The sequence below is a fragment of the Anser brachyrhynchus genome (genome assembly GCF_964034855.1).
Source record: "Anser brachyrhynchus genome assembly, chromosome: 2".
Classification (NCBI taxonomy): domain Eukaryota; kingdom Metazoa; phylum Chordata; class Aves; order Anseriformes; family Anatidae; genus Anser; species Anser brachyrhynchus.
Genome location: NC_137695.1, coordinates 19,459,907 through 19,531,995, shown reverse-complemented (window position 1 = coordinate 19,531,995; position 72,089 = coordinate 19,459,907). Strand labels below are relative to the sequence as shown.

The following is a 72,089-nucleotide window of genomic DNA, read 5'->3' as shown; positions in this document are numbered from 1 at the left end:
CGGCCGCCGCCGCCTTCCCCCCGTCGCCCGCCTCGCCCGGCTTCGCCTACGAGTGCTGCGGGGCGGCGGGCGCGGCGCTGCTGTCGCCGGGGGGGCGGCTGCAGGCGCTGGGCTCGGCCAAGCGGCGGCGGCGGGTGCGCTCCGAGGCGGAGCTGCAGCAGCTCCGGCAGGCCGCCAACGTGCGGGAGCGGCGGCGGATGCAGTCCATCAACGACGCCTTCGAGGGGCTGCGCTCGCACATCCCCACGCTGCCCTACGAGAAGCGGCTCTCCAAGGTGGACACGCTGCGCCTCGCCATCGGCTACATCAACTTCCTCAGCGAGCTGGTGCAGTCCGACCTGCCGCTGCGCAGCGCCGGCAGCGAGAGCCCCAGCCAGCCCAAGAAAATCATCATCTGCCACCGCGGCACAAGTAAGTGAGCGGCCCCCGGCCCGGCCCGCCCCGTCGCGGCTCCGCAGGAATGCGGCGCTCACCTGCGCGGCCGCGCAGCGGGGCGGCCCCGGCAATAACCCTCTGTCTCTCTCCTCTCCCCCCCCCCCCCCCAAAATAAAACCCCAACCCACTACCCACCAGGATCCCCCTCCCCGAGCGACCCCGACTACGGCCTCCCCCCTCTGGCCGGCCACTCGCTGTCGTGGACTGACGAAAAGCAGCTCAAGGAACAAAACATCATCCGGACAGCCAAAGTGTGGACCCCCGAGGACCCGCGGAAGGTGCCCAACAAAGCCTCCCTCAACGACATCGAGAACGAGCCCCCCTTCGACTTCGTGGCGTGAGGGTGGGCTGCGCGCCGCCCCCGCCCTGTACATGCTGTACGTGAAGACCTCTGCTGTAAATTAAGATTCAGACTCTTAAGGGCAATCAACTTTATTTATCTATTTATTACGGAGTAGACACAATGAGGTAGAATCGTCTGTTCTGAATGTATAATTTATATAATTTATCCTGATTTTTTTTTTTTTTAAGATATGCAATAGTTTTATTCCACCAGCACCTTTTCGGAAAGGAAAAAAAAAAATAATAATAATAACGCCGGAACCTGTGAAAATAATTTATTGCCGCACGTGGACTCTTCCTGTGTTTGTTAATAATAAACCCGGAGCACACCTTTCGGAGCCCTGTGTTTGGGGGAAGAGGCTGCGGGGAGGGAGGGAGCCCCGGCGCAGCCCGGCCCCGGTCCCAGCCCCTGCCCCACCGGGGGCGGCCGCTCTTATAGGGCCGGGGGGCTGGGGCGGGCGGGGGGACACTTTCCCCTTTCTCTCCACCCCTTTTGCCGTCCCCTGCCCAAGTGTTTCCAAGTGATGTCTTTGTCTAACTTCAGGACGTCCCCTCCTTTCAGCGCCTTCGCTCCGCTTGGGGTTTCCAAGCAGAAAGAGCCCCCCCGGTCCCCGCGAGCCCCCCCCTCCCGCCGCCCCGTACCCCATCTCCACGGTCACGGGGATGGGCTCCTCGCCCCCAGCAAGACAAAGCTGTCCCCAGAAATCCCGGGGAGGGGAGACGGGGCTGCCCCCACCTGCGGAGCATCCCCCGCTGTCACCCTGGGAACGCCGCAGTGTCGGGGGGGGGCCACACACACACACACACACACACGCACAAGCCGTCGTGCAACTGGTGGCAGAGGGGCTCTGCTGGGGGGGGCTGCACCGCTGCACGGGGCCGGGGGGGCCGGCCCTGCACCTGCCCGGGGGCTGGGGAAGGGGAGGGGGCTGCAAATGCCACTAGCGAGGGCCAGGGGGGGCGGAGGGGGGGCCCGGTGCTGGGGCGGGGGGCTCGGCCCGGCGCCGCAGGTGCTGATTTTCCCGTGGCACCCGCGGCTCGGCCCCGACGGCTCGGCACAGCCCCAGATGCCCGGGCCGGGCAGGCAGCGCTGGGCTGTCCCGGCGGCTGGGAACGGCCCTGGTGAGCCAAGGTATAATTACTGCTCATCACACACCGTGCATCATCTCTCGCTGTCGTCTTCCTCCCCCCCCCCCCCCCCCTTTTTTCTCTCTCTTTTTTTTTTTCAAAGCTGCCGCAAAGTGGGAGCAATATGTTGCGTGCATGCTAATTGCATTAACCTAGATAGACACAGTTAGTTCCCTAGCGCGGATGGCATGGATCTATTCCAATAGCAATTAGAGGAGCTACTTACCCACACAAACACGCCGAAGCCGGGCCGGGAGGGTGGCTCGGGGGGGGCTTCGCTTATTTCTTTGCTGGTTTGCACCGCGAGCTGAGGCTGCCCCGGCCGCGAGCCTCGCCCCGTCCTGCGGCGGGAGGGAGGCGGTGGGCACCGGTGTCGTTGAACTTAAACGGGGCTCTTTGAGGGAGAAAAAGAGCCGACCTATAATTCGATCTTGTCCTGTATTAGGACCTCATTAAACACAGAAAGTCGCTTTGGCACAAATGCTTCCATCAGGCATGTAATCTCATTACACTCATTAGAAAGTCAAATGTTAGTCGGACTTCAGCTTAATTATAAGTTATGGAAGTGTTGTACCGCTTCCTTCTGTCTGTAGCCCCGTCCGTCTCAATTGGCTTTGGTGAGGCGGTACCCCACAATTAAAACACTACAATCATTGTTATGTGGCACCTTTTCTTTGGCGTGCCACTTTTTTTTTTTTTTTTTTTTTTTTGTGATTCAATGCTTCAACACATCCTTTAGTATGGTGCAGATGAAGCGGAAGAGCCGGCCTTCGCATGTAAAACACCAGGGTCTCTATCTTGTCACTCTCCCGTCTTGACTTGGCAAGTCCCTTTAAACGCAACCTTCAAAGAGACTGACAGCCCCTTTTGACTTACTCCCGAGCCATTCACCCCACAAAATCCCGCAGCACAAGGCTCCGCGGAGGCGCCTCTCCGGGTCCCCTGCCCGGAGGGAGCCGCCGGCACCCGCACGCCCGGCTCGCAGCGTTTTGCGGCAGCCCCGGGGGGGCTTTTGCGGGCCGGCAGCACGGCTCGGCACGGCGCGGGGCAGCGCGGGGCAGGAGTGACTGACGGCCATTCACCCCCCCTGCCCCCCCGCCTGTCCCCTTTTCTTCCAGCAGCCGCGACCAGGGGCGGCGCGGCGACCACCGCCTCTCCAGCGCTGCCCCCTCCCCGGCCGAGTATCGCCCTTTGCGCCCCGGCAGGGGCTCCCCCCGGCCCCGCTGCCCCGCACCGGGACGCCCCGGTCCCCGTCGCCCCCCCCAGACCCCGCACCGAGCCCTCCGGGGACCGCCCGCCCCGCAGCCGCCGTGCCCCGACGGCGCCCCGGGGGGACGGGGGCGGCCCTCCCGGGCCCGGGGAGCGGCCCGAGCCCCCCTTTCTTTGGGAGAGGGGGCACCCCCGGGGGCCGGGCTGTACGTCGGGGCGGGGGGGCACTCACGGGAGGGGAAACGCTTGGACGGGCTGGGGACGGGGCCACGGGGGGGTGAAGGCACTTAGCAGCGCCTCGCTTCCCGCAGGCTCCCGGCGTGCGGGTGGTGCTGTCCTCCGGGGCCCAGCGCCGCCCGCGGTGCTCCTTAAAGACACCTTAATCCCCCCAGGGGGGCCGTCTAAAACCCACATGAGTAACAAAACCGAAGAGGAGAGCGGCGGGGCGGGCGAGGCGGAGCGGCGGAGGCAGCGCCGTGCCCGCCCCAGCACCCGGGAGAGCGGTGGGAACGGGTGCGGGCTCCTCCGGCGGGGCTGCGCGCACGGAGGGGCTCCCCGGGGCGCTGTGAACCCGGCCGGGCGCCGTTCCCATGGCCTCCGGGGGGCCGAGGCGGGCGAGGAGCCTCGCAGCCCGGCGAGCCCGGCCCGAGGCGTCCCTGGCTGGCACCGAGGAGCAGCTGCGAGGTCGGGCCAGCCACCGGTTGAGTGCGTGTCCCCCCGGTAAATCTCCCTCTTTCCCCAAGCGGGCTGCAGCCGGCCGGTGGGAACGGTCCTAAATAACCGGAGGACAAGCCGCGCCGCCGGGACCTGGAAGCTCGGGCAGGGGGCGATTCCCACGACGGGGCCGGGGGCTGCCAACAGGTGCTCGGCTCCGGCGGAGGGCGCCGGGGGAAGCCGGGGAGGCTGAGCCTCGCTGCCAGCAAGCAGCCTGCTCCGGCGCCTCCGGCTTTACATGGCGTGGAAGCCGCAAACAATCGCAATGATATCTTTATTGCTAGGTTCATGTCCTGGGCTATAACATATCAATCCCTGTCGTGGTTCTCTAGGATGCACCTGGTATTTCAAACTTGTTCTTTTTGTGCTTCTGGGTCCTGGACTGCAGCTGCCTAAAGCAAGCAAAGAGAGAGGCCCTTACAATGTGTCCAAGACGTGTTGGCATGGTTTGCTTGTCTTTAATGTACCATTAACCATTGTCTTTACACAATATGGGAACTGTAAAGCATGACATGTGTTATAATAAAACACATTTTCAATGATACACTTGGACTCGGAGCTGGGATGCAAGCAAACAAACAGGCCCAAATCTTGTTTTGTCTCCCTTGCTAAGCCTACTGGCAATTAAACTTAAGACCACTGCTTTCCCCTGATCAGCCAATTAAATTTTATGTCTCCTAATTTTTCACATAGAAAAAAAGTCTCGGGGCTGGCCCCTAAAGACATTGATTTTCTTGCTATCACCTGGCGCTCAGACCTTAGTTCCATTTATCAAGAAGGGAAACGTCAGGCGTTACATAAAGTGACTCTGTTACCATAAGGCTCTCACCATCCTGCCCTATTGTTTTCCCTTGTTAATAACTCATTACCAGGATTTAACAAATCAACCATTACATATGTTTTGTGTCTCCATATTTTGATCCGTACGATTAAGCAGATGTTACGATTGAAAATTGAAAAGTCCAAGGCTACTCTAGTCTGAAAGAAAGAGGGCAGCCTCAAACAACGAGCTAACAATGAGATTCAGAAGATCTTCAGAAAAACATTTACGACCAATAAACAGACTCCAACCTGCTCCATTTCAACCATTGTGCGCCTTTGGGGAATAATTAAGTTTAATAGGAATAGGTCCGCGGGGTTTTCAATGCCAAGCCCACAGGTGCGGGGTGGCACGATGAATGATTCGCCTGATTTTTGCCAAGCTCAAGGGCCCTTCTCGTGGACTTGCGAGCAGATACAAAATATTGTCATTTCTTTTAATTCACGGCATTACTTTCAGGCCGAACAAAGGGGCGGGGGGGATGAATGGCTCCGGCTGTAAATGAAGCGCGCCCGGGCGGGCGGCGCCGGCCTCGCCGGAGACCTCCCGGCGGGGCCGAGCGCGCCGCGGCCGCCGCAGCGCAGGGGCCGCCCCGCCGGGCACGGCGCCGCCCGCGCCGCCCCCGCGCCCGCCCCGCGCCCGCGCCCGCGCGCGCCGCCCCGCGCCCGCGCGCGCCCCCGCGCCCGCCCGCCGCCGCGCGCCCCGCCGCGGGACCGGAGGAGCCCGCGAGGGCGCGCGTGCGCCCCGCCGCTCTCCCGCCGCCCCCGCGCCGCCCCCGCGCCCGCCGCCGCCCCGACGGGGCGGCCCCGCGCCGGGGGAGGCTCCCGGCCGCCGCCCCCGCCGCCGCCCCGCCGCCGTCGGGGCCCCCGCGGGCGGCGGCGGGCGGCGGCGGAGGGGCTCTCCCGCCCCGCCGGGCCGCGTTGCGCATGGAGGTCTCCAAGAGGGGGCCCCGCTGCCGGCCGCCCCCGGCCGCCGCGGCGCCGCCGCTCCGGAGCGCCGCCGGCGCCGCGGGGGAGCCCCGGGGGCCGCCTCGCCCCGGGCCGCCGCGCCGCGCCGCAGGGCCCCGCGGGGAGGCCGCCCCGACGGCCGGAGCGGGGCTCCCCCCCGGGCGGCCCCTGGGGCGGCGGCGCCGGCTCCGGAGGCAGCGCTCGGCTCGCCGCCCGCGGGCGCGGCGCCGCTCGGGGCCGAGAGGAGCCCGGCGCCGGGGGGCCCCGCGGAGGCCGCCGCCCCCCCCGAGCCGCCCGCCGCCCCCCGCCGCCTCCGCCCGCCGCCCCGGCCGGGCTCAGCCCCGGGCATCCTCCCCGTGCACCCGCTCCGCGCAAGGCGTGCCGCCGAGCGGCTTGGAGAGCCCGGGGGAGGCCCGGCCTCGCCGCGCACGCCGCGGACCGGGCGCCCCCCGGGGCGGGGCAGCACCTTAGAGGCCACGCGGGTGGGCGCTCGCCGCCGGCCCCCTGCCCCCCGACGGGGGCCCCCGCCCCTGTTGCCGCCGCGGGGCGCGGGGAGAGGGCCGGCCGGAGCGGAGCCCTCGGCGGCGGGGCTGCGCGGCCGGGGGCGGGCGGAGGAGGGCTGCCGCGCTGCGAGGTGGCCGCGCCGGGCGCCCCGTCGGTTGCCAGCCCCACGGAGCACCCCGGGGACGGGGCCGAGTGGGGGCGGCCGGTCTGAGCTGCTGCCACCCGCGCTCCGGCCCCGGTTAAAGCAGGGACCCGGCCGACATCCTCCGCCCGGCCCCGGATATTCCCCTCTGGACGGCGGGCGGGGCCCCCCCCACGGCTCTACGGGTCCCCCCCGACGGCGCCGGCCGCGGCCCCATCCCGGGCGAGGCACCTCGGTGCGGCCGTCGATGAGAGGCCCGGGGAGAGCGGGGCCGGCCGGGGAGCGCCCCCGCGGGTACCGGTGCAGCTCGGACAGCCCGGCTGGTGCCTGCCCGCCGCCGGTGGCCCGGGGCCGACGGATTTTGGGAAGAGAAGGAAAGGGAGAAGCGGGGGAGGGGTTGGGGGGGACTGAGGGCTGTGTCGGAGCGGGGGTGGCGGCGGGCAGGCGACGTCCGTGCCGAGCGGCGGCGGGCGCGCCCCGACGGGGCGGGCGGCTCCTCGGCGCCCCGCAGCCCCCTCAGCGACCTGTCCGCCACGGAATTAGCCCCAAAGTCGCCTCCTAGGGCTTTTGTTCCCCGCCACCAGCCCGGAGACGGGCGCTGCGGGACGGGCTCTCGGCGGCCGCAGCTCCGCGCCCCGTCCCCGCCGGGCCCCGACGGCTCTGCCCGTGCCCCGCTCCAGCAGCGCTGCGCCATGCATCACTGTCACCGCGCCGGGTGACGGATGGGACGAAGGCGCGGAGCCCTCTCCAAGGTCAAGTTGAAGATCCTGGTGGCGGTGGCGCTGCCGCCGGTTGAAGCCGAACAATGCCCGTCGGGGGGACGGGGGGGGGCTCCCCGCCGCTACGTTTTACGCCCCCCCAAACCCTTTGCCGGTCCATGCCAGGCGTTTCTGCGAGGGGAGCTGGGGCACGGCCCGACGGGACGGGACGGGACGGGTCGGGGCGCGGAGCCGCAGCGCTCCGGGCGCTCCGGGCCGGGCCAAGACGGACCGAGCCGGGCCGAGCCGTGCCGGGCCGGGCCGCGGAGCTCCGGGCTCGGGCACACGCGTGGCCGCCGCCTCGGAAATCCTCCTCGGCCCGTTTTAGTCCGCGGTCAGCACGAGTTTTGCAAGCGGAGCCCGGCTGAATAAACACTTCGCCCTCGTCTCCCGCTCGCTCGCTCTCGCTCCGTGATGATTGATATTTTTTATTCAGCCAACTTTTATTTACCTTGCAAAAATGTTCGGGACAAATGTGATAAATTACAGATATGCAAATTTCTTTGAATGGTGTTGTAAGTGTGTCTCGCTGGAGCTGAATAAGTCCTTGCAAGTCGGTCTGCGCGCACTCAGGACCCCAGGGAGCTGATCAAAGCACCCTTTCTCTTTCATCCCCAGTATTCTCCTCCAAACTATTTCGATACAATATGTTTCCATGATGCACTTAATGTGCTAGGGACACAGAACTCATTACAACCTAGCTAGTTCTGCCGACCCCTTTGTTCAGAGGCATAAAGTTAAAAAAAAAGGAGGGGTTGAGGGGGGAGCTCTGCTAGTTGCCAGCTTTCTGAAATGTTAAAGCATGCGTCATTTTTCACCAGGTCTCGTCTTGATATCCTCAAAAGACAAACTATGAAACCGGCCTCAGCCCTTTCTGGCATTAATTACACTGCTGTCCAGCCGATCTGTTTTTCCTATTATATGCATTTCTCAGCAGGGATTTTTTTTTTTTTTTTGCAAGACTAATGCAGCTGCGAGTCGATGTATGAATGCATTTTATCAGTATAGAAAAAAAAATCAGTGGAAAGGCTGAAAAAGATGTCAAAGTGTCCGACGACGTTTTTCTTGCCTGCCCTGTGTTTGTGGCAGTGGCTTTGGGAAAGCGTTTCGGACTGCCCTGTTACGGTAATTGTGTTTGCCTCGATTTTTTCCTGTCTACTCGGAAGGGAAAAATCTCAGCCGGAGGCTGCTGAAAGCAGGTTGCGTGTTTATGGGATGCCGATGCTCCCAACCAAATCTTTTCTTGCCGGGGAGACACTTGCAAGTTTTGGGGGGGGGAAATAGGTGGAAATGAGCAGCCCCGGGTTCGGGGCGAGCCATTTCAAGCCCACGGCGAGGTGGCGGCTGTTCGGGGCAGTGAGTGCAGCGGGGTGACAGTAAGAAATCAACTCTATTTCAGCGGATGGCGCGTTTGTTTATGGGGTGATTGGTTGACGGAAATGGCTGGCAGCCAGTTCTGGGAAAGATTCCAGACCTGACTCCGATTAACCCTCTCTGGTGAAACTCTGCTGGAAACCAACTCACCAGCAATTGCCATTAATCTACTTACTAATTAAGCCAATTCATTTCTAAAGGAGAAAAATTCCTTTCTTTGGCCAAACTGATGGGAGGAAATTTGAAAGAAGCGCCAAACTGTGTAACTGTAATTCAGCCAAGGACTGCTAAAACAAGGTGTTGATATATAGCTGGAGATTTAAAACAAGTTTCTAGGGCAACAATCCTTTGGAGACGGTGGTACATAGTGCATAGTAGATGAAGCTCGAATAATGGTGGACTGCAGTGTGCAATTGTACGGACATTGGTTGGAACCAGGACTGCTTTTCCCAATTAAGCCGTTCAGGTCTTTTACTCCTCTAATAATTTATCCGCCCCGTTTGAACGCTTCAGCCGTGGGCGACAGCTACAAAGGGCGTCTCAGCCGGGCCCCCCAAAACACGGCCGCGGAAATAGGGTCGGGATTTTGCCCGCCACCATCTCCGTCACCTCCCCGCTCCCCTCGCCCGCAGGGTCCGGAGCGGCCCGAGGGCGGGCGGACGGACGGGCGGACGGACGGACACACGCCGCCCCCGCAGCCGGCGCTGCTCGGGAGGCTCCCAGCGAGGCGGGGGCAGCTTTTATCGAGGTCTCGTCTTCGGGCGAGCGACGTTTTGCTCCTGGAGAGAGCAAAGGCCGGGGAGGCGACCTCCAGGGAGAGCCAGGCGAGGCCCGAGGCCGCGACGCGGCGGCCCCGAGGGCAGGGCGGGGGGGGGGCCCGCAGCCACCTCTTGCCCCGCTGGGTGCGGGGGGAGGTGGCGAGGGGGGAGGCGACCCGAAAGCACCCAAAGGGGCCGGGGCAGACCCGGGGGACCTTCCCCCGCCGTTTGGGGACCCCGCGTGGGGTCCTGCCCCACTGGTGACCCCCCCTCGCTCCGGGCCCTTTCCCCTTTCTGCCGACCCCCCCGGGTCCTGCCGGGGGTGCGGGGCCGATCGAGGCTCAGAGTGGGGGGAACGGGCCCGGCGGGGACCCCCCGACGGCCGCCTCGGCACCGCCGTGCCCGCCCCTCGGCCACCGGGCTCGCCGGCGGGCGCACAAAGGGCGCAGCCCCTCGGGGTAAATGGCGTGCGAGCGGTGACAAATTCAAGGGCGGATAGCTTAAACTAAGTGTAACCGTTCCCCCCCTGCTTCGTTTTTCAAGGTGCGGGGCGGCGGAGGCAGTTGCAAGAGCAACAAATTAAAGCGTTCACTGCAGCCGTCTGCGGACAAGGAGGCGGCGGTCAAAGCGCTCAACGGGAGGCAGGAGGATGCTGAGCCCGGCACGGACCGGCCGCCCTCCTGCAAAGCAGCGGGGCTGTGCTGAGACCAGGAGCCCTCGGGGACCGCCGCACCGCCAGGGAGAAGGTCCTGGAGAAGGGGAAGGTCCTGGAGGAGGAGCAGGAGCTGGAGAAGGAGCAGGTCCTCCTCCAGCAGCCGCTCAGGAAAGGAAGGTGCCCGGCCATGGGCAGCACAGTGTGCGCTCTTATCTCCTGCAAACACCGAACTTCGGGCATTTAAGTCTCTCTCCGAGATCATAAAAAATAGGACGCGATATCCTAAAAAGACTAATGACATTTCACAGGTAATGCAATTTAGAACGAAACACTTCCATGTTTTCTTTTCCAACAATGTGCATTTTTGTAAACTGCTATAAATTGCAATTCAAAAGCCCTGATCTCGCCATCCCCAATCATTTTTTATACTGATCAAATGAATGCAGATACTCCCATTTGGGAGGGGCGACATGACATTTCACTTGGCAGTTCTAAACAGGTCACAGACCTTTCACAGACCCTAAGGCAGTGGGAGGGAGCTCTTTACGAAACCGTGTAACCAAATCAAACCAATGGTTACCCCTTTTCAATACCATTGGAATGGTTTGCACAATGCTATTCACATAGCAGCAGAGAAACTGAAAGGATGGTCATCCAATGGAAATTTCTTTTCTTTTGTTTAAACTCGCAGAGCTCAAAAAATACTAGAAAACAATTACTTTTTTTTTTTTTTTTGGTAGGACAAAAAGATAAACCCTCTACATAGGGCCCGTACGGGAACGCGGCAACCCTCGGCGTGCCGAGATGTTTGTACACATCTAGGCACACATATGTGCGAGGGGATGTACATTTCTCGGGGATGGGGCTTTGTTTGAAGCCATAGGCACAAAGACACAACATGGCTGCCCTGGAGATGACCTATTGCTTTCAAGTTGCTTGAACACATCAGAATTTCTATTGTCGAGGTTGATTAATTGAAACTGATAAGTTACCATGAATAAAGATTGTTTTTCTGTTTAATGTGGTGGGCCTGATTTGGTAAATGCTTCATTCATGTAGCCTTGCAGCGCAGCATATGGGCAAGATTCATTCAGTATCGCAAACATATACAATTTACTATGCTTGTATGGTCACAGCCAAAAGGCCTTTCTATTTTAATGACGAACTTTGAATGAAAAATTCCATTTAAAGAGTCACTAACGTTAAACGCGGGCTTGTAATTTATTCTAGCTGCCGGCTGCCCGGGGACGGAGCAGCCCCGACGGGACGGGCAGCGCCGCGCTCCGGCCGCTCCGAAGCCTCTCGGGGCCGGGTCCTGGCTCCCACAGGCGGCCACGGCCCCACTCGCGGCTCTGTCCCGCGTGGGACCGCCGCTGGCCGCCGGGGGACCCCGCACCCCCTCCGGATTAGGGAGAAGCAGCAGGGTTCGCCCCCGGCGTGGAGCTCCCGCGAGGGTGCTGGTGATGCTTGAGCAGGGAGGGAAGCCCCACTACGGCCAAAAGGATAACAATAATAATAATAATAATTAATAATAATAATAATAATAATAATATTTTTGCCACGTTTTAAACTTCTTGAGTAGGATCCCCGCGTTTTCCCCCGCTCACGATGGATAATTTAAAATGGTCTCAAAAAAAAACCAAAAAAAACCGCAGTGCTCGAACTTGACCTCGCTTCTGCTGGCAAGCCGGTGCCGTTTTCCCCGTCCCCTGCTCCCAGAGCACCGGCAAACAAAGCCTCGGCCACGGGGGAACCGGGCGGAGGGGGAGGCGATGGTGGCGAGGTCCCCCTGCCAGGAGGGGACCTTCGCCGCCGTCCTGCCCATTCGCCCCGGTCCTGCCCATTTCAGGCGCTTCGCAAACTGAATTTAACAAAATCAGCATCTTTGCCGGGCAAAGTAGAGCCTGTGCGCCCTCACAACTAACTAATTAAACGTGGGGTCGAAATTGACGGAAAAAAAAAATCCCTTGAAAGAGCCCTTTCAAGCATTTTTTAAAAATATGACCCCTTAACCTCTTCTTCCCCGATTGACAGAGTAATTTGAAGCAGCAACAGTGCAATCTATCAAAATAAGTTGTGTTACTCCTGTAAATCAGATATCGATGTTTGAGCTTTCTCCCGCTGACAAGCTGTAAAGGCTCCCTGTTATTCCCTGTTTTATCTCTGAGCTTCTTGTCTTTTCTGCTCATTAAGAGCCGGTCTACAGATTACAAAGTCAATAGATGCAAACACCGGACTGTGAGAAAAATCTCCCTGAGTACATAAAAATCAACAGCAGTGGATGCTGTACAATGGAAAGCATAGATGTTTGGAGGTGTGCAGGTTTACCAGCTTCAAACAAGAGCGACGAGAGCAAATATTGTGGCAAAGCTTCGCCTCCCAGTGTTGCGCTCTTCCTCTGGTCGTTCCTACAGGCTGATCTTTACGTACCATCTTATGATCTATGTGCCATGTATAAGTGATGTGCCGTCAACTTTAGAGGCAGATTTAGTGAACGGTTCAGCTGAAATATGCTTTACAGGTGTTTTTGGGTTTCCCACGCAAAACCACAGCACTAGTTATCAGCCACCTCCAGCGAAGTGCATCTGGGTGTGGTGGGTGAGTGCAGACTGTCCTGTACAGGGGTGACCGACCTCCCTGGGGCTTGTTCACTTCGCTCCAGCTCTCCGGGGGATCCTGGACCCCGGACGGGTCCCTTCGGTTGCTGAGAAATGCCTCTAGGTGCGGACATTTAGTGTTTTCTGCCTTAATGCACCAGGGTTACGGGCGCATTTTGTTAATGCTGAAATTTAAACGTTCCCAATACCCTTCTGTCCGTGCTTAGGCATTACAGAGGGACTGAGGTTAAAAGCAGACAAAACCCTCGGCCCCATCCCCTCTCCATCCCCAGGAGAGGGCACTGAGCCATGAGCAGGCAGAAGCGCGCAGCTGGATGAGCGGGGGCGAGCTGCTGAACGCCGCCTGGTCATTTGAATAACACCGCTGCAAACCTCTGCAGGCAGCATTTTGTACCGGCTTGGAAACTGGGGGGAGGAAAAAAAATAAAAAAGAAAAAAAGAAAGCAAGCAGGCGTGTGCCTGGTGCTGGCACCGCCGGCATCGCCTCGCCCGGGGCGCCCCGCTCCCAGCACGCCGGGAGGGGACCGGCCCCCAGGTGCCTGCTGCTCCGTGTCTTCGGGCACAGAGCGATCGCCGCCCTGGGACGATCCCTCCCGTGGAGCAGAAAAGCTGTTGGTGTGGCTAGCGAGGCGGCGCTTACCTCTTGGAGTTGTAACTGGTTTGCTGAAGTAGTGAAGAATTGAAATAGTTCTGTTTGAAAATGATGTGGGTAAGGTGAAGAAAGATGTGTGTGCTGGAACCTGTCTAGGATAAGGAGGTCTAATACCACTCCTAAGTGTTTCTGAAATCACAGAATCACAGAATGGTTTGGGTTGGAAGGGACCTTAAAGACCATCCAGTCCCACCCCCCTGCCATGGGCAGGGACACCTCCCACCAGACCAGGTTGCCCAAAGCCCCATCCAGCCTGGCCTTGAGCACCTCCAGGGATGGGGCATCCACAGCTTCTCTGGGCAGCCTGTGCCAGTGCCTCACCACCCTCTGAGTAAAGGATTTCTTCTTTATATCTAATCTAAAATACTTAATTTAACAGGACGTTAAAGATTTTCTTTTACTTTAAAAAATGTTTATCTTCAGACATCATAAGTCTTAAACAAAAAAGCACTTGTATGGAAATAAAAGATCTCTGTTTAAGCTAATGAAGTGACAATTAATTGTATGATAAATTCTATTGTATTATTAAACTTGTATAAGAAGGCAGACAATTGGGGGAACTGATGCAGCATTTGAATCTCAAATTCATGAACTTGAACAATAGGTAAAGGAAACAGTTCACTTCCTAAAATTTACATTTTTTAGATTGTTATTCATTCCTAAGCCACTGTTTTTTCACATCTTTGCTGATGAGGTAATGTATTTCATTTAATGCCATCAAACTTATTCACAGCAAAAATGATGCATTAAAGCATTTTGGTATTTTCTTGTTTAAAGATCAACTTCCCTAACACAGTAAGTTTCAAACAATGAAGACACCTGAGATTTACTGCAATTAATTCTACCTCAGCTTTCAGTGGCCTTATCCACAGCTATGTGGATACAACCAAATGATGATTTCACTGATGCTTTAACATGCAGCACTGAAACTGCTCTCACTTCCATACTGATTGTCAGTGTCATTAAAATTACGTATTTCACTATTTTAGAAAAGAAATTCACATTCATTTGGCTAAGTAAAAATTTAAAGCTGGTGTCAATAATCTTTCCATGAGTTGACAACTTGCAATAAAATCAATTGAGGATTTTTATATAGGAATCATACACATGAAGCTTTCTCTGTGTTTGCACCAGTTATGGGAGCTTCACTATCTTGAAAAGAAATTCTAGCTTGTTCAAATCTTGACATAAAGATTATTAAAAACAAACAAACAAACAAACAAACAAAACAGTTATGTTTGGACTATACAGATATTCTTCTCTTGATCTGGGGTAGCCACGTTCCATGCATATTTCTTTGGAAAGCTCAAACCTCATATTTTCAGTTTGGAGCTTACTAGCTGTACTCTCTGAACATCTGATCAGATGATTTGAAGCATGTTGAGCAAATTCTATTATTGGAGAATTAAACTCTTGCCCAGTTATGGACAGACTTTCTAATATGTTTAATGCTTTCAAAAGCTTATTTCAATTTAACCTCTATTTTCTGACTGGCTTTTATTTATTTCTGTTGTTCTTTACGACAGGACTGAAGACTGGGAATGCAGGGAAGGCCTTTCCTCTTCCTTGGCTCGTACTTATCCTAAACTCTTGGGAGAACGTTCCCTTTTTTTTTTTTTTTTTTTTTTTTTTCCTTGAAAAGTCCTCAGGGAGCTGAGAAGGTGAGGTAGCAGGGCAGGCTGAACTATAGGGACCTGTATATGCACATGTAAGAAACTCAACCAAAGACAAACAGTTTTTGATAACTTTCTTCTTTTGATGGGTACATTCATACAGTTTAAGACTCCAAGCAGTGCCCCTCTTAAAATTCCATATATCCAAAGAAAGCTCATGCAGTCAATACTGAATAAGGACTCTGGGACTGTCCTCCTATATGCAGCACCATGTACAGCAGTAATGTATGTAGAAACAAGTCATTCTGTAAGGAAGCCACTTACATCCCTTGATTTCTGTCTGTACACACTGTGATAGCTGAAAGTTCAAAATCTTCACAGGAATTCTTTGGTAATAATCCCAAAAGAGAGGAAAGATAAACTATTTTACAAGCATATCTTGCAAATAAAGCTACATAGGTCAATACTCAAAGCTGAAAAGAGTCAAGGCACAGGGTGTTGTTTTTTTTCTTAAAAAAATTCATTTTCTTAGTACCTTTTTTGTCTCGTTCATTCCACCAACAGCAGCAGCAGCCATGACAAGAGGACAAACAGAAAATCCATACAGCAAACAGACTAGACACCTAATAATTCACGCGGGTATGGAAGCATGGAAGAGACTGGTTACCAGACTATTCAGCACAGAGTTTATCAGTTGTCAAGAAGATACCTTACAGGGCAGAAGAGTTATTCAAAATGTCAAGGATTCCTTTAGAGTATCCCATACCCTCATTAAGGGGAACTTGCATCACCCACCGGTATGAGTTTGTAACTAGAATGACTTTATAGAGCATTGGTAATTAGAGCAATTACTTTTGTGGAGCTTCAATAATGCTTGCAAATGTTACACTTTACAGTCTCAACTAACCATGAGAAAGATATCAACCTGTATGCAGAAGACAAAACATCACTATCTCTATGTTAGAGAAGTCTTTTTTTTGGGTTGCAGTTTTTGATATATTCCTTCTCGTAGCTGAATTCAAGACTTTATTCCACCTATGTTTCTATCATTTTTAAGTATCAGTTTAGTGAATATTTTCCTTTCAGTATAATTGATACTGCAGTGAATATTCTTGCTTGGCTTACTAATGTATTATTACTATTACTATTACTATTACTATTACTATTACTATTACTATTACTATTACTATTACTATTACTATTACTATTACTATTACTATTACTATTACTATTACTATTACTATTACTATTACTATTACTATTACTATTATTGTTGTTATGTTTTAAAAGTGCTGAAAACAAAACATCAGAACTTCAGAGAAAACCAGTCCCTGGGCTGCCGTGCAGAAACTCAGTTTCTCAGACATGAGAAGCATTTTCCATTGAAAGAATTCAGATTAGAGGAACATTTCCCAGTACTAATAAGTGAAAAACAGCATGCTTCTTAAAGCTAAGAAGTCAAAGCAAGGCGTACTAGCATCTTATGCTCTTGGCTGCTGTCAGGCTGGAGGTAGGTCCTACGCACAGTGGGATCAGTCTGTTCTCTACCCCAGTCAGTCACCTTGTGTCCACCAAGAAGTTCCAAAAGTAACTTGGGCTCGGCTTTGGACCTTGGTACATAGGAGGTCTCAGATAGGTTAGAGGAGGCATTTACAAATATCCATGCATGGTATAAATAGCTTCAAATATCATAACTACTGAACATCATAACAGAATGAGCAGACAAGCTGGTCTTATTAAGGAAAAAGTTAATTGCTGAAGTATTTCAGAAATAAAACCATTCTCAATCTCGGTCTTTAACTTTGTGCTCCATGTTGCCCCACTGAAGACAGCAACAACTCTTTCAAACCACTAGCAAAAAATTGATAGCCTTGTGGCTGAAAATGCAGTTTCTTTATGCTTAAATGGGCACAACTGAGCTAATCACCTTTCAGTATCTTTAAAAAAAAACACATTTTTTTTCTTCATTCAGCCAATATTCGGTAGGAGTGATAGGTCTGGAGAATTAAAACAAGTCCATATTACTATTCTGCAAACTGAAACATGTCTCTGGTTTGTTAAGAGAGAATTGAGAAGATTGCCCGTGGATTCTTGATCACGCTGAAATGCAATTACATTTATGTTTTGCTGTGCTTAGTTTGAAGCCCCATGGCCTCTCTCTTTTACTGAGACTTTGTTAACCAGCATATTGCAGACTTCTAAAATAACATCTGGCTCCTTGATATGGGGTGATTCAGAGGCTATGCTTGGACCATCACAGGCTCTGGTCTTCCTCTGTTCATCATCTGTGAAAAACTGTGAAAATTATTGTAGTAATGGTGGCAGAAAGAAGCCAACAGCCAGTCAAGAAACTCTCCAGACCAGTCTCACAGACTAATAGTTTTCTGCACATATCCGAGTCTGAGGAAAGGAGGAAAGGAAGAAAGACAGTTCAGAAGGCCTTTCACACAGATGATCTGTCATATTTTTGAGAGAAAAAGGAAAAAGGAGAAAAAAAAGGAGAAAAGGAGGGAAAGAAAAACCAGCCTGCAAACCTCAGTAAGGCACACAAAATCATCCTTCACAAGAAGTGACTCCTCTGGCAGAGTCATTTTCCAAACATGAAAGACAACAGCCAGAGCTTACCACAAAAGTAACCTTCAAACTGCCTATATTTGCTAACATCTATTTGAGTGATGTATGAGAGAAGGACATCATGCAGGCCAGTTTGCTGGAAGATTGCACTCTGCTTGCACTGAAAGGATCAAACTGAGTTACTGTGTGACTTCCTCTATTAACAATAAGCAAACAGTATGAAAAAGCATTATTGAATGATAGTATTTTAAATCTTGGTCCTATCAAAAAAAAATCAGTTGTTTATAAGCTGGTTTTCAAGTCTGTTTAATTGTATCTTATTTAATTACAAACCTGTTTAATTGTGCTTAGTATCATCTACTGAATATAGCAAATATAGCTTCATACACACTATATAGTTCTACGTAATGTGTTCTGTATTTGGTTCATGAGGAAACCTGCATAATAAGGAAACCTGCTTTTGTTTTGAATGATACAACATTTGGCTCAAACTCCCAAAACACTGGCAATTACCAAACGATGATAGTAACGGTGACTAGTTGGACAAGTTCCTGCTTGGTAGGTATCTGAAAGGGTTATGTATTTGTTAGACAGACTTCGTAGAGTAAAAGAAACTAGTGCTATTTTATTGTGTGAAGCCTCCAGTCTCTGAAGATATTGGACATTTTTTTTTTTTTTGTACCAGAACACACACCATCTCATATTCAACTAGAAGAGCCATAAACACACAAACATCCCAAATATCCCTACTTACCTAGTCAAAATAAAACGTTTTCTTAAAGGCCCCCTCCAAGCCTCCTGGTCCTGTGTCTTGGACAACAGAATTGAGTTTCTGAGACAAATGTAAATTTGGAAATAAAAAAATTCTTCCTCCCCAGCCTCTAAAATCTCCTCCAATTGTACTCTAGGTGAGATAAAATAGTCACCTCCTTTACCACCAAGTGTAATAGATCCAAGTAACCATCCCTCTTCTCTTTAATTTCATGACTGTCTAGGCCTTCTGCATGGGGAAAAAATTTGATAAAGACAGACACTGAATTCACTTTCCAAAAACATACAGATTTTAACTCTTTTCTCATAGGCTCGGCAAAAAGCTAACTAGAACTAGGTAAAAGAAGATGGTTACTCAGAAGATGCGAAATACTGTGACATTCAACATATCTTTTTCTTCATGGTTGTCCTTATTGCTATTATTTATCTATCACTGCACAGTTAACACTAGCTGAAAAACAATAGAGACAATTAAATGTTTCCAGGACCAAAATTGTCCTGTGGATCAAATCTGCCAAAACAATCACCATACTCATGATATCTCTAACTCAACCCAAAATAAACGTAGTTTGTACATACAGAATCAGGATGCTTTTCACAAAAAAATGTTCTTTATTAAATTTATGTGAATTGATGGTTAAAATGGAAAGCTCAGACTATTTTTGTAACCTTGGTATCTTTTTTTGTAATTACCTATAGAAGCCTGAACAATATCTTATTCTCCCCTATTCACTACTTAAATATAATATAGACTTTTATGTTCACATTGTGTTAGATGTCAGAATTTTGAAAAATAATCCCAGTTGAGTGACATATATTTCTCATAAAGAGTATATCTGTGCTCACAAATCGGGTGTATAATTCTCCCTCCCCTGAAGTAATCTGATAATCCACCCACTGAGACTGAGGTATTAGGCTTAAAAGGAAGCAAGACCAGATAAACCATTATGGGTTGGACAACTGTACTGTTCCCTACTTTAGAATCCCATTCATTTCTCATTTACATCACTGTGGTCTCCCCATTTATTTTGGTATTAGATGAATTAGGCTTATATTGGTCTTGTTACTCACTGGGGCAATGTTATTTCAGTTTACGTTCATGTTGCAAACACAATGATTTATTTTTTTAAATTACATTGGCTTTAAAACTAAATATGTCTTGCTTTACACAAATATTTGTTATTGCATGCGTCTGACAACAAAAAATATAGAAGATATGAATATGTTAAACATTACAATCATATAAAATTCATTTAACTAATCATAATTCGTATTGTAGAAAAACAGGAAATTACATATATCTGTCTCTGTAGCAAGTCATTGTATGACATTGAGAAATTCTCTCTGAAACTATCTTCCATTATGCAAAGATAAATGTTGACTCTTGGATATATAGGAGTCTTATCTTATGCACAAAATTGTCAAAAATGCTGTCGTTATTTACTTCAGAACATGTTTAAAGGCATTTATGTTTAAAAAAAATACATACCAAAGTTGAAGGTGAACATAAACCAGCTTTGGATCCGTTCATACCTTTTGTATCATTTTCAATATAAACAGGGCAAACCATCTGTAAGTGAAATGCCACTCATATACTAAACATGTTTCAAGACAGTGTAGCTTAAGACATACAAGTGGTATGTAAGAAACCAATATTAATAAAAGGTTTTGAAAAGGATGCATTTTGTTGACTCATGTTGAGTATGGAATTGCAATCAGTGTATAATCCTTCCCAAATCAGAGGAATATGTTTTAGCTTGACTGTAGCTGAATTGCAAATCTTTTACATGGAGAGTTGAATATATTTGCAACTAAATTTAATATATGAATATATTTGATATATTTCCTTTATCAGGAGAATATCAATGGAAAATAATATTTTAACCTAGCATTTTGTTTGAGCATTCATTATGTTAGAGATGATAAACTCAAAACATTTTCAATTTGACAAGTTCCATTCGTCTTTATTCTCCCTGAAATTCTTTTTATGCTGTCAGAACAGCACAAAAGGGGACAAAACTCATACGACTCTGTATGAAGGAAATAAAAATAATTCTGTTTAAGACCAACTGCCACACAATAAATGAATTTTAAACATTTACACCTCTTATTTCTGTTTTGCCCAAATCCTTTTCTTAAGGGATTTTCTTAAGGGATCTCCAAGGCCAGTGTATTGTATCTCTAGCTTGCAAGAAGACAATCTGACCCGAGTTAGATACAATATGAAATTGTCCTAACCCAGGTCCATCCAAAGACTGAAGACCTTTCTGAAATATAAAAGATTTAAATTAAACCCAAAGGATTCTGAGTTACTGTTGCGTCTACTGCATTGATCCAGAAAGCAAGAAGTCTGTGCTAGTCCTCTACCTTAATCTAGAATATATCTTCCCCCTATTAAACTTCCCTGGAAGTTTAATGGAGGATGAAAATTTCACTCTCAGGTGTTGTGCCACTTGCATAAGAGGAAGATGGATAGCTTTTAACTTCATTAAGACTTCCAGTGAGAGTGCCCGCAGGACAAGAAACAGGCCAAACCTTATAGTTCCTGATCCTTCTACCTGCTATCAGGTGGGTACAAGGGGCTACAGTCTTAGTCTGAATTCACAAAGTGACTAAAAAAATTGACATTATGGTTCATTCATATGCTGCAGATGTATGTTATGTTAACCTAGTGATGTATTCCAGTATTTCAAGGTACTATATATATCAAGGTACTATTTACATGTTATTTGTACACACAAATTATGCACACAAGATTGCACTGCAGGCAGCTGAGTTAATCCAGCTTTGCCGATCTGCCTCTGTTAGATTTACCATTTTCACTATCAAATACGTTTGACGTTATGGTATCAGCTGGCTTTTATGTCTTGTTATATTAGAAAGGTCAGAACAACTAGCGATAAAAACCAAGCATTAAATAAAATAATCCAGTTGCTGTGTCTTTACTTACTGTTTCACCAAAAGATGTACATTTAAGTGCTATTAACTGGTGTTGCAGGGTCTGTCTAAGAAACATCTCGTCCTTAATCGCATGTAGGCTGAAAGGATTTTAACATGAAATGAACTTATATTATGTTGTCGTTCTTAAGAATTACAATACATAAAATTAAAAACATATTAAAATTGATCTTTTAAAGTAACAAAATAACTATAATGATGTAGAAATTTGATTGATATTGACTCCAGAGCTGGAAATAAAAGAGACTCTTAAATATAAATGGAGGATAGCAGTTATATAATAAATATGGATGGAGGATAGCCTCAAGCTACCTTGTACGATTGTTCATCATTGTGAATTCAATTTCAGAGCACTTTCACAAGCAGTGGCTTGTCCTAGGAGAGTCTTCCATTTAAAATAACATTGGAATCAGAAAGCTGTCCATATCTTGCATAGCCTAAAGTTCAACTTCTATTTCATAAATTTCAGCTGATCAAAAAACCCTGCAGCTGAGTTCCTCTTATTTAAGGAAAGCAAACAGTCTATAAATTACTACCCACTGCTGTGCCCAAATAAAATTTTGTATTCCCTCAGATTTTGAAAATGAGAAAGTTGATTTCACTAATAATGAGTGTTAAGTTTGACTTTTAACTCTCCTTACTAAATGCACTAACCTTTGCCTCTTCTGTGGCATATGTTCTAAAACTATTGTGTATGTCCTGTGTATATTATTTCTATAGGGTGTCAGGTATTAAATCTTCAATTCTGGTCATTCTACAGATGGTCATTCTTTGTAAAGAGTCCCTTGATATTTTATAATAAGGATGCAATGGTAAAATGCATTTTATCAATGAACATCAAGTATGCTTGTGAATATGGCATCTCTTTTGAGGTATGAATGTATGTTACTTTTCTAAGAAAAGAAACATGCAGTTTGACAATGAATGAATTGACAAATACACTCTGGTTTTAATTTGCTTTCATGCTACTGAAAAGATTGTGCTAATCACAACATAGCAGAAAACAAAAATAAAAGGCCATATTAAAATGAAAAAAATTATATATAAAAAAAATGTCAATAGTCTATTTCTTTAACAGGTATACACAGCTGTCATAAATAAATAATTTTACACAAGTACCACAAACACCATGATACAGGAGTAGGTTGAGTAACAGAAAACAATGCTCTCTAGCACAAGTTCAAAATAACCAGTTAGAGAAAATTTAGTTTTGTATCTTTTTCAGGCCTTAGGGGAAATAATTAAGCAAACACTATTGATCAGCAAAATTAGAACAAATAACCCATAAATGTTCGGCAAACCATGGGACACATATACATTAAAATACCATTAATATATTACATTAAGTATATTCAATTAAATGTATGAGTAAAGTAACAGAATCTATGCAGTGGAAAAATCTATGGAGGGGTAGAATGCACCCTTTGAATTTAAACTACTGTCCTTTTCCTGTCTGTAAATTTACTAAAACTTTAACCACAGAGTACTGATACTTTATCTAATCAATGAAAATTGCTACCTAATTTCTCAAGGTCCAGCTCATGAGGTAATTTGAACAGCTGTAATTTTTTTTCCTCTTTCTTTACAAAGAAAGGTATTAAACTGCTGAAACAAACCTTTTTAATTAAGGTAAGCTCAAAAAAAAAGTATTGGTTGATAAGAATTTTCTTTAAGTAAGGGTATTTAGTTTGGATGGTTTGGATTATTTTCCCTGGTATTTGTCATGAAAGTACAACTAGCAAAATACAGTCTCTTTTGCTTCAAAATAACCACAGAGAGTTCAGCTTCAGTTAAGTAATAACCAGAAGATGACTCGACATGATAATCATATTTGGTCCTATATGACTCAAGTCTTTGACATTTATAAAGATTTTTTAAAAAGCTTGTATCATCAAAATAATAAATAAATACAAAAACCATTTTACATTAACTAGCACCTTTCACAACAATTATACCAGAATGCATAAAGATATCAGAAAGTCTGGAGTTCTGTGCCGTGTTTGTGTCTGGTTACAAAACCAGAACTTCATGGGCATTTCAGCTACAGATAGTAAAGTTAAAAGAAGTAAAGGAAAACTTAAATGGATATAATTGTTAACAAAAATGAAAGAGAATTGACATTAAAAGGACCAATTAAACATATTTACATTCGATGTTCTCTAGAAATTCTTCATCCATCAGGATGCACAGGTATTGATGATATTCATAAAACACATAGAAGTTATTCTGGCCACAAGAGGGCTCACATATTTTTTATTTAAAATTTTAAAATATGAGTAGAATAAAATTATAATTTATGGCTATGTGAAGCTAAATTCATGAGAAAATAATTTGCACTTCTTTAATAAGCCATCAGAAAAAAATAAGCAAAAATAAAGATGTTCCTATAGACTATGTGTATCTCACCAGTAATTGGCTTTTTATCAAAAGTAATACATTTCTATGATAGTACTACAATTAGCTATATATAAAATGCCAAATACATCTCCTATTTAAGCAAGTAATTTTAATGGTCTCTGCTAAAAAATCCGCTAGAACCAACCTATTTAGGTAACACAGTAAATACCCATTAAGATAGACCCGAGTAGATAACAATAATAGAAATTTGTTTTTCTACAGAGACTTGCATTATTACTAAGAACACTGATAACACTGTCATTATATTATCGTTATATCAACATAATGCATTCTCACAATTTTTAGATGAGAGGATAACTTGGGGCCTAATTCAATGAATAATTAACAAGAAACTCTCCACTGACCTTAGAGGTATTGTATCAAACTGCACAAGCACAAAGTACAGTACAGTTTGATGTGCAATGGATGTACCTTCATTACAGTTCACCATTTGTAGGACAGGAATTACTGTATTTCCACACCTTTGAGCAATGTTTTGGAGATTAAAAAAAAAACAACAAAAACAAACAAACAAAAAAAAAAACAAAAAACAAAAAACAAAACCAACCAACCAACCAACCAACCAACCAAAAAAACAGCAAAAGAACTGTCCAAAATACAGTAGAATGTGCAGTTGGAGGCAAATTTTATACTCTAAAATATGGTATCAGTCCAGTTGGATTTGATACGAGCTTGAAATTCTGAAAAAAAAATCTCAGAAAGAATAAATACAGTGTTTACAAGGTTAGATAGATTCCTTCCGGACTCTCTAAATTTGAAATTAGTTTGTCTGATTCATCCCTAGAATAGTAGCAAAGATATCACCAAGAACTTCTTAAGGTCATCCAGCATCTGCTAGGGCTCTCATATTCTGCCATACTAGGCAACATACGCAAACTACTTTTGGCTACAAATCCTGCAGTTTCCACATCTTATCCCAAAGCTTTCAGACTCCAGTTCCTATGTTCTCAGTAGGGACTGAAAGCTCTGACAACTCTTGCTGGAAGTGAGACTACCGAGGTTTTCCACCCCAAGTGCTGTGGAGTTCAGTCCTAGTAAATCCTGCTTGTTTCTTCAGAGACTAAAAATCCTGAGTGGATGTCAATACATTGGATACACGCTACTAAATATTTTTCTGGATGGAGAAAATCACAGCCCAGAAAGATGCCACACAACTTGTTGACCACACTGATCAGTACTAGTGCCCTCCAGAGAGGACTTGTTACATTCATATGGGTCCATATTGGTCCCATGGGACACTACTGTGGATTTTAGATATTCTTAATCTGTAGTTTTCTACCTAAAATAGCACTGAACTACATCATGGCCTATGAAAATGGTGTCAAACAAATATGTTGCATACGTGCAGCCTGATGTTATGTGGGCGTATTTGAAAACTCAAGTGTTCTAGAGATAGAAGCAGGGGACTGCACAATGCTGAGTGAGCCAAACCTAGTGCCGTCTAATCTGTACTGCCTACAGGAAACAAACAAGCACCAGAACTGCTCTAGGGCTTTATCTTGATGAAGTGGTTGCTTTAATCCAAGTGAGTGAAGCAGTAGACATACACTGAGGCTGACTGGGAACCAAGACCCAAGGAGTGATGTGGGTATCTGCACCATTAAAAATTCTTGGTCAGTGTAGATGTAGTCGTAGCACACCTGGCTGTTCAAGTGTTACCTACCCTAGAAGCACCATAAGGCTTTTCCAATTAACAGGATTTGTGCTAGAACCAGCTTTAGACTAAGGGAATTCATAGCTTTTCCAAGGTTTTCAACTTCAGTCACAACTTCATAGCAAATCAGGAAGCTATGTCGTGAGCAGTTGTGCTGGAGCTGTGTGACCCAGAAGCACAGTTCTCAACAGGTCTCCGTGACTGAGCAGCGCTCCATGGGACCCTTAGTGTTCACTGGCTGGAAGTTCATTACATTTGACAATGAGAAAATTTGTGAGTTTCAGCAAATCAGCATGTTTCAGCCCAAATACTTCAGAGTGCAAAGAAGGAAGATGAAGATTGTAGAGATTGTAGAGAGGCTGGATATAGCAAAGAAGACCATCTGAGTAAAAGTGTATGTTTTAAAGAAAACTGCAACTGCATGAAAAAACAGATTAAAGCACTGTTAATCTGGGGTAGAGAAAAGGAAGTGACAGAAAAGTGTGAAACAAGGGAGATGAAAAAGATTGCTGGGAAAAAGGAGCATTAGGAAAGAAGACACAGAGAAACAAATTGGGTAATGAACCAGAGTATTAACAGCTTAAAATCTCATTCAAGCCTGCCAGAGAAGGCAGGCTTAAAGAAACATGTAATCTAAAAGCATGAACACCAGTTCAATTTTTAAAAATGTTGAGTACTATTAACAAAATCATGCAAAATTACCTGCCTGAAGTGTTTATGGTTGTTACAAGCAGGTGAACAAAATTATTGCAGTTATTTATTTTCAATTTTTAGACTTAGCTATTATGTCCCCAGATGTTAATGACTAGGTAACTGGACAATATATTTAACTACTTTCATTTTCATGAATATAATTTGCAAAGTCTATAGACCTTTTTTTTATAAATGTGATCGATGGAGTTATAATACTAAACCTGTTTTGTAGAATCTGGAATTTCTTTTTCCATATCATATTACATTGCTCAACTTCCTTTCTAAGATAGAAGAAAGCATAAAAAGAAGTAGTTAAATGTAGGGGCTTCTTAAATGTCTTCAAAGCCCATCTTAAAAATATTGGCTACTACCTTGCTGTGGTTTGCCTTTCTTGACCTTTATATTTCTTCAGTTTCTCATTTTCTGCAGTCAGGGTCTTTTCAGCAGCTTGCTGCTCAGGTGCTACGCATGTTATCTAAATGTAAGTAAAACACTGTTTATTTTCTTAGTCAACTTTGTAAAAAACAAATACAAAGTTTTGCTCATATGCAGTGCTGTTCTTGGGACAAGTTTTCCTATTTTGGGCTGTTTGATATTTCCAGTACTCCATTAAAAAAAAAAAAAAGGGTCTTATAACCTAAATTCACAGTCGGCTCATTTTTTCATTTGTTTCTAAGGGCTGTGACAAGCAATATTTTGGCAACTGTAACAAAAACAGCACTGTGGGTATATAAATGCAATCTTGTCCTCCATTTATGTGTCTGAACCTCATCTTAACTGCTATCAGTGGTAAAATTACTGTTGCCTTAAATGGAGGAGTATTCAAGACCTATCACTACAAATTTTCCATAGCAAAACCAGCAGCGTGTGGAAATACACGGTCAAGAAATTAGAACGAAGAATTGAACTCTTGATTCTTAGACCTAACCCTGATTTTCATGATTGTGTCTATTCTGGGCCCAGGAATAATTCCTAATCTTTGGTGTTGTGTGGATGTTCTGACTCAAATCAGTCCCACATCAAGGGTAAGAGCAAGGAAAAACCAGGTGCATGGATTTAGAAGGAAGCTATGGTCAATTTCCAGTCTGGGTGACTGGATGGAAGTATTTATGCGGGTGCCAATAGAGCGCCCCCATCACTCAGCTTAGGCACAGTCTGTGTGACCTTGGATCTTTACTCTCCTTTCTGGGATTCTGATTTCTATTTCCTTAAATGTCATGAGAAATTCTATGAGGTCCTGGGATAAAGCTGCTACATAAATGTCTACTCATAGCATTACTTTAACACTAAAAGGTAAAAGAAGCAGTAGTTCTGTGACATCCACAGACTTTAAAAAGGGTCAGTGTGTATATACATAGATGTAAAAATAAATAATATATAGACGATCATATTAGCTTGTAATAATTAAAAGATCATCTTGTCAGTAAGTTCATTCTTTTGTTTTGTAAGGTATTTGTAAAGGAGGCTGAGGGGAGACCTCATCGCTCTCTACAACTACCTGAAAGGAGATTGCAGAAAGGAGGGTGTTGGTCTCTTTTTTCAGGTAAGAAGCAACAGGACACAAAGAAACAGTCTCAAGTTGCACCAGGGGAGGTTTAGATTGGATATTAGGAAGAATTTCTTCATAGAAAGGGAGCTAAAGCATTGCACAGGGAAGTGGTAGAGTGGTAGAGAGGGGTGGGGACCCCTGAAGGTATTTAACAGACATGTGGACGTAGCACTAAGGGAAATGGTTTGGTGATGGGACTCAGTAGGTCAGGCTATGGTTGGACTCGATGAGCTTGAATGTCTTTTCCAACCTAAGTGATTCATAGAATGGTTTGGGTTGGAAGGGACCCTTAAAGATCATCTAATTCCAACCCCCCTGCTGCTTCTTCACACCTCACACAAATAAATATTCTGTCTTCCAAGAGAGACATTTAATCCCTGTTACATTTCCAGGGTTCTCCATACAGGCATACTGGACATGGATCTGGTAAATCAAATACATTATACACCTGTCTGCTTGAACAGAAAATTCAAACTGTCAGTATTGTTTTGTATTAATCCTATCCAGATCAAATCATCATTTTGTTTTTTCAGCTGCAGATACATTCCACTTTCTTTCAAATACACATGCTGGTAGCTATGTGGCCAGTTCAGAGGTGTAAACACCAGAATTAAAGAACAGATAGCACTGCAGAGTTATCAGGCCTTTTTAAATAAAGGAAAGTCATTTTTATCTACATACTATGAAAAAAAATCAAATGAAATTAATTGTAAATATTAATTATTACTAAATGACTGCAAAAACAATCACGTGATCAAACTCTCCTTTCTCACATTGTTTTTACACTGGTGTGACATCCCGAATTTGTGGCAATATAGCTGGGCAAATGGAGAGTTTGTAAAAATAGAAACAGGCCCATTGTAACTATACATAAAATAGCAAACCAGGCAATCATTGTGCAAAGGAGCTCTAAAGTCACAAGCTTATTTTTTTTTTCCCTTCTGATTCTTTTTAAACATCAGAGCTCCTTGAAATACAAGGCAAAGAGGCTCCTGTAACCCTTACTGATCCCCTCACTTACTGCTGGGACATGTCAGGGTAGAAGGGACCACATCTAATGACTTCCCCTAATCTGAAGATTCCTAGCTCTAGGAGTGATCCCCTGAGGAAGCAGTGGCACTGAACTCCTGTTCAGGATGGCAGTCAAAAAGAAATGAATGAGAGTTGCACCTGTGCTTCCTTATTTTATGTCAAACTTTAAAAGTAATGCTAACAGTAGCTACTTTTTAGGCTTCAACTTGTTCAATTTTAAATGTGTGAATTCCCTTCCATTGTATTTTTCCAACTCACTCTTTTTCCTCATTGCAAACCATTACCCTGTTTCTCATTAGATCACTTCAACCCCAGCTATGTTTTGATATTCTATTTTTTCTTTTTTTTAGTTTCTTTCTCTGAAATCTGTGTATCTGTCAAAACTATGCTCTTCCTCTCTGAAAAGAAGAGCAAAGCTCTTTGCAAATATGGAAAGCAACCATAAACTGGATGAAAAATCATCTTCTGAAGGTGAGACTCCAGCTCCATTTCAAGAGCATATCCAACTGATCGAACCATATTCCTAACACAGAAGGAGTCTTAATATCTTGATCATAAAAGTTCTTGCTATTTAAACTGTATTTCTTATCCTTCAGTTTTAAAACCTAAGGGTTAGTTAAGATTGTATTCAGATTTATATATAAAATAGCTAAGAAACACTAAACATTATAGGCATGTTCCAACCACTTGGAATACTAGTGCATTTTCATTTTTGCTTTTCAAAATTGGGAATGTATCATTTTAGGTATTTATTTTTGTCAGTCATTCAACTCATTGCAGACTGACTGAAGCTAATGAAACAAATTTCTGCCCCCTATTCATCTACCCAATGAAACATGGGTGAAGGGCTGAGAAACTATTGCTTTCTTCCTTCCATTAGATTTAACTTCTCATGTGCCTTCATTTGTTTTACATTAATGTTGTTCATAGTAGGAGACCCATAAGCCTACTGACTAATCTCCACTGTGAGCCTGAGCTCTCGACAACCACCCTTGGTACATATGCACGGTCTTTGGGCTGCCTCAACACATGGCCATCTGTCATGATTGCATGGAGCCTCTCCACAACTGGGTCGGACCCTTGCCTGAGGGCATTAGGGTCCAGACAATGCTGGTATAGATGAACAGTTTGGTTAACACTACAAGGGCCATCTGTTCTACAGGAAATCCTTTCTCTGTGTCATTAATGAAGTATTTGTAGCACATAACTATATATTTATTTACTTATGTAAGCTTTTATATAATAGGAATTATGACGGCATGTTATTTGGAACCAAATAGAACAACTGGCAAAAATACCTGATTTTATTACATACATCAAGTCTACCTGATACACCTGTTAATAGAGATGAAAACCAACCATATATTTAGCAGAGGAAGTAATTAATTAGCTATGGTTTCAGCATGGTTATAACACCTCACTACCTCAGGCAATGTAAAAGAACTGAACTTGATCTAAACATTGCCTCCTGAAAATCAAAATATGAATCCTATTGAACAAGGATTCCAAAATTTAACTTTGGTAGGAAAATTCTGCTCTTCTGTAGCATGAGTTAGTATATAACATATTATTATGATGATGATGATAATAATCATATTTCAGGAAAGACATTTCACATATTTCTGTATGTAATCAAATACGTAATTAATCTCTAGCAAATTAAGCATAGACAGAATTTAATAACTGAAGTTTTTCATGCTCACTATGCTTTCCATCCACTGTTCAAATAGACTCAGCTTTCAGACACTGGAAATGCAACTTCTTCATTAGGAAAAAATACATCTAGGAAGGAGCACTTGGCAATTTTGGTCAAACGTCTCCTTACTGCCAATCTCATTTTCATCTTTAAAGGTGAAAGTTTGAAATATAACATATACTACTTAGAACAAAAATCCATTCATATTACCAGAAAGTATTTCACCCTGGGCAAGACTCCTAATTGCCTGAACGGTTCTAAACGTGAACACTGTTGACTGAACAGCTAAAAAGGCCCGGCTGGAGAGGGATGAACATGCATCATGGAGAGGGATGAACATGGGGCTTGACAGATTTTCACTTTCTACCTAATGTAGAGGAGTGTTCTAAATATCAGACACAGTGACCTGGGAATCTTCCATTTTGGGGAATTTCAAGAGTCTTCTTCCTTCTTGCATAAATTATGAAATTACAATTACTTCAGCCACTGTAAAAAATAAAATTAAAAAAAAATCTAGAAGTTGTACGTATGTATGTACTAGCCAAAGGTTACCGCCCTCTTTTTGGATGTACTTACAGCTTCCACTGCTTGCAATACAAGTGGCATCCAAATGGTTTTATAAATTTCTGTTAAGATCTTATGGAAAATTAATTCCTTTTAGTTTAGTTAAGTTCAAAAAAAAAAAAAAAGGCAAACTTGAGTGAACCTCAACACTATCAACAGAACAGATTTCAACACTAATAATTATAATGCTATTGTAAGACTTTGCAATAACATTGAGTAAACCTTGAAGAATATAAATACTGAGGAAGAAAACCATTTGGTCTGTATTAAATACTAGGATTTAAGGGATGAATTTAGGGAAGATAGAGAACAGAATGAACCCAAGAAATGGAATTAAAAATAAAAGTAATGAAGCTATGAAACAGATTTCAGGAGAACTGTGGCAATCCTCTTTGACACTCTTTCTGCTCTACTATTATATCCTTCTCACCATTACATTACTTAAATATGAATTATTTGCTCTAAATGGATGAAATAACGAAAAAATATTCAGTAAGATAAACCTCCTCATTGATGGGACTAGCTAGAATGATGTACTTTTCCATCCCTAGTCTGTTTTCCTACTAAATACTATTTCTTCTTGTATCTACCTCCTATTTTGTCAACAGTGCAGTATGCAGTCATCTGCTGCCACTGAAACCGAGTATAAGCAGATATCTTATTATTTTCAGTATCTTCATTCATAACAAAATGGATTTTCCAGTGTAAATACAATCCCCATCTAGATACATAAAAATTTCTAAGGCGAATGCAGGTGTCCCCTGCTCTACCTACAAAACAAAATTACACAACCAAATTCGCTACAATATAAACACTGAGCAAAATATCAGCTAACACCATATGTGTACTTAATAGTAATTGAATAGTAATTTAACTTTATTGACTGTACTGTTGTGTGCTCCTTCAAACCCACATTCAAAAAATTAAAAAACCCTATACAGCAGAAACGTACCGATATCATTTACTGTTCTATTCATTAACAGTAGATTATACCTTTAAAACACTTAAGGCCATGTCAAAGTCTATGTGGTTTCTGAGAGGCACCATCCTCCCAGAGCTGTAGAGTTATGGGCAGGATGCCAGGTTAGGCCTGGACATCCACAGAGTGGCCCTTGGGATGGCCACTGAAGAGCGGTCAGGTCTGGGCGTTTATCCTCTTACTTCAGAGATTGAAGGGGATAAACGTGCTTTGCTCTTTTTTTCTTTTTTTTTTAAAGGGTGTGTGGAGGAGTGGAGGAGGAATGTTCATGTACTCTCTTGTAGGATCAATATTGATCAATATCAATACCAAACAATACAGGTTTAATAATTTTTAATTCACCAAGTCAGAATCCTACTGTCTTTGATATGTTTTAAAGCACAATAGCAATTATGAAGGGTTCTGGACACCAGAAAGAACAACTGTATGAGTAGTAGAAAACCATAATAGAATTATGATTATTATGGATGGTATACCCTTAGACATTCAACTAATAGGGAAAAAGAAAAGAGAAAGATTGTGAAACAGCAGCACCAGATTGGTCAAAAAATAGCCTATGACCAAGGATAATAAATGGTAGAACAGGAGAATCAATAATTAAAAGGAATACAGAAAAATGTAAGCAGTGTTTCAAACTCCTCAAAACATTTCTAACAGGAGAAAAAACAGGATAGGTCATTTTAAAGGTTAAACTATAATCGAGATCTCCTTCAGTTCCTCAGGTACTCCTGACATGTTTCTAACAGGAAAATTCACAAAATACTAAAAGAAGCAAGAGGAAAAAAGAGCATTTGCAACCACAAAAAATATACCTAATAAAATACTGAAGAAACTGAAATTGTCATTTTATCAAAGTGTACTGGGATAAAAGATGATATCTGAAGAATGATTCATGCACAAATGTTAAGTGCTATTTTTCAGTATAAGTTGGAATTTTCTTTTAACTTTTCAGTTTCATATCTTTCCTTCCCTGCAACTGCCCATATTACCTGTAGCTTAAAGCTCTACTCTTCAAACAGAGCAGCCCAACACTCAGAAAGGTTTGCTGGAAAGTCGAAGCATAAGCATGTAGAAACATCTAGACTTTTTGAGCATGGAAATGTTGTAAGTATTGCCTACAGTTCATCATCCCCTCACCTCTCAACATCACAGCTGTATCAACCAAGTTTCTCATGAAGATCTGTTTTTTCAAACCCCGTGTAATCTTTAGGGGGTAGGATATGCATGACCAGGGAAAATTCTATAGCAAGACTGTTCTCATAGTATCTAAGGATCTTTTCTGGTGGGCTTTGGACAAAAATCTCCTCGTGCTTGACAAGGAAATTGTCCTTAAAATGAAAAATGTTTTGTAGATAGTACAGAGGCTGAATTTCTGTTGGAATTTTATGTTATTGCTATTGAGATTGAAATTCCATGTTGTTGCTGTGAAGATTTTACTGTATGATTAAATTTTTAGGGCAAGTAGAGATCTGGGTACATTTCAAACCAGTACTTAAATGATACCAAATGCACTACATATGGGTAGAAAGTAAATTCTTTAGTAAAGGATATTCCTCTATGCTTATAACATTTGAGATGTAACTCAGTAACAAATAGATAATTACTAATGGTATACCATTTTTTGTTTTAAGACAATCAAATATCACTTTCAAATATGACACGTTTCAACTAATCTAGATGTTCAGTTAATCTCAACATATAGCTTGTTCTCAATACATGCTGCAGATTTCCAAATCTAACTCTAATTAATAGGATATGTCAAATAACTGTTGAAGGAAATCCAACTTCAAAAAGTGAGGCTGATTAACACATTGATTTAGATATTAACTTCTAAGCGTCATGAGTTCTTTTTATTTATTTATTTATTTATTTATTTATTTATTTATTTATTCTCCTATTATTTAAACTTTTAGGAAGATCAGAGCTATCAATAATCCTTTACTCAAAGGCATTGTGAAACTTCAATCTAACTTTAGGGATAATAAAACATTAAAAAATCCTTCTTTTTTATAATGGTTCTCTATGTTTATTCCGATATAAAAATATTTTGCAAAAGTTAAAGAATGTCCTCAAATATATATACATTTTCAGTCAAATATTTTTCTAAAATACATACAATATAACTCATAGCAAAAGAGAAATCCAAACCATTCAACTTTCCTCACACTTTTGGTGAATGACAGGATGTGGTACTACATACAGATGATAAATTATATTTATTTGATTATAATCACATCCATAAAACTCATGGTAGAGTGATGGTTTAAATAATTCAAAAAACTAACTCTAATAGATTCACAGTGCTAACCATTCTTACAAAGGAGCCAAGTACAAGTTTTAAAGGAAAACCTTCAAATGTTAAAAGATTTCTCCGTATTACTCTCACATGTTCTTATACTTAAAGGATTCCAAATCTGGCAAGTGAGTAGAAGGACTTACAAGAACAGGCTGTCTTTGGAAATTGAGGACAACTTATATAAAGCAGACCACACTTTCTCTCTCTCTCTGTAAATGCAAGAAGTGTTTTTGATCATTCATGAAAAAATGAGATCATAAATGGAAAATAACTCCTTTAACATCAATAGTAATATAAAGACATATATTTTACTTATAAAATCATTGAGGCCATTGCCACAGGAATCCCCTCCCATGCCATTTCAAATGAAACTAGAGTCTCATAAAGGACAAATTAATTCCCTAAATGAACTGCTTTGTGGAGTTAATATATTTATTCGACCACGGGCATATTTTAAAGTGTTTGGATGGTGGATGACAATAGGCTTTTCAGAACTACACTAAGCTTTAAAGCCATTCAAAAAGATTAGTTATGTAGTCACGAATATTTTATTTGCAGACTCTCTCCAATCTTTCCTTTCATCTCAAGATAATTCAATGATTTCTTAATATCTTTGAGCAGCCTTTCAGTACTGACATATATTCATATGTACATATACACATAAACACACACATACACATATGCATACACATACACATACATTTACTATATATATATAGGATGCATATGTTATTGTTGCTTGAAGACTGGGACAAATTAAGTGCATACATTTGCAATAATAACCAACCATACCTCACGACAAGTATAAAAATGTGGATAAACTACAGGATCTTTGTGACAGGTTATCTCAGCTGATTCTCAAGAGCCTCTCAGCACTATTTAGACCCTACCAAGGATTTTCCTGTTAGCTAGTAACTCAGGTGAGAGCTTTAACCAAATGCCCTAGCAGCATTTTAAACTCTGCTTCTATTTCTACAGTTCCTTCAGGATCACATTCTACTTAGTAAATCTTGATGAAGTAAAGGAAATATTTTTCTTGTGGATGAACTTGATTCTCAGCTTAAGAAACTAAGAAATAAAAGTTTATTCAATACATGGAGTATCTTTTAAAAACTTGCAGTGCTGTGCAGCACAGTAACCTGTTGGTCTTCTGCAATACTACGGCATGTACATAAGGTAGACTTTGTGCTGCTTTTGGTCTTCAAATATGTAGGTATTTCGTCAAACAGCATCCCAGTTTTCTGTCTCTGCTTCTTGTATTTTTGTAGACAAAATGCCTGTGGACAAAACTAGGATTTGGGGTCTAGTGTTATAAATGGTGATCAGTATTTTTAGCTACTTAGGCAGTAAAACGGTAACAAAAGGATTTCTTCCAGCAGATTCTTACCTTGTAAATTGAACTCATTTCAGATGGACAAACCTTGAGCTAGGCTTAGTGACTAATTATATCTGTCAAACATCATGACCTGTGATCTGCCATGTTCACTCTATCTAGATTAAAATGCAAGAAACAGCCAGGAACATTTAAATTCAAAGGGGCAGTGAGTGGAGGATAAGGACCAAGCCTAGGAGTGTTGTTATTTAACTCCATTTAGATACAATGGAAAAAAAGAGTAAAAGAGTAAAGTTGTAACGAGAGTAGAGTCTTACCAGTACAGTTTAACAGAATTATTTAATTACTCAGCTGAAACACAAATATGGATTTTAGAGAAAAGAGTGGAAAAACTAGATTAAGACAAATAAAATAGAGGTATAACACAAGCAGAACACTTTGCAATATTAGCTAAAAAAAATCTGTTTGTATTTTACTTAAAAAAGATAATTGCATACTTCTTTCTGTGCCACACCCAAGGCATCTTGCAGTTTTGTCTCAGTGTTATCTCTCTTCTCCTTCTGCTGCTAAAATGAACCACCAGGAAATATGAACAAAATTATATGCATAAACTTTTGGAAAAAGTCTAATATCAACTCTTTGTTATAATTTATTAAAAATATTAAAATTAGAATACAAGAAGTATTCTCTAAATAGGATATTCAAAAGGCAAGTGACTTTTTGCAGATATAAATTTAATTGTGTTACCACTTTTGATCTATGGCAGTGAAAAACTATTTTTCAGTTCACAGATGGGGGACATGATAATTGGAGAGAAAAACACTTTTTCTTCGAAAACTCTGTTGGATATGAACTGGGACTGTTAACAACATCAGAAAGTGACAGCAACTCTTGGCTTGCACTGAGTTGTAACAAAGCCAGTAATTTCTGTGTTACTGCTCAACATTGATCATAAATTTGTATTACTCAAATGAGAGGAAAGCAGAAATATTGTTTACAAAAAATGAACCCCCCAAATATTGAGAGAATCATGAAAGCGGGCAAGAGGGGAAAAACATTTAAATCAACATTTTCCCCTAAGATTTATTCCAGAATTTTACTATTGATTCAAATTTGTGTACTTCTTTATTGATTTTGTTTTGTAATTGTTCATCTAACATTATTATATTTTCCAGGATTCAAGCTATTAGGAAATATCATTTTATATCACTTTCTAACATTTCAATTTCTTGTAATGAAGTCAAAATATGCAGAACTACAAGAATTGCTTTTAAAATTGCTAGTACTTAGAGATCTTCTGAGAGTGTAAATGCTCTATTCCAGTCATATGTCATGGGATTTATATTTTCAGGATTTATATATTCCAACCTTACTTACAAATTACTTTTTACACTCAGTGCTCATTTCTCTTCCTCTTGAGCACTATTGACTCTGAGGGTGTTTTTTTTCTCTTGCTTGTCCATCTTTCATTTCCACATTTGTATGCACCCAGAGTATCAACAAGAAGTCTCAACGAGCAAAGCGTGTAAGGGCTCACGGAATCTACTTCTTCCTTGCTGATTCCCAGAGGATAAGAATTCCACTTTATTTCCATGTTATTTCACATTCACTGTGCACATTACTGCTCTAACTTGTCTAACTTACTGCATTACTGCTATATTTCATGCTGATTTGTTTGATAATATGCAATGAAAAGATAAGGCCACAAGAAGTTGCATTTTAAATAAATGCAAGGAGGTACTGCAGGGTAGTCAAGGTATCTTCATCTCATTTCATAAGGGACCATGATGCATGCTTTCTGTGTCTTTATTTTGGGGCACTACAGGACCTTAGAACCAGCACAGTATGTATGTCCTAGATATTTGCTAACTGTGTGCCTGACTACAGAGAGAATTAGGAGGACAGGGACTAGTGAGGTCAAATCTCGCTCAACAGCCTTGGCAAAGGTTGGATGGCTATGTACTCATTTGTTTTCAACTCAGACTATTTCTAACCTAGAAAGGTTTTCCCAGTTCACTCAATAAGATCCCCTTTGATGAAGCATTTCTAGGTAAAAGTTGGAACTACCTCTGGGGTGGGAATAAACAGAATTGTATATCTAAGAATCAATATTGATTCATTTTTCAAAATAATTTTATTTTGAGAACTTATTTTTGCCCTGATTTAATTTTTCTAATCTCTGGATTTTTTCATACATTAAGATTATATCCAACCTGACTACCTAAGCTTTGGTGTAAAAGGTTCCAAAGGGATTTCTAGAACTATCACAACTCAATTTGTACTTCACTTAAAATTATTTTTAAAACAAGTAAAATCACTTAAAATGATTTTTCTAGGTACCTCAGTTATTATTTGAGATCCAGAAGTCTGTCTGAATTCCTCTCATGTTACATATCAGTTCAGAAACATGCTATAAAGCCAAATCAATTCTCAGTTATATCATCTAACAACAATGCCTTCAGCTGCTTTTGATAAATATGCAGATTTACAAATCCACAAATCAGACTGCAGTACTTCATCAGCATTCTCTACTGGCACATTCCTATCCAAAAAGATTTTCCTAGAAAGAGCAGAGTGTATACCCTGACTTAATAGACTAAATTTAGACAGTCAGACTTTAAAATCTTTCATTCATCACTTCCTAATTCCAATAGAATCCCACTTACATTTTCAGGTTAAAGACATTTTCCTTAAATGTCATGAGAATTATAAACTACTTTCATTATGAAGATGCTGATTAAAAATTATTTAATAGGCTATTTATTTTATATTTTTTTTACCCTCTTCAACTGATTTGAAAGACCTGTTCTATAACACTATATTTTGTTTTTCTCTAATTTTAAAAAATGCAGTACTACAAAACTTACCCAGACTCACTGAAACTGAAAATTGAGTAAGGACTGCAGGACTGGCCCCCCTACTAAAAAAGCCCAAGACACATGGTGTTGAGATTAACAAAACAAAGTAAGTAAAGCAGCTATGACTTGGCACAAAGTTTGACAAGCTGCAGAAAAGCAAATGTTTAAATAACTGAAGTGGTACTGATTTTCTATTCACAACCTTTTCTCTCCTAAACAGTATCATATTCTTTTCCAGCACATTTAGATTGCAAGTCAAGCTGTGTTTTATTTTTTATTATAATAAACCCAGTCAGTTTACTGTAACAAAGACATACTAGTGGTGATCAGTGTGAAAGCCAGTACGAAATCAGGCTAGGAAAAAAAAAAAGTCCAATGGTAAAATAAAGGACCAGCCGTCTGGAAAGTTCCTGAATCATGTAAAAAGAAAATAAAAGGCTGTGTTCTTATGAGACTAATGCAGAATACAAAAATATTTTAAGACAAAACTCTGTATCTTTGCCTATAACGTTTGTTAACAGCAGCAGCAAATCTTTCTAAATAATGTTGCATTTAAATATTTTCCAAGTCCTCCTAAAAAAAATCATGTTTTTTAAAAAATAGTTTTAGTATTGTTGTTTATCTGTTCTTCAAAAAATACCACATGCACAAAATAAAACTCTAACATATTTTTGCTATGTTTTATCACTTGAAAAACAATTTCCTGACCCACCACCCCCCCAAAAAAAAAAGTATATTAAATCTATGGGGTATTAAAGGGTTTTTGCATATTTTATCAGATTTTCAGTAAATGATGGTTTACCAAAAATACTATATATGTAAATATCTTACCATATTTTTAGCTAATAGCCTTCCATTTTCAAGTTCTGCCTTCATTTGTTCTTGAATTTCAATCAACCAGAATATAAACACATGAGAATTAGTGTTGGATTTCATATTATAAACAGGCATAGTTCTCTAAAATTTCTTTCTAGATACAGTCTCCCTGATCAAGAGACTACATGCGGACAAGCATTTTTATATTATAACTGGTCGCAGATGGGGAGCTGGACTTACAGCTGGATACTTTTATGGTAGGATTTAATAATGCCGCGAGTCACACATAGAAAGCTCTTTTGATGTAAGCAAAATAGAGTGTGATGTCACACGAGGTAGGAAGACAACAAAAACATTAGAAACAGACTTCATTGACTTAAACTCTCAGAAATGTGGCTAACGGTCAATGAGTTGTGGCAACTTGTTACAGTCATACAGCAGTGGCAGTGGCAATCCTTCTGTTACACATTTGTGTAACGATCAGCACACGTCTGTATAACCTGCAGTGAATTCTAACAGGTCCTTGTAAAATACACTTTGCCAGGCAAATTATACATTTAACCTCACCGAGGACAAAGGACTGTGCCTAAAGAACAATTTAAGAAGGACTTTGAAACAAGCCTTCACAAGTTCCAGGATCAAGCTTGGTTAAACAGTTACACTGCATGGCAAAGCGTCCTTAGGTTCTGCTGGTTTTGAGCTGTCAGAGCTACTGTCACTTGGGACTTGCAAGTTAAACATCTATATTTCTCAGCATCACGAAGAACAGAGTTTGTTACTTGCTGAATTTGCATTTAGAACATATTTAAAAGGGGACAATGTTGAGTACAACACTGTCATTCATTTTCTTTCATAAAAATGGAGAAACGCTCCCCTTCAGCATAATAACCTAGAAGCTGGAATGCTCAGCCACAAATCAGGGCAGCCTACATTGTATGCCTCTGGGAGTTTTATGGGGCTTGATTACAAAATCCCAAGTCATGGAAAAGTAGCTTAACTACCACTCTATGATGAGAATAAGCCACCAGTTCTGTTCAAGCTGTGCCATTGGACTCAAAGAATATGAAATTCATGAGACTAGATACAGAATACTCATGCATGAGCTTCATAACATAGCAAAGCTGTGACTGCATGAGAAAGGGAGAACATTGTGTTTTGACTTACTAGATCATTTATGAATTTTACATTAGATTACGAACTACGAGGAAAAAAAACACCAAAGAAACAAAACAACAAACCCCCACTATGCACACACACACAAAACCCAAACAAAGGTACTCAGCAGTAATCCAAAGAACAAATCTACAGAAAAGTTCCTTCCTCTATGCTGAGTACCCTCGCCTGTCGTCTAGAGATTACGGCTCTTCTGTGCTTGCTCTTCCTGCACCCAGTTTTGAGGTGAATATTTTCCAGACAGAACACAGTGTAAACTAGCAGTTAAATCACTGGCATATAGAACTACGTGTTCAAATGTCCTCAAGTTCACCAGAACCCTAGGCAAGTGCTCTAGTCCTTATGAGAAACTCAGTGCTTGCCATCACTTAGGAAGCTTTGAGAGAAATCAGAGAGGCAGCTGCCCACAGGTAGGGCACAGCTTGGCTGCTTGGGCACAGGAAGAAGTTTCAGGCTCCAAGTCCCACCTACAAGACATTGGTCAGTATTTTCTAGTTAGTCATTTAAGAGACAGAGCTTCCAACATGCTTCACCATCACTTACTACCAGCTGATTCAACACTGAGTTTGCTTCAAATCCTATTTTTAAGTGTCAACTTTTCCCTACATAGCATCCACAGGATACTAATGTCTGCATCAACTTTGTGAACTCAATTTCTGGAGTGAAATTCCAACTGCTGGGCACTGCAGTAGTGCATGTCTTCCTGCCTGGCTCCTCTTTTTAAAGATGAAAGAAGAATTTATACATATTCTGCCTATCAAGTGAACACCTTAGTGAGATATGCAAAGGAGGGAAAAAAATGTCAGAAACTTCAATAATTTGGTTAATCCTTTAGAACTGTAGTTTTTCTTTTGGGAATAGAAATGATCAGATACACTATCAGAATTATAACGCAAAAGAGCTCTCCAAAGGCTTCTGAAAGCAATACAGTCTTACATTTTATCTAACTTGACTGTGAAGAGACACCTATATGGATAGTTTTATTGGAGGAAGTTTCGGAGGAAAGCACATGATCCAAATTTACACAAGCGCAGCACTTTCAAATCATGTAAGAGGAAGGTAAAAGTGTTCCTATGCTTTTACTCAAACCCACAGACTGAGGTAGTATCTATGGGAAGGTACTGCATGTAAGAATGCCCTCCATTGTATGGAGATGAAGTGAAGGAAAATAAAGAGTAAGTTTCTGGAAAAAATTTCCCATGAGTGAAAAAATGGAAAAAAATGTACTATATAAAATATTATTTGGACTTTGCAACTGTAATAAGAAGAAATGTTCAATATAAGAACTGATGACAGTCACTTTCTTTACAGCATAATCAGACTTCAAACCTAAGCAGGCTCCCCGAGCACAGTCAGACCTAAACATCAACAAAACTAACAGAAGCATCCCTTCTTTGACAGACTAGTGCGTTAGACAGACCAATTAATTTTCCACTTCTGATTTTAGATTTCCTGATAGTTTTTAAACTTTAATTAAATTAACTTTTCAATACTCTTGTAAAGATAAGTATTTTCAGAGTGGGGAACTTGGTCATAGAAGACAGATTCATCTAAGGTCACAAGGAAAGTCAATGGAAGGGATGATTTTAGAACTCCAGAGCCTCAGTCGTCATCCATCCCCCAACCACACCCCCAAACCCTTCTTTAAATGTGATTTTTTTTGGTGAGAATTTAGTAATGCTGGAATGAGGACATAGAGGCATCACTATTTCTGTTATTCTTTACCACAAAGTGACTTTTCTACAAAACCTTTTGGAAATGTTTGACAGAAGGAATGTTCTTCATAGGAATTTAGATTTTCTATTAAAAATGAATAGGTCTCAGGAATGACAGCTATACACTGTCAAAAAAAGTCATTTGAGAACTATCACAACATAGAAAGCTGACTGGAAATATACCTAGATGTTATACCAGGAAGACGCTAGGACCTGTCAATGTTTTATTGAGATCACTTATTAATGAATACATATTAGCATTTAAAAGTTATTTTAAAATGATTTTTATAATTAGTTCAGTTATTGTTTGCTCATATAACACATAAACAATAATTCATATACACTAACAACTCTCTATATAGCATATATCTATCTATATATCTATATATATCTATAAATAGCAGAATATTTAACAAATCACAGGTTACCAAAATTAACCTTTATTTTTTTAAGTAACTATCTATTTGCATATACTCTTCTTCTTTCCCTGCCTTCAAAAGGTTACCGAATATGTTTCTTTTTATATTAAAGTCATCAACCATTTTACTGTAGTTTATTGAGGTTCAGAATTTTCACTGCATTTTAACAAAAGTATACGATATGATGGGATGAGAAACCACCATACTCATTCAAAGAACACTAATTCATTATTACCCTACAGCAAGTTACACTACCATAAAACAAAATGTATCGTCATTCAAGTTAAAGTCTATTTCTCAGCTTTCCAGCACTGTTTGGTCTATACGCTGCTAACAGTCCAAGCTCATTACTGTTCTACCAGGAGCGTAGCTCATAAATGCAAAAATTACAGTACCTTTTGAATAGTTCGCTCATCAGATTCCATTTTTAATAGCATGCTTTGAACTTGTCTATCTGAAAACAAGAGGAGAAAGAGAAAAACCATGAAATTACATGCCCACATGAATGTATGCAAAATGTTTGCTTCAGGTCAGTCTATAAACCCAGTGGAATGTGCGGTGGATGAGAGCCCTGGCAGAACGGTGACCTTCACAACCGCCCTTGACATTCACAGCCTTCTTCCTGCTGTTCAGCCGGCTGGTCAGATAGAGATTAAGGAGTAAGTTCAAGAGCCAAGTGTGACTGAGTGCCCACAGCTTTTCATTATTACTAATTCTGGACATCCTTGCTGTTAGTCACAGCCAATACAAAGTGTTTTAGCAGGTGGTTCTTTATTGCTCGTACAAAACTACCAAAAGATGAGAAGCACCATTGAATCAGATGATAAACAGGAACCAGGAATACTTTCTATACCAAATTCATCCTGCCACTATTAAAGGTGATACTGAGTCTCATCTATATGGACATAGCAAAACTAAACAGCCAAATACTACTCTACTGCCATGGTTTCCAGTCTTCCATTAAATATTTCACGCTGCCAATATATGAAAAGTAATTTGTAGGTAAAGACTGTACGTTGTATTTTAAGGGGAAAAAAGGCTCCTTTTAAGAACTGTAATAAGGCAAAGGTATGAAAGGTAGTGACAGCTTATTTGATAGAAACTAATCTGTTAGAAAACTTCCACAGAAACACAAAAGTAGGTAATTAGATGAAGAAATGCATATTCAGATATTTTACAAAGCTCAAAAACTACTCTAGAGAGAGTAGGTTTTAATACAGTTCCATTACAATAAAATAATAGACTATTATTTTAAAATATCAATATCTACATCCAACACTTTTCTATTTCAGTAACTTTACCACATGTATCTGCCACAAAATATGTACTCTAGCCACATTGCTAGGCAATATTAGAAGTCTCAAAAGCCACAGCAAATATTCCTTTGTCATAAATTAAAATTATGTAAATATATGCATTAAAATTAGAATAAATATGTATGAATTTCTGTACAAATACATACAAAATTAGCATTCAATACCAGAAAAAGACAACAGCACAGAAATGAGTTGCTATCCTTCTGAAGCATGTTAACAATTAATTCCAGCTTTAGTAACATTTCTTACATGTTGCATTTAAGCTGATCATCTTGATCTAACAGCAGTTTAAACTTTTACCTAATACATATTTTTCTTTTTCAGACTGTTTCAGAGAATTTTCAAGACGAGAAATCTCGTTGCCCGGTTTAAAAACCTCTTCACTGAAATCCTCTCTCTCCTTTTCAGACTTTTTTTTTTCATGGTCATCATCTTCAAAGACAACCTAAAAGATTGCGATGCCTTGAATTTGTATGTAAGGAATCAAGGATTTAAACGCTGCACTGGTATAATATTATACAACACAGTATCATATAATTTCTGAATTCTATTACAGAGTCATAATATGAATAGAAAAAAAAAGTTGCGACTCTAAATGGGTCCCCGCTAGAAGAAAGGCTGCAGTACATTATATACAAAGACCATAACACATGGGGACATTTTATTGACAGGAATAATGCATATCATACTGTTTGTGTGCCCTCATCATTCAGGTCAATTTATTATGGAGGCTGTGTCCAGGAAGGCAGCTGGGGCCTATCCACCCACACTTCCCCCTGCGTTTATGAAGTGCTGTCCGTAACTAGGCAGGCAGGAGAGGCTGTGGACAGGCAACACCAGGGGGTTGCAAAGTGCATGGCGAAGGAGGGGGGCTTGTTGCCTTTGTGCCATTTCTCAGTGACAGTGCTGCCAGTGTCATGAGGAGCACATCACATGTCAAAGCGGTGAAGTTTTCAGGCTGGGAGCCGCATGGAGTCCATCAGGCCTTCTGATATCAACACAGTTGGTTTTCTACTTGGTGTCGGAGCCACCCAGAGGCAATTCATATTCTGAACATTAACATGGCTTTGCATGCCTGTCACACATAGACCGTGCAGGGGTTTAATGCTATTGAAGACTACGGTTTAAATCTCTATGCAAACAGTGATTACCTTGTAAGAAGGTTCCAGGATAACATACAACAAAAGACTTTAAAGTTATAGTTTTAGTAAAGCAAACTCATTTACATTTTTATTATGCGTGTCCTTTGTTTAAATCTTGCCACATCCATTATGGAAAAGACTTCTTATGCAACTGAAGCTTATTGGGACAGCTACTCTTTTTTTCTTGTTGGTTTCAAAGCTATTGAAAACATTTGAATATATTGTCTTATGGCTGTCTAGATTTTACTGCCACATATTTCTTTTAAAATTATAGAAAAGCTTTCAAGCTGGCACGAATCTTTATAGTAATACCAGAATATTAACTAACTCCTGAAACTATTTAAAATATTAACACAAAAGAGAAGACTCAGACAGCAATTACTCTGCTTACTAAGGAAAACTTAGGATATTATTTGCTTTGCCTGGTAAAAATATGTACTCTTTTTAAAAAATTTCTTGCAAATAAAAGTGTTAAGGAACTTTGAAAACAAAATTCAGAGGTTTTCAAATGACATATAAACTTGAACTATAATGTATTTATGGGTAAAATTTAGTCTAGAACTTTATGTTTTTCCTCAGAAAAGACAGTTTTGATCTCCTGTTTACCAGAACAAATTATCAATGTATTATGCAAAGCCACAAAGTTTTCACCGATTTTATAAGAAATCATGTAAATAAAATGTCAAGTGTTTTGAAAAGTAATTCATACTACTTTGTGTCTCCCCTTCCTTTACTGAAGAAACAGTAGCAGCTTACATAAAGACCCAATATTATTAAAAAATGTTACTTTTAATAATGCAATTTTTTTTTTGGAACCCTAATAAAATACTTGAATATTATTTCGTTGTAAACGGTCTTTATGCAGTAAGAAACTTTCAATTAGTCTTCTGAGATAATTACTAGATTGCATGTTTTTACTGAAAACTTTTACCAAGAGAGACTAGCACAGCCTAGGGAAACCAATAGTGCTAAGGAAACAGCACAAGTAATATTTGAGTAATTAACTAAGACTATGATCTGTCAGTGGTCAACTTGAAACCCTGCAAAACAAACTTACTTTTAAGCAACTGTTACAGCTCCTAATGGGCTTAGGTATTTGTTCCCTCACCCAGGCTATATTTGAGCATCAACAGCTGATGCTCAAAGAAGACCCTTTAGTCTTAGACAAACTAAAACGATTTGAAATGGAAATTGAATGAGCTTTAAATGGTATCGCAACTATAAGCGTGGTCATAATATTTTACTGTTTTAATGAAAGGCTGTAAACTACACACAAGACGCTTTCTTCCCAAACTTCCCCTTTGCACATTACTTAGGCAACCTTTAGCTCTAGCTCCACCATCTGCTAAGCCCAAGAACTGCAGGTCATTAACTATTCAGTCTCCTGCTGCAATGAGGACACTCATTAGCAAAATGAACAAAGGGACAATTTTCTGTAGCTACAGTCATCTGTTACACTTTGAGTGGCAGGTTTTGTAGCAATGTTCTCTCTACCATCTGCCCACAGCGGTAGCGTTTGGCTTGCTTAAACTGGGGAACTTTTAAGTTGTAAGAAAAAAGGGCGAGAGGTTGGAAGGCGATTATAGCGTGGCTTATACAGGATACTTCAACATTTCTCACCTTATCTAGTTTATTGCCTTCATTCTAACATTTTTACTACCTTCAATTAAAAAATTTATATTTTAAGCCTTAATAAATTCAACTATATATTTATTAAATATTAACTTTTACGTATTGTAGACTTTTACAATAATGCTTCTAATAGTACTAGATAGATCTACATACATAATTTTGGACTATAACAAAATTAAACCAGACTCATCCATTGGTAAGCACAGTATTCTAGCCAAATAGTCCTTGAGGTAATGCTAAGAGAATGTAGCTATTTGTTATGCAGTTGAGAACAACTCATTTGCCTTTGATATCTTGCAGTATTTAATATACTCTCAAAATAATTGTCTGTTTGAATAACAGGTATGATTTTTGCGTTTTTACTGCAAAGAAATAAAATGAAAATCACTGATGCTATCTTATGATACCAAACAAGAAAATATTTGAGCTTATGCTAGGCAAAATTATAAACTGAAGTTTGGATCTGCTGCTGATATATTATGAATTTGCCTTGAAAACAAAACCTATTGTTGAACATCAGTCATTTAAATTATGATGTACCTTTCCCTTTCCGAGGTATACTTCAGGCATTTAAAGCCTATTATTTATACCACAAGAGGGTGCAATTGTACAAGATGTCATGAAAAACATTCAAAATATACGAGTTTTGAGTTGCAAGGGAAATTATCATTTCAATGTTTATTTATATTTATTGCTGGAAATCATATATCCATAACATGTTACATAACACTTTTATAATTTTAAGTCTTGCACTGAGTATAGCTATACATCTCAAATGTTAATGTTGAGTGTGAAAAGTTTTAGGATAGCCTATGGTCGAACACAAGCCATTGCTTTTCAGACAGTCACCCTCTTACTACACCCCTATCTTCAGATCAGCTAATGGATATACTCTAAAAGGGCTTCCAGTCTTGAAAATTTCAGGATATCAAGATGCCTTTATTCCTTTGGAAACACACTCCAATCAGCAATCATTTTCCTATGTGGTTTCATCTCCTAGCCAATGTGTTTGATTATGTCAAGTCTTTTAAATGTAACAAAATGGAGGCACCTGCAAGGATGGGAATAACAAATAACTACTGGCCCAAATAGCTCTTTTTATCTTTTTAAAGCATGACAGAGCTGGAAAAAGAGTTAGGGTAGCATAGCTTTGGAGGGAGAATAGGCATTGCATTGCAAATTCCTTGACAGAGGAGAACAGAATGTTTTCTTTTGTATAAATGCAGAACCCTTGGAGAAGAAGCAGAGTTGATTCCTCATTTCCAGGTATTTTTTGAGATCTTTCACTGCTGAACAAGGGCTTTGCCCGAAGAAAATTTTACCTCTTTCAAAAATTATGCAAAGTGCAGGACCTAGACAGAATCCTATCTTATTGGAGTGACAAAGACAAAAGTCAACAGTAGATATTTACCCTACAGGCTCCACAGTGCACATAACTAATGTAACGCTGAAGTTCTCCTAAGTGAAAAATTCACCACTGTGCCTCCTAGTTTTCCCTGTAGGAAAACGGCCTCATCCATGAATATCCACCTCTACCTATGGTCTGAAACTAGACTTCAAGGATCTTCCCACCCCTTTAGTTGAAGGTCACATAGCTAAACTTTAATGCATGACATACAAATGTAGCAAATTTAATGCTATCTTTTAAACAGTGCTACTAAATCAAACACCTTGCAAAAGTCTTGTGTTGACAGGTACCATCCAACCAAATGGGTATCCTACTGAAATAAAAAAAAAATCAGCTTTGTCAGAAAATTTCTTTTTTTTTGTAAAATCTGTAATGCTGATTAAAAAAAAAAAAAAAGTCAGAGTAAGTTTTTCATTATGTTAACATACTTAATACAAACAGGACAGCTGTCTCCGGGGGATTCCTGAACCTAAGCTATTTGGGTTTCCTCATCTACAAATGCACATTCTCTGCAAATATTTTAAATCCTTTCTGGAGGCTAGTAAATTAGAAAGTAATTGTTACCCTGTGATATAGGCACATTGTTCTGCCTTCTTCTAAATGCAACACATCCTTTTTTAAAATGCCCCCAGGATTTTCACATTATAACCAATGCTACAATTTTCACCTAATAGTAAGCTCATGCAATTGCAGCTATTTCCTTTGCTCCCAATATGTTAAGAATATTTTGTCCTTAATATTGCCATTTATTATTCTTTCTTTGATTCACTGTCTATTTTATACCCTTCAAAAACTTCCAATATTAGTTGGCATATTTTTTTTTCTTTTTCCACATTTGTTATGTTATGCTTTAATTTACATGATTTCCTAATGACATCTTGCTGTGGAACTAAAATACGACTTGAGAAAAGCTGTCCTCTTTCTTGATTATGAAACTATGTTTGTCTCTTCGGTCACAAAACATTTTTTTTTCTTTGAGATTCCAGCTTTTTAATTCATATTCCTGTGTTCAGATTTTGAGCTTCATTCAGTTTCACTCACCAATGTGAATCAAGTTTTTGAAATATTCCCGTAATGTGCATGCAACACCACTTTCATACACCAGTATGCTCACATATACCATCAGTTACTCATTTATCATTCCTTAGAAAACTATCTTCCTGTTCAGCAGTAAATTTCAAGGTCCAAAATAAGCATTTGGTTATATTCATTTAAATATTTTGTTAGAAAATTCTCATAGATTAAGCAATATAACTTAGAAAAAGAAAAATTTTCTAACCTTTGTCTTCACCTTTTTCTTCACATGATATAGATGAATACTTAGAGTTACTCTCTTTACCAGTTTGTCACTTGTAATAGAACCTCACCAGAAAGCTTTGTTAGTGCCATTTCAGGATTACAAGATTCTTACTGTGCAGTTGCCAAAAATTTAAAAAATGAATTTGTCTCTGATGTTGAAGACGACTCCTCTTATTTATTTATTTATTTATTTTTAGCTGCTTCGTCTTTTATAAAAAGTTGTTTTAGTCAAAGATTTAGACTTTACAGGTAGAATTCTACCGCATTTCAATATTGTGGTTACATTATAACACATTGCTTGATGGCAGCATGACTATGCCCATTTCCCCTCCCTCTTGGTTAAATCCTGTTATTAGTGTATAGTTAATTAAAATTTTTCTTCTCTTCGCATCCTCTGCCACTTCAAACTAATGTTTGTAATACTTGTTACACAAAAATTTGTAATACTATTTACCTTCTCAGCTTATGCTATTAGTGAGAATCTACACATGATTTTTTTTTGTTAAGCAGAACCCAATGCTTTCGAGACCACATGTGCATGTACCAATTTATTGCATCTGGCTCCAAAATGATGACCAACTGATAGCTTGGGTATCTTTACAGTGGGTTTCACAGCCATTACAGTTGGTATACACACACCAGTTGTTTAAGAGGTAGAGTCCAAAAGCTGCAGAACAATCTGATGATGCACTGAGAATTCTGCATTGCAGGCACTAAAAGTCTCCAAATACCTGAACTTGTGCAATTAAAAGCTGCAAGACAGTTTAAATTCTCCTGTCAAACTATCTGAATGATCAAAAATGTAACATCCAATTTCCAGTGGAAGTTACAAACATTTCTTTACACTCTGCTTTCTGATCCAGTCAGGTGCACTAAAAACACTCTCACCAAATCAGACCTTTTAAAAGATAGTGAACATACTATACCACTAAAATTCCACAGACTACTGTGATAATGACAACGCTGGTTCACATCCAGCCTCTTCCTCTTCTGGAGAATCTGAATCATAAGAAATGCAATGACAGCCTCCTATATGCACGTGGAAGACTTGATTGCAGTCTTTGTTACAGAGAACACTTAAATACACATATTTTCTTAAAGTAAGGCAGACTTATTGGGGTCAAATGAAGCAATGGAGAAATAAGCTGTATCACTGTTGACTGCTGTAGCTAACAAACCATTACAAGATGGAATTACTATCACTTCTTTCTGTATGTGAGAACTACTGACCTGGTTTAAATATCCATTTCTAGAAAAGGTTGAATAGTTATGAATTCCAGCTGGAAAGAGAGCTCATTTCCTACAGGGTACATCTGCAACCCCACCTTTTTTCTTTACAGGTCATACTGTCTATCTTAGACGGCTGCCAGAAGAATTAGATGGCATTTTCAGATCTCATTAGTACTATACATCTCAATGATGTATAGGGAGCTGAGATGAAAAAGTGATCTAGTGTCAGGCTTTGCTAGAACCTCTTTAAAGCCTGAGACTGCTTTTCATCAGTCTAAGCCATATGTGAAGTTTTGAAAAGGTTTTATAGATTTCTCACATTTCAGTGAACTGCAGACAAGTATACTTAATTTGTGTAGGACATGTTTATGTTACAGAAGGGATAAAGAGATGATGTATGGACTTATGTGGCTGAATTACGTTTACCGTTTGAAGGCTACAGACTGAATATTTAAGACAGTTCTTAGCCCTGGTATCTAGTTATTTTTGTCTGCATTTATTGGGGAAAAAGAATCATAACTGAAAAGGGCTTTTCGTATCTATTAATGGTAGTAACCAAGTAATTGTCATACTCAGATAACTTCTATTGCAGGAGTTAAGAAAAAATAAACATGAAAGATTTTAATCGTCATTTGAATACTTGAAATGCCAGTTTAAATGATTAACAACACAATTCTGAATAAAATGATTTATTTCAGAAGTTATTTAGAGACAGAAGGAACAAAGAGAAACATGAGAAGTAATGTAAGTAAATTCTGTAAGAAGCAGTAGGACAGAGATAGACTTTTTGTAACTGAAATGTTCATGTATGGGACAAAAACAGCATTGAGAGCAATATTTTATGAAAGATTTATAATTTCTAAAATGTTTTTGTTAAGTATTTATAGAAGTGTTTTTTATATATATATATATTATTTTATTAAAAAATAGACCAAAAGAGGCAGTACAACTACAAACCCTTGTTCAGACTATCACTGATATAAAATTGTGTGACATTAATAAAGTACTGTAGATTATCTTAGTCAAAGTACTTACCTTTAGTAAGGGTAGTGTGCTAGTATTTTCCCATCCTAGTGTTTTCTATAAAAATAATGAGACTAGAAGTATGCTTTGTAGAAGGTGTTTAAATTTAAAGATTTCCACATTCAGACAATGAGTTTATGATTTTTTTTTTTTTTTTTAAAACATACCATTTTAGCCCTTCCTTTTTCTTGACATTCCTGCAGTCTTTCCAGATTTTTAATTATGGACTCCTTCTCATGCAGTTTGTTACGTAAAAGCCTCAAAAGCTTTCCTGGTGAACATTCTGTGTCTTCTATATTTATGTTGTAATACTTCTATTACAAGAAGAGATTCTTGAATGAGAGTTTTGCATAAGCCACACAGACCTTTTTTTTTTTTTAATTCTACAGATTTTTTTCTTTTGTAATTTGAATACATCACAGGACATATTTTACATTCCAGAGTTCTTTGTGGTATTGAAAATAAAATTTTACTCTATCTGACATTTCAAATATTTAAGCAAGAAGCATGTTATATCTAATACACAATCTATAATACCATAGAAAAATACAAAGAAAATTTGGAAAAAATGCATATTTAATATATTAAAAATATAGATGTATTTAACACTCATATAATAAAATATGCAGAAAGTACAGCATACATACATTGTAGCAAGATCATAGAATGGTTTGGTTTGGAAGGGACCTTAAAGATTTCCCAGTCCCAACCCCCTGCCATGGGCAGGGACACCTCCCACCAGCCCAGGCTGCCCAAAGCCCCATCCAGCCTGGCCTTGAGCACCTCCAGGGATGGGGCATCCACAGCTTCTCTGGGCAACCTGTGCCAGTGCCTCACCACTCTCATAGTAACAAATTTACCATTACTCCTTGTCCCATCACTCCACTCCCTGACAGAGTTGCTCCCCAGCTTTCCTATAGGCCCCTTTAGGCACTGGCAGGCTGCTATAAGGTCTCCCTGGGGCCTTCTTTTCTCCAGGCTGAACAACCCCAGCTCCCTCAGCCTGTCTTCACAGGAGAGGTGCTCCAGCTCTTTGATCATCCTCATGCCTTCCTTTGAACTCATTCTAATACATCCATGTCCTTCTTGTGCTGGGGGCCCCAGAGCTGAACGCAGCACTCCAGGTGGGGTCTCACAAGAGCAGAGCAGAGGGGCAGAATCCCCTCCCTCACCCTGCTGGCCACGCTGCTTTTGGTGCAGCCCAGGATCTGGTTGGCTTCCTGGGCTGCAAGTGCATGTTGCCGGCTTGTGTCAAGCTTCTTGTCAACCAACACCCCCAGGTCCTTCTCCTCGGGGCTGCTCTCAATCCATTCTCTGCCCAGCCTGTATTTGTGCTTGGGATTGCCTCAGCCCAGGAGCAGGACCTTGCGCTTGGCCTTGTTGAACCTCATGAGATTCGCACAGGCCCACCTCTCAGGCCTGCCCAGGTCCCTCTGGGCGGCATCCCTTCCCTCCAGTGTGCTGACTGCACCACACAGCTTGGTGTCATTCACAAACTTGCTGAGGGTGCAATTAAGTGAAGATAAACTACTAAAATGTTAACTCCTGCATTACTGGCATTTATTTTTGCTTCTTCTTGATTGCACTAGTAAAGTGCTTAAATTGCATTAAAGCATTAAAAAAATAAGCATCTACAGTGGATGATTTACTTCCTATGTAGTCAAAAAACAAAAATAAGATTTTCAAAGAAAAATATGTGCAGCCTCCCGTTATACAGAAATGCATATCCGTGGTGGTATAGGGCCAACAACTGGCCATTAGGAAACACTAAGCTTAAAAGTGTGTGTGAGCTTTTCCTTCATTAGTACCTAAATACCTAGTATACTTCTTTTTTCCAAGGTCAGGTGATTAAAAATTGCTTAACTTTCTTAAAATATTAATATTAGCAGCAATATCTAGTGCAATACCTTAAGAATCGTAGCACTCACTGATGAATTGAAAGAAGCAGGGTTCAATTCTTTCCCCAGCTACAGTGGAGTCAAACTCAGTTCTTCTTTCTCAGAGCACCCTACCTACTGAGCTAGCATGCCTAGCATGGGGTGAATCTTTACCTGGTTGCTGAACCTGGTCTGAAATTATCCAAGAGTAGTGCAAGATTTTCCAAAGGGAAAGAAAAGCAGAAGGAACCTGACCCTGCAATTCAGTTCCCTGCTGCTACTACACACTCCATGGAATTCAAAAGCTTTTTTTTTTTTTCCACACACAAAATAAAGCTTCCATTATTCCAGATGGTCTTTATAGCAGTTACTTGATCATATGTAGACATTCACATTTTAGCTTTCACATTTTGCTTTTTTAATAGAAGAAGAAAGATAAAATTTAAGTTCCATCCAAAAGTTGGATCATTATTATTGTTCCCATTACACTCAAACATGTTAAAAAAGTTTGTGGCACAGTCCCTAGAGGGCAGTAGAAAGTCACTTTGAGTGCACATGATCAGTCATCAGTCATCATCATCTCTATCTGGCAGCCTCAGTGTTCAATTATCAAATTTATCAAGACATTTTCAATTTTTGTTGAATGGAATTTTATGTGATCACTATGCTTCTGCTTCTGAAGAGACCCAGTCATAGACCGTCTACATTTATAGTAACATAACTACAAAAGCAGAGGATTTTTTTTTTTTTTTGCCTTTTAATGGAACAGACTACATTCTATATTACGACAACTTCACCCACCTCTTACAGCTGTCACATCTTTACTGTGAATTCAAACAAGTTTACCTTCCCACTGGCCAGTAGTTCCAGGAAATCCCTTCATTTGCTCTGGCTTTACTATCCTCATGCAAAAATAAGCGCTGACTGCCTATATGGGTCTAATCCTTTGCTTTTTTTTTTTTTTTTTTTTTTTTTAATATTTTGTGGTCATTTATTTTTCAGTAGTCAAGAAATGCAAAGCTGTGCAATTTTTGCTTTCTTCCTCTGATGCCTACTAATATACTCCTTACGTATGAGGTAGTAACACTGTTACTTATCTAAAACTATATTCAAGAATGCTAAACTGCGCATTTTAATACTAGAGGGGGGAAAAACAGCACTTGTAAAAACAGTATTTTCTGCTCATTGTATTCTTTCTACTTAATATAGTTTACATACTTAGCCTTCATGGAAAATTTAAACATCTCCTTCTCCAGATTTAGGGAGTGTACCGACTTATGACATATTACTACTCCAATCAGCAGTCTACTACCAGTTTAATGGTTAAAACCCACCTCAATATTTCCTCTGAGAACAGCCAATGCATCGCATAACTGTTGTTGGTAGCTCTGACAAATTTGGATTTCTTTCTGCAATTTGATGAGTAATAATAGGAGGCAGACAATCACTAAATAATCAAACCCAAACAAAAAAAAATAAAAGACAATAATAATAAAAAACAAAGAACTTGAACTGTGCCTTCTTTTTCTTTTAAAAAAATGAAATACTATTAAAACTCTTGAATTTCAAAGAAAAAATACTAAGCTTATGTTCCTTTTCTATCATTTTTTTTCCCCTGACACATTCTTCAATCCCTTTTCAGCTTTTGTCTAATTAATCAAACTGTATTTCTTCCTCTACAAAAGGTAGGTTCCCAACTGCTTTAAATACAAGCACTTATTAAATAAGGGTTGTTTCAGATGTTTAAAATGGGAATTCATACCTTTATTTTTTTTTTTTAACTTTTGCTTCTTTATGCTCGTATCAGAAGCTTAAAAATGAGGTTGAATCTTTACACATACTTCTCCCTCGTAGTGAGTGCACCCTAGTTGCAACATGATTGCCTACAAGCATTAATGCTGACATGGACTGTGGTCCATGAGACCCTGAAGATCTCATGGAAGGTCCTAAAGATCACTGAATATATATTTTCAAAGAAATGTATGGGAAAAGAACAGTAAATAATGTATGCACACAAAGTGTGCTACATTTCTTGCCTATTACAATATTATTATGAAAAATTTTACTAGAAATAACTACCCTAGAATTTAAGATGTTTTCATAGCTATCACTGTTAGTATGCAGAGTACAACATAATCCATGTTTTGTTAATTGCAAATTTGCAAAAGACACCTTACACAGTCATTTTTTTAAAACTATGCTAGCATTTTACTTTATTATTTTCAATACTTCTGTGAATTGCTTTTTATTAAGTAAAATATCATATTAACCCAAACAAGGAGGATATATGAATGAGAACTGGCATATATTGAAGGTTAACACATAAATGAACGAGAATTTTTCTCTTTACCCGTTTATGAAAAGACTCAATGTCTGTCAGTCTATCTTTTACATATTTACGGAGATTTGAAGCCTGCTCTTCAATTTTTTCTTCAGATTGTGCTTGAATGGTGCTTTTGTAGATGAACAAATCTTGCTGGAGGGATTGAGTGAGCTAAAAATCAAACTCCTGTTATTATTTATTTTTATATACAAAGTAAGCTAGACAAAGAAAAGCTTAACTATTCCATTACTGTGTTCAAGACTGTAATTATTCAAGGGTGGCATCATAGTTGTACCATCACTTCCCAAATCTCTGCACTTTAGGATGGGATGCGCAGAACTCCTCGCCGGAGTGAGATTACACTGTGAGAAGTACAACCAAAAGGAAAGAATGACTGTGGGCTACATTAATTTAGTGCGCAGGGAGATTCCTTTACAATTTCAGCACAAGGAGATTCCCCAGGACCGGGGACCCCAGGACCGGGGACACCGCCGGGCCTCACCGGTGCTGGGGCTGGGGCCTGGGGCTGGGGCAGGCAGCAGGGCAGCGCCAGCAGCTCCAGCGTCGCCGGGGCGAGGCAGCGGGCCCAGGGCTGCGGGCGGGCGGCGGCCGCCCCCGCCTCACGGCCGCTCCTGGCCGGGCCGGGCCCGGCTGGGCCGGGGCCGCCGCGCCGCACCCATGGCAACCAGCGCCCGCCCCCGGCAGGCGGAGCGGGACGAGAACGCTTCCGTTCGGGAAGGGGAAATGGCTGCGGTCAGTGGGGGCCCGCGGTCCCCTCGGTTGGTTGTGAGGTGGGATTTGTCCGCTCGCAGCCCCCTCTGCGTTCCAGGTAATCTGTGAGCGGTTAGGAGCAGCTGGCTGCCCGTGGAAGGTGCTGGATTGAAATATAAACGGTTAGACCCTCTGGGAGGTGCACTGAGCGGTACCCGAGGAGAGCTGGTGCACTGTGCCTAAATTACTGACAGGTAAAGAACCCCCCCCCCCCCCCCCCGTCGTGGCATGTTGCAGAGGAATTGGTTAATTGTTTTAGGTGGTCATCGGGCACCCAAATGCCGCATGGATCATCCTGGAGTCGATGCTCCTCTCCCTCCTCCAGTCTGTTTGGAAACAGGTGAGAAGCCCAGGTGGGCTCTTTCAGCTACATCAGGACCAGAAGCAAATCTGGAGGAAATAGAGAATAGTGAGTTAGGTGCCAGAGGTGGAAGAAAGCCAAATTTCTTGCTGGTTATGACTGCAAGCTAGAAAAAGGTGATGTCAAACACATATAAGCCATGGTGAGTGGCTGATTTGCCTCCTGTGTAATAGCAAAGGTAGGTTTTGACTTCTTTTAAAATGTTTGAGACACCAGTGCAATGATCAGAAGCTGCGCTGAATTTTCTTGTAATTCTCCCACGATAAGAAATCCATCGGAGAATGGGCTAGATGGACAAAACTACTTGGTTTTTAGTCTGTGTTTCAATACACTGTGGTCTGCAGTGCTCTCAAATCAATAATTAGCATTTGCACTAAAAATCACTTTAATTTTGTTTGAACTCAAGTTGCACATAGAGAGAAAGCAACTGTTTAAGAACAAACCACATCAATACAGCACAATCCTATAAATATAGGAGCAAAATAATGGCTAATCTAGCAGAAACCATAAGGATTTTTAAATGGGATGAAATCTTCTAATTTTCCTAGGATTAACACCTATGTCTGCTCAATGTGATATATAATCTTTATGGACCAGAAGTTATTACAAACTTTGTTTACATAATAAATCATCATTTATGATATTTGGAGTCATTAGCATGGATGAAATCTTTCTAATTGCTATGAATCCACAAGGTGTAAAGGATTCGTATGGCTTATAGAATAAGTGTGCCTTCAATTTTGAGAATTAAAACAATTTTATTAATTGTGCCTCTTTTTTGCAATCTCTGGGCACCATTTCACTTTGTCCACAGAAGAAATATGGAAAGAGATAGAAACTAATGTGAAACTTAAAATGCTGGAATTTTTCTCTTTCTTGAGTTCAAGCTGATAAAGATGTAAAGCAACAATCTTTTTATATCAGAGAAATGTAATTGGTAAGAAATGAGCAAATGTCATCACTTACTACTTTCACAAATGCTACTAAAGTTAATATAAAAAGGGTGATGTCATTATAATGTCATTATGAAGTCATGTGCTGAGTAATAGTTTAAACTTATGCTTGTAACTCAGGTGTTCTCAGACATTTTCTCTCAGTTTAGCAAAAAATGATAAGGGCAAGTGAGTGAAAAGCAAAAATTGTTACTTGGCTTACAAATACCATTTGTAAGACTTGCCTTACTTTTAGGACACCTTCCAGCAATAATAATATATAGAAGAGTTCATTTTGTTTGGGGAAGAAGTGTAGTTTTCCATTGGAAACAGACAAAGTTTATTAACATAGGCTGTAGCATGATACATGGAAAACTGCCCCCAAATTACATCTGTGTTACACTGAAATACAGGAATCAGATTAAAGGTTAAGAAAACTGTTTTTTGTAATCCCGTACATTGCTTCAATACATGTGAGAGGAACACTGGGGTACTGACCTGATGGTTCACATTTATTTATAAACAGAAAATTCAACACTTTGCTTATGATGTATTTTATCCTGTCGTAGTTGTTTTCTTACTTTTGATTACAGCCCAGTCTTACTATTGTAACTACTACGTTTATGTTAAGTAGCTTGATGCTTCACACCTTAATTACTGCAGTCATAATAACCTTGTTTATTTAGAAACATCGTTGCTGTCTAGTCTATACAAGGTCAGCTACTGAATCTTCTGAGATAATAATCAAAAGTTATTTGCGAGATAATAATCAAAAGTTATTTGCTTATTGTCTTCGTTCATCAAATTCCCTGAAATGGATTTTATGATATTTTAACCTAGTTAGGAGCTGTTGAAAATGGATTTGGAACGGTGCTTGTGCCAAATCTTAAATAATAGCACTTATGACATAATAAAATATTGGCTTTAATTTTACAAAGTGAGGTTGGTTGTCTCTCCAGGACAGTTGCTCTTTCACTAGTGGGTTGGGTTTTCTCTTTTCTGTGGTTCCACAAGTGGGAGATCGGGCTTTTGCATCAGCACCACTCCTCACCATGGCTTCTTGCTGAGCTTAGATGAACTTGACCTCTAAGGTACTGATGTTTACAGTTGAACATAACATCTTTTTAAAACTAGATGCCCTTTTATTACTGAACTAAAACACAGTATTTAGTGTCCATTATGTCAGAATAGAACAAGAAAGCTTTTGTATCTGTGCGTAATATGCCCGTTTGTCTCTTTAGCTTGGAAATGTCCAGATTCAACGACACGAGGGAATTGGCAAAACACGATAAAGCTCTTGTCCCGTTCAGCTACCTCAGATTTTGCTTCAGATTCTAATTGTGATCATTTTACACATCCTGCCTCCTTTGACTGACAGTCATCAAGAGTCAATGTCAGGCCATGAATTTCTGACCGAGTCTCCAAGGTAACCAGGTTCATCATGTGCTAACAGTTCTTGACATTTTTTTCTTATAAAAACAAAATTTGTCTTAGTCCTGTATTTCAGAGAAACAGATAGAGTAGGTTGCAACACAAGTATGACAACTCAAACAATGCATGTATTTCCTATTTTTTTCCTGGTTATCGGAGGCATCTTTGACCCAAGAGAAATACAGGAAGTCTATTTTATTCTCACTGCGTTGGAACAAGTGAACAGATCTTCAGGTATATAGTTCCTTTTGAAGGCCATTAAAGCAGCAGCAAACTTCAAACAAGATATAAGAGACGGTTGCTCTTTGTTCAGACTAATGACATAAATCCCTCTAACAATTTTAAAAAAAAAAAGTGTAGTAGCACTTTCAGAAGATGGGTATATTTGCAGGAGGAGAGAATGACAGATCACAAACCCCTTGGGAAACAGAAATAAATGGAACGAAGAAGCAGGATGAGATTTTACTGCACATACACAGATTAAAATCTTTATCAAGCTATTTGCCATACTGTTATCATTATACCAAAATGGTCCTTGCATTCACAGGCCATCCTGTTTTCAACATACTGCTACTAGTATTTTGTTACCAGGATCCTTTCGTGAAATTATTTGCAATTATGTCATATCTGAAAGCCAAGGCTGTGAGTCAAGACTAAATTTATTCATTGCCAGGTTGTATCCATTTCATTTTGGCCAGCGCTGTCCTTTAACTTAATCAGCTCTTCTTGCTTCCTAGTATTTCATCTGTGAGATATTTATAGACAGCCCTTTTCAATCTTCTTTAGATAACGTAAGCCAAGAATGTTTGCTCTCCTCTTGTTAGGGTGTCACCGGTGCTGTGATCATTTTAATTCCCCCTTGCTTATGTTCCAGTCAAAATTTAACATCCTTAGGCAACGTTGACTAGAAATAGATATGATACTCCAGATGAGAAGTGATAATGACGAAGCTATTCCACGATTTCATAGCATGTGTTGATTTTTCTTCTCTCCTGATGATTTCCCACTGCTGATATTCTGCTAATAGCAGAAATACTTACCTGTCACCGTGGATGACTTACTTGACTTACCTGTCAGGTGGATGATCTTCCATTTGCAGTGCTGAATTTCATGTATCCACGTAGGCAACTCCATTTCCAGTCTCCAAATGTTTCCAGTATGATATTTCAAAAATCATTACAGTAAGAATGTTGCTCAGCTCTACAGCCATTAGTGAAAGTCAATAGCACACCATGTGCCAGAGTAATTAATGAAAATATTAAACAAAGTCAGTCCCAAGACTGATCTTTAAAGAACTCCACCAGCAAGTTTCTTTCAGCATAATGATTCCTTTAAATTATCTTCAGTTTTCTCTCCTCTAATGAGTCCCACAGCCGCCTTGTAGTTCTAATTCCCATTTTCATCGGTTTAATAATATTTCACACTGTGCAGTATCAGAAGCTTTATTTAGATCCAGCAAGATTAGATACACTAAATTTCCTCTAGTAATTTTATACGAAATTCAAAGGAGCATGCACAAAGCCCTCTGTTCAGCAGAAAGGCCCAGGTCTGATACAGTAAGTTAATTTTAGTTGGGATTCTCACAATGAATTACTAAATGAGTACAGTTTAATTTTTATAAAATTGTACTTGCATAGAAATCACAATTAGAAAAATGTGAATTAGAAAAATTTTCATGTATGGATAATATGTGAGAATTAACTTGTAATTAGTACTTTTTTTTCATAGCAATTTTAATGTTTCAAATGTACTTGAATAAGTACAGAAACTGACATTGCTGAAATTTAATTTTAAAATTTCTGTAAATTATCACTCATAACTGTAGAAACACTACTTTGTGTTTCAGGATGACCAAACTGAGTTAAGATTCTATCTTGTTGGTAGTTACTGGTATAAATTGACTAATTGGAGTGTAGTTGTTCCCAGCTTCTTCCAGTGAAAAAGACATTGGAGTTGGGCTCACTGTTACAGTCTTTTCAATTACCTCTCACTATATTGGAACTTTGAAAATGTTGAATCAGAAAAATAATGGTGTATTCTACATTTAGGCATGAAAAACTAGGTTAAGAAAGGTTTGCCTGTTTACAGGGTAGGATGTTAATAAGGATTAATTGATGTCATCCCTCCTCTCTAATGGCTCTACCTGCCTTATTTTTTCTCATTAGACAGTGGAGTTAAATAGCTGTGATTTGACCTTGCCGTAACAGTTAGCTCTACGCAACGTAGGTGGAAACAAAGCAGGTTTGTAATTGCGATGAGGTACGTTCTTTCCCTAAATTTCATCAGGGCTAGAACATTACTCGTTGAGCTGGTTATACCATGCGTAACCACAGTCCTTTCCCACAGGATGGACCAAGCAGTGGAATAACAAAGGTATTTTATGTAATTATATGCTATTCCATGACTCTGAAAACATGAACTATGCAGTGTGGCTTTCTTCTACAATCCTTGGCTGTGTAAAATGATGATACCTCCTTTGGCAGCTTCCTGGTGGAAAAAAAAGGTAAGGGAAGCTCTGCATTGCAAGGTTTTGGAGGATAGAGCAGATGAGACTGCTGTTTGAATCAGCCTCAGTTTCCAAAGCCTTTCTGTTGCAAGGCCACCCATGGAAATGTTGGCTACTTTCTGCCTCACTGAAACATGTCTTAACTTCAGGAGTAGGCAGTACGGCAGCTTCTTTTCTACCACAGTTTTTTTTTTTACATTTACAGTTTGTTTTTTTTTAATCAAGATTAATCTATTAATGATATTTCCTGTAATTGTACGTGGTGATTTCCTGCTTCTGTTATTTCTGTATTGCAAACTTCCTCAACTACCTTCACAATCTGTTCTTGTCAGAACTCTGTTCTGCTCTTGGTATGAGCCAGAATATCCACTTGCCTCAACTCTGAATTTGCCATTGACCAACATGAAAGGAAAAAAGTTAACTATTTGATTTCCTATATCAGATAACAAAATATAGACATAGCAAACACTTCTATATAATTTGAGGTTTATTAAAATATAACCCTTTCTAAAGTTCATACACATTTTGAAGCTTGTTTACATCACATTATTACTATTTTTTTCCTCAGAGAAAATAGCATTGTTGATCTCTTTATTTTTCTGATAGCATCTTAAGGCTGTGTTCACAATGACCACCACAAATGCCATCTACACTTCTGAGTAGAAATGAGAGACTTGACCTGCGTCATAGCTCACATTTAGAGGCTCGCTTATCAAGTGGGATATGACTGTGGGACCCTGAGATATGAGTGAATGTCTATATCACCAACAGTCCTTTTTCCACAGTCTTGCCACATGATGTCACACTTCACACTGTCGGTTACATCTCTAATGACTAGTGCACCCATACAATGAGTATGATTTTAACATGACAGTATAACAGAAGCTAAACAACAAATTGTGAGGAAACTCTCTAAGATACATCCCTTGTTTTATGCAGCATATTTATACTTCAAAAGTAAGTGTTGATACGCTTACTCTTCATTTTATGTTAGTGGTGTGTTAAGGGTTGAAGGAGGTAGATACTCTAGCTAGTACAGAGTCATCGCAAGGCCATCACAAAGAAGCTGGCATCAAGAGAAGAAAAAAGAGACTGGGAATGGAAAGAGCACAGTTCGTTCTTGTGGCAGTGCTGTTAGTTCATGACGTCTTCACAAGTTCATTTAATGCTGAATAACTTACCTGTGAGTCGGTAACTTTATGAAAGGAATGATATGATCACCTGCAGCAACAAAGGATAAAACTAATGATTCGGGATGTTCTTTCTAGTTCCAGCTCATACGTATTTCTTCCCTGTCTTGGATGATCCTCGGTATCCATAGTATGTATATATTTTTCTATTATTTTTCTTTTTTCTATTATTTTTTAACTTTGTCCTTGATATACTACTTTAAATTACTAATAAAAAATAAACATCTCATTGTCCAATTATGTACAAAGAGCTATCAGTTCATGAAATACTTCAGCCAGAAATATCTTTGGCTTAAGGACAGTTATGTTTGCAAGGAAAAAAAAAAAGGCTATGGAAACGCTTATTCAGTGTCATTCAATACATCATTTAAGCTAACTTCTCTCCCCTTCTTCACTAATAAATGATCCTGCTGATGTAATTAATTTGTCTCTTCTGTGTCAATCATTAAAGTAGTTCCACTCTCAGGAACTTCAGTTTTACGTCACTGAATGCCACCATTTTTCCACAGCTGTTTTTATATTGTGGTCTGCCTTCTAAACAATCTGAACAATTCCTGGAATGTACAGCATAACCAGGGATAATGATTATGTCAGGAGAAACTTTAACCTCAAGAGATATTTATGCTTTATTACTACAGAGATCGCTTTTAAGATCTATTCTGTATTAGCAAAGGACTGTACATTTGCCTATACTGAATGAACCAGAAACCTGGGAACAGTAATTTATGGAAGACAGTCAAAGGCATCTCCATGTTGTGTTCTGCATGCTTTACAAAGCCTTCTAGTGCCTGTGTGGCCATAGTATGCAGGCAAAACTGACAGAAGCTGAAAATGTCAAAATATTCTGGAAGCAGTCAATCTGCGCATCATGTTTTATCCAGGCCACTCTGAAAAGCAGAGTTTAATTTTTCCCCAACAGCTGCTGTACACCTAGCTCAGAGAAACAGCAAAAACGCATCTTCTGGTAGTAGAAGGTACAAAAGGCATAACCATGTGCCCCATCCTTTTATAGATACCCTTGCATTGAAGAAGTTCAAATTCTTCCTTGAAATTTAATTCTCACAGGGATTGTATTCATAGCACGTGATCATTCCTCTCTGTTGCCACCCTCTTCTTCAGCCTGCAACCCTTAAGCAAACCATGGATTAAGAGGTAATTGTTAAAAACAGAAGGCAGATATTTAGAAAATGACCTTTCAGATCTGTACTGACTTCTTGGTAACTCCTTCTATGAAAGCTGAGAACTAGCCATGAAAGGCTTGTGCTGCCAAGGCTCAATGGGATTTTTGTCATTGATTTCATGAGAGACTGGATTCCACCCAAGCCAAATGCGTATGACTAACTCTAGGTGCTCAGTCACGGAAAATGTTGGCCACATTGCACTGTCAGTGTTTAATAACAGGTAAAAAACATCAAGGTGAACTTCTCTTTCTATTTACTTCACATGGGAGGTAATTAATATGTTGAAAGCAATATACTATTAACGCTAATAGAGTGGTATAAATGTTTGTTTTGTCACCAGTTACCTAGTAACAGATTTTGTTTGTATTTTAACATTAGGAGGCTGACTACATGCATTTTAACTGAAAACAGGAATGGCATTATTTACACCTGTTTATAGGTGAAAAGAGAATAAAAGAATGATCCATCTGATAACATCACCAAAAACTGCTGGCATATTTAGCATCTATTTCAGAGTGCTCCTTGGATTTTTGTTCAGCTATAAATAACCTTTTTGTCCAGAATACGCTGTAGCAGAGCATCAGAATTTTTGGTGGGGAGTAACCAAATGAGGTTTAACAAGAGCAAGTGTAGAGTCCTGCACCTGGGAAGGAACAACTGCATGTATCAGTACAGGCTGGTGGACGACCTGCTGGAGAGGAGCTCTGAGGAGAAGGACCTGGGGGTCCTGGTGGACAACAGGTTGACCATGAGCCAGCAGTGTGCCCTGGTGGCCAAGAAGGCCAGTGGGATCCTGGTGTGCATAAAAAGGAGCGTGGCCAGCAGGTCAAGGGAGGTGATCCTTCCCCTCTACTCTGCCCTGGTCAGGCCTCACCTGGAGTACCGTGTCCAGATCTGGGCTCCCCGGTACAAAAAAGACGGGGATCTCCTGGAAAGAGTCCAGCAGAGGGCAACAAAGATGATACGGGGCCTGGAGCATCTTCCCTGTGAGGAAAGGCTGAGAGACCCGGGTCTGTTCAGCCTTGAGAAGACTGAGAAGGGATCTTAACAATGTTTACAAATACCTGAGGTGTGGGAGACAGAGCAATTTGGCCAACCTCTTTTCAGTGGTTTGTGGGGACGAGACAAGGGGCAATGGTCAAAAAAATGGAGCCAAGGAAGTTCCGCACCAATATGCAAAAGAACTTCACGGTGAGGGTGACGGAGCACTGGGACAGGCTGCCCAGGGAGGTTGTGGAGTCTCCTTCTCTGGAGATATTCAAGGCCCGTCTGGACGCCTCCCTGGGCAACCTGCTCTAGGGAACCTGCTTTGGCAGGGGGGTTGGACCCGATGATCTCTGGAGGTCCCTTCCAACCCCTACAATTCTGTGATTCTGTGATCAGAATACTAACACGATGGAAATTTGGGCATACATAATGAATCTGGTTCTTTCCTCAAAGGAAGCACCACAAATGTTTTACCTCATCGTAACTAACAATCAAAATAAAACAGCTGCCCGTCGGTTACTGTACCACTGTTCCAAATAACTTACGGTTTTGGAGAGGCAGAACAGAATTGGGAGTTTCTCTAACATCCTAGCAGAAAGAAAACTGTGGTACTGAGTATTCAAACTGCAGCACTCATTTTTAACAGAAGTGCTGTTATTCTACTGCATCGGTTTAGTGCTCTCTAACAGAAAGAGCTGCCTCCCCCCCCTCCCCAGTTACCAGACTATTTAAGACCTTAAACCCACCACCCTGAAGTCAGCTCTGGCATTCACTTGCAGGCAGAACGATTCACTAAGCAAAAATGTAGACATACCATTTTAAAAGTAAGAAAGGTAGGCAGAAGAGCTGGTGAGCATTGAGTAATGTGCATCTTTATTACAGCAACAACGCGAAAACCCCACAGTGAACAGCTATTGGCACGTTTTAAACCCTCTGGGAAGGGACAACTTCCAGTGATTTTACATTAGATCACCTATGAATATATTAGAAATCATTTTAGCTTGGGAATATACCTTGTAAAATTTTGATTAAGAAGCAAAACTAAACAGGAATCTTTCTTTTGCTCCAGGCCTTCATTTTAAGGAGCAAAGCACTTTGACTTACTACCACTTGGCTAGTTTGTTTCCTCTCTGAGCAATTTGTCATCCAGAAATACAGATTCACTGACTGATCTCACATGCTATATTTAAGGCAGAGTGCTGAACATTCAGAAATACAGGAGTCATTCTGTAATTTCAGAGCAGCTGTAATACCTTACCACCCTGTAAGAGGCTGCCAGAAGGGCTCCAGGCTAATGCCCATCGCCATTTGTCCAGAGGTGTCAGCTTGCTGACTGGGGCAGGGAATCAGGGATTTGATTCAGATCTGATGCACCTCTTATACTTCAGAGGCAATGATTTTGGATACGTGTTGACTCTAAATTTTTATGAAAAGGCTCCAAGTAGTGTATGGGAGTGGATGCTGTGTTATAGTCGAAACAAAAAGGGAAAGCAGATGTGAAAACTGTGCCCTTAAGCACCCCCAGTTTTTAGCGTTGAGGATTTCAGAGTTTTTCATTCTACGTGCAAATTAGGCGAGGAGATCAATAAATGTTTTCTGCATAAATGATTAAATGCTGTGTGGTATTGCTGGTATCACTGGGCACGCGTTCAAAAGACAACTAAGGCTCCAAAGAAGCAGTTATTTTTGACACTGTGGTCTGTCACGAGTGATTCTCTTAGTTAAGACTTTTTCATTTAATGTAAAACAGGAACGAAGAAAACTCCCCGTGATCTTTCCGAGCGCTGTGCTTCCAACCCCGCCCCTCCCGTGGTATTCGCCCACCGCCACCAAGTTTGTTATGGACGCCTTAAGGCGGCCCGGGGGCGGGGCCATCTGGCGGGGGCGTGGCCACACGAAGCCCCGCCCCCCGCATTCCAACGTGCCCGGGCCCTGAGGTAAACACAGCCGCGGCCCCGCCCCCCCGCGCCCGGCCTCCAGCAGCTTCCAGAAGGGCCCGGGCCCGACGCGCGCGTGCCCGCGGAGGGGGGGGGGGCGGTGCCGTGCGGCGGGAGCGCGCGGCGCTTGTGGCGCAGGCGGAATTGGGGGCGGCGGGGCGGGGAGGGGCCGTGCCGTGCCGTGAGGGAGGGAGGGCCGGGCGGGAGGACGGGGGGTGATGCCCGCGTTTATTTTTACCCCCGCCGCTCCCCGCTCCCCGCCCCGGCTCCGGCGGCGCCGCCTATAAAGCGGCGGGGCGGCGAGGATGCAGCTGTACAGCTCGGTCATCACCCACTACCCGCCGGGCGCCGCTCCCCCGGCCACCGCCGCGGCCGTCTTCAAGGTCTCGCTGCCGCCGGGACCTCCCTCCGCTGAGGCGGCCAAGAGCGGCGCCGCGGGGCCCGGCCCGGCCGCGGGGAGCCCCGCTAAGGACGGCTCCGTGCCCGGCGGGGGCACCACCGCCACCAGCGCCACCACGAGCAGCAGCGCCATGCCCGCCTTCTCCTCCTGCCTGCAGGTGATGCCGGCGGCCAGCCCCGCCGGCCCGCACTACAGCTCCTGCGCCCACATCGCCGTGGCCGCCCGCCGCCGCCGCCCGCTGGAACGGATCGTGCCGGTGCGCGTCGTGCAGCGAGACGAGGCCCGCGGGGAGACGCTGCCGGCCCCGCCGCCGCCTCACGGCCGAGCCTGGCTGGAGGGCGTCCTGGAGGGCGTGCGGCAAGCCGGGGGGGACGCCGAGCCCCCGGCCCCCGCCGCCGCCATCCCGCGGCCCGCCGAGGAGCCCAGCAACCGCAGCCTGCGCCTCAGCGAGCACCGCCAGGCGCTGCAGGCCGCCGCCGGCGGGCCCCGCGGTGAGGGGCGGCCTGCTGGCCCTGAGGGAGAGGAGGTGGAGGAGGAGGAGGAGGAGGAGGAAGGCGGCCGTAGTGGCGGTGTGCCCCTCCGGGGGTTGTGCGGGCGTGCGGAGCGCAGCGAGAAGCTGGCGCTGTACCTGGCCGAGGTGGAGAAGCAGGACGGGTACCTGCGGCAGAAGGGCCGGTTCCGCTTCCACATCATCCCCGACGGGAACTGCCTGTACCGAGCCGTCTGCAAGGCGCTGTACGGCGACCAGCGGCTGCACGGCGAGCTCCGCGAGCAGACGGTGCACTACATCGCCGACCACCTGGACCACTTCAGCCCCATCATCGAGGGCGACGTGGGAGAGTTCCTCATCGCCGCCGCGCAGGACGGCGCCTGGGCCGGCTACCCGGAGCTGCTGGCCATGGGGCAGATGCTCAACGTGAACATCCACCTGACGACGGGCGGCCGGCCCGAGAGCCCCACCGTGTCCACCATGGTCCACTACCTGGGGCCCGAGGACCCGACGCGGCCCAGCATCTGGCTGAGCTGGCTCAGCAACGGGCACTACGATGCCGTGCTGGACCGCCTGTGCCCCAACCCGGAGTACGAGGCGTGGTGCAGACAGACTCAGGTGCAGCGCAGGCGGGACGAGGAGCTGGCCAAGTCCATGGCAGTGTCCCTGTCCAAGATGTACATCGAGCAGAATGCCTGCTCATGAGACCGCCAGGCCCGTGGGCTGACAGACTGACGAAAGGTGCGCTGGCTGTGATGGTGATGCCTTAATCCTTAACGAAGCAGCAGCACCCCAGACTGAGAAGAGCCGCAGATTGTGGGGGATAAATCCAAGCGTATTTGTAATATTCTGTTGTAAAAAACCACCTTAGCCTCGGATTATTTGCCAGCGGGTTCTCCGTGTATGTTTGTGTCTCCCCTCCCCACTGTTTCTCTATTTTCTATAAGAATGTATTTTTTGCACAATATTTTTAAACTGTTACCTCCATCTTCTACATCTCGTGTTAGTATCCGGCTTTGAGCTGTACAGCCAAAAATGTTTGTAAACGGTTTTTGTAGATAAGGCTTATGATGTAACAGCTATTTTTTGCTGTGTTTTTTTACCCATAAACCTTATATTTCTACCAAATGAAGTTGGTGTCAAACGACCCTCCCTAGCTGATGAAAGCATTGTGGGTGTTTCTTGCAAAACAATAGTTTCTCTAGAAGTGCAGCAAAGTCTGAAAAGATTACTTAAAACAGTTGCTTTCTCTGCCTCCAGCACAGAACAGGTCCTTTGAGCTGGTTGGAATGCAGCTGACATGAACAGTACAGGGAGCAATTGACTCTTCTGTATTTAATTACTGTTTTGAGTAAACTGGCCTCTTGTTGCCTGGTTGGCTTACCCTCTGCTCCATTTATGTTATTTATCTGTAATAACAGAACATTAACTTGCAATAGAATGTTGTGACTAGATAATAGCCTCCCGCTTCGGCAATAATTGCCTTGGCTGCACCTCAGTGTTTGTGTCTGGTTTCTGGGGTTATGGTGTCTTTTGTACAGGCCCTGCTTCTTTTTTGGCACTTGTATTGCACCAACAAATCATTATCTGATCACAACATTTTATTCATTTAACTTTATTTTCTAATCAAGAAATCAGGAGCGGTGTTCTGCATTAAAAAGTATTTAAATTGAGATTTGTATGGTTTGCTGGGTCAAACGTTTAAATGTTTCCAATCTGAATTCTGTTTCTTCTACTTTCTGATTAACTTGTTAGATATATTTATTAAGTAATGCAGTTTGTACTTTTTTATTTTGTAATATATTGTGATTTTGGAATTTATACCGTATTTGTATAATAGGAGTATTCTCAGCTAAAATGGAATGAATAAAGAATATAATTTTACTTGTGCACCCTTTGCATTCCTTGTGTGGTGAAAATCTGCAAGCTGACTCCCAGTAACTTTTATGTAGTTTCTCTGTCCTAGTTTCCCCAGTTAATAGGCAGGAGGCAGGGATGTGATGCTTGACAAATGTGAACAACTGATAATTCTGGTGTCTGTGAATGTGTGAAAGAAATGCAAACATTCAATGATGAATGAATTATTTTGTGACTGTAAGAGATCTTAGCATTTATCTTTGCCAACGAGAAACATTTTTGTACGTTACGTCTTAGAAGAGGGGTTCCCAAATGTGGTACCTGTAGTGGTGATAACATGGGTTGTGATGAGCCAGCTCCCTGCTGGGCCCATGCAGACTTGCACTTGGACCTCTGTGGTTGAGGAACCTCTGTTCTGCAGCCATTCCCAGACGTTTTAGATTAGCCCTGTCACTATAGATACCTCTGTAACGCTTTTCTTGTTACTAGGATGGAAGTAATACAAGGAAATACAGCTTTTCCTTCCCTTACAAGAGTGAAATGCCTTGCAAGTTGTTAAACAGGACAGTGTGTATTTACAGCTATCTTTCCTCATCTCTAAAAATACTAGGTCATCCTTAAACAACAGGAGAGTACGGGCTTAAAATTAGGATTAAAGATGAACTAAGCAGCTGAAATGCTGCAGTCTTATTTGAGCACACGTGTTCTGATAATGAGCTGCAGGGCTGATCGTGTGTACATTTGGAACTGTTTTATATGTTGCAAAGAGGAAATGTAATAAATTTCTATAATTTTCAAAACATTGAAGTGTTACACGCAGAGTATATTTCCCTCCCTCCCCCCCCCCTTTTTTTTAATACATGCAATCATGCACTTTAAAGGCCTAATGATGGTGGAAAAAGCAGTCTTGCTAGTCTGTTATTGCGTAGCTTGACTGAATCTCTGGAAAACTGGGTTCTGGGGTGAGAACAAGGCAAAGATGGGGACATGGGTGTCTTAATGAGAAGCAGAGATAGCTGATGAGGAAAACAGCTACTCAGGTGACGAAGCACAAAAATGCAAGCATCACTGTGTATCAGTGGTGTGTTAGATGTTAAAAACATTGCATCCAGACTGTTTAGGTTTTGGGTTGGTTGGCCAAAGTTGTCAACATCCCAAACTTATTTAAAGAAACTCATTTTCTTATAGGTCTTTTAAAATTACCAGTTTCAGCTATATCATAAATCGAACAAACCTTAGAAACACTCATGGAGTAAGCTAAGCAAAGAAGGATTGGTATTGCCTGATGTTCACTCTATGAGAAAAAAATTCTCTTAAACAAGCAACAATAAAGTAGCAGTAAAATGAACATCACAGAACTCTGGGATGAGTCCCCAGAGGCTTCCTTAGTAGTTCTGATGCCATTGCACGATTGAATGGCGTACGTATAACTTTAAGGAATTAAAAAATAAATAAATATTACTTGCTGAACTAATTTGCAAAGCTGTTAGGGATGTTCTGCTGAAGCATATAACAAGGTACTTTGTTTTGTGGCTCGCATTACATACTGTGTCAACTTTAAAAGGAAATGGAAACATGGCATGTTAGGTACTTAAGGCGTGTGGAAAGTGAAATTTTCTTTATAACACCGGTGTACCGGTGTTTAAATTTCAGCTGAGACACTGAGTTCAGCTGCAAGCTAGTGGCATCTTGCCTGAGCAGCAGCATTTCACAGTGGCAGGGATCCTAGCTTGGACAAACATGTATTTGAACCTATTTGAAATAAACTTTACCAGCAAAAGCACAAGTAGATCCCTTACTGATGCCTGTTACTGATTCCAGTAACTAAGGAAGAACAAATGTTGCCCTTGCTTATAATTTCAGTACCCGATTATTTTAACCTTGGGTAATCACTTGTATAGCCCAGCTAATCCTTAGACCTTTCTGGGGACTTTGGTCAACAGACTCGTTATGGGCAATAAGTGAGAAGGAGAGCTTTGAGTGTTTAGTTCTGTGGTTGTCTAAGGGAGGTAGAAAATGGTCTAATTCTCAACTGAGCGAACGTGGAGTCTGCTCCCATAGGCTCCAACTTAAAACTTTGTGATGCTACCTTCTCCTATATTCCTAAAAAGAATTGGGAGCGAGATGACACGTCAAATACTTCATGTCAGGTGTTTCTTAGGTTGCAAGGCCATGTCATTTTGTCTATTAATGTGCAACGGGTATACTGTAATCCTTATGTGTCTTGATCAGGGGCTGGTACACAAAACAGGGTTTGTAAGAATGGGATCGGTTTGTATGTAAAATGAGCACATTCCAAAATGGAAGCGGAGAAGTGTGAGTGGAAAAGGAAAAATTTGTTCATTGTTCTCCATCTCAGTCAATGGTTTTCTTCTTGGAACGTTCAGCGGATGATTGTTCGTGCTTAGTAACTCAGTAGGATGTATAAAAGTTGCCTAATGCCAGCTACTGGGCTTAGCTCTTCTGTTGGACTTTGCTAGGACACTACATGTGTGAAAGATAAATCTGTTACATTCATGTCACTTGTAAATAAAGGTGTATTTCAGTACTCCTTGTATACGTACCATCTGCATCCAAATGTTTCTTCTGTCTACTTTTGCTCTTACTATGCTGGAATTGGTTGATAGGA

General features: G+C 41.8%; 3 protein-coding genes and 1 long non-coding RNA gene across 6 annotated transcripts in view; 3 read left to right on the top strand and 1 right to left on the bottom strand.

The window, feature by feature from the left end:
- Nucleotides 1–776, top strand: part of PTF1A (pancreas associated transcription factor 1a) — a gene marked incomplete at its 3' end in the record, with an annotated part of 999 nt that extends 223 nt beyond the window's left edge. Inside the window, exons 1-2 of the mRNA XM_080580858.1 lie at nucleotides 1–411; nucleotides 574–776. The exon at nucleotides 1–411 is cut by the window's left edge and continues 223 nt beyond it. Coding sequence (XP_080436984.1) covers nucleotides 1–411; nucleotides 574–776 — 614 coding nt within the window. The remainder of the gene's footprint in view (nucleotides 412–573) is intronic.
- A 20,108-nt stretch (nucleotides 777–20,884) lies between these two features.
- LOC308189451 (uncharacterized protein C10orf67, mitochondrial) lies at nucleotides 20,885–55,704 on the bottom strand (the record flags this gene model as incomplete). Its single annotated transcript, XM_080579494.1, has 10 exons — nucleotides 20,885–21,052; nucleotides 25,959–26,018; nucleotides 26,109–26,212; nucleotides 38,876–38,941; nucleotides 42,563–42,621; nucleotides 43,784–43,928; nucleotides 51,385–51,531; nucleotides 54,429–54,503; nucleotides 55,445–55,588; nucleotides 55,657–55,704. 10 exons carry the CDS (start codon nucleotides 55,702–55,704, stop codon nucleotides 20,908–20,910), a joined length of 993 nt encoding a protein of 330 aa, XP_080435620.1. The 3' UTR covers nucleotides 20,885–20,907.
- Nucleotides 55,705–56,005: 301 nt separating this feature from the next.
- On the top strand, nucleotides 56,006–62,967 carry LOC308191174. Of its 3 annotated transcripts, XR_013947752.1 has the most exons (4): nucleotides 56,028–56,382; nucleotides 58,723–59,146; nucleotides 61,078–61,415; nucleotides 62,025–62,967. It is a non-coding gene; the product is annotated as an uncharacterized lncRNA (long non-coding RNA). The 3 variants fall into 3 exon arrangements; XR_013947750.1 differs by having other exon boundaries at nucleotides 56,006–56,528; nucleotides 61,078–62,967; XR_013947751.1 differs by having other exon boundaries at nucleotides 56,024–56,382; nucleotides 61,078–62,967.
- Nucleotides 62,968–66,897: 3,930 nt separating this feature from the next.
- On the top strand, nucleotides 66,898–69,493 carry OTUD1 (OTU deubiquitinase 1). Its single transcript, XM_080583354.1, has one exon. The coding sequence runs from the start codon at nucleotides 67,019–67,021 to the stop codon at nucleotides 68,306–68,308; it is 1,290 nt and encodes a 429-aa protein (XP_080439480.1). The 5' UTR covers nucleotides 66,898–67,018; the 3' UTR covers nucleotides 68,309–69,493.
- The last annotated feature ends 2,596 nt before the right edge of the window (nucleotides 69,494–72,089 follow it).

What these genes read in the sequence shown, in the direction of transcription:
- OTUD1 (XM_080583354.1), top strand. Translation starts at nt 67,019, where the DNA reads ATGCAGCTGTACAGCTCGGTCATCACCCACTACCCGCCGGGCGCCGCT.